This window comes from Lampetra planeri, chromosome 81 (genome assembly GCF_965212315.1).
Source record: "Lampetra planeri chromosome 81, kcLamPlan1.2.h2, whole genome shotgun sequence".
NCBI classification, from domain to species: Eukaryota; Metazoa; Chordata; class Hyperoartia; order Petromyzontiformes; family Petromyzontidae; genus Lampetra; species Lampetra planeri.
This window is the reverse complement of record NC_136185.1, coordinates 2,064,278-2,136,366: the sequence shown is the minus strand read 5'-3', so window position 1 is coordinate 2,136,366 and position 72,089 is coordinate 2,064,278. Positions and strand designations below refer to the sequence as shown.

At 47.7% G+C, this 72,089-nt stretch overlaps 1 protein-coding gene across 5 annotated transcripts; it reads left to right on the top strand.

Moving 5' to 3' along the window:
* Positions 1-27,433: 27,433 nt before the first annotated feature.
* LOC144738329 (uncharacterized) lies at positions 27,434-71,528 on the top strand. Of its 5 annotated transcripts, XM_078621363.1 has the most exons (10): positions 27,434-27,821; positions 28,744-28,972; positions 34,264-34,327; positions 35,490-35,659; positions 36,931-37,129; positions 38,506-38,648; positions 48,953-49,151; positions 63,900-64,083; positions 67,734-67,801; positions 68,425-71,528. In XM_078621363.1, the coding sequence occupies exons 2-10, from the start codon at positions 28,964-28,966 to the stop codon at positions 68,505-68,507; spliced, it is 1,119 nt and encodes a 372-aa protein (XP_078477489.1). In that variant the 5' UTR covers positions 27,434-27,821; positions 28,744-28,963; the 3' UTR covers positions 68,508-71,528. The 5 variants fall into 5 exon arrangements, 4 of the variants coding, with proteins under 4 accessions (XP_078477489.1, XP_078477492.1, XP_078477491.1 ...); XM_078621366.1 differs by lacking the exon at positions 28,744-28,972 and having other exon boundaries at positions 27,435-27,821; positions 34,267-34,327; XM_078621365.1 differs by lacking the exon at positions 27,434-27,821 and having other exon boundaries at positions 27,829-28,972; positions 68,428-71,528.
* The last annotated feature ends 561 nt before the right edge of the window (positions 71,529-72,089 follow it).

The window sequence follows — 72,089 nt, the reverse complement described above, 5'->3', positions numbered from 1 at the left end:
CTCTTGCCGTTGCCCGAAGGCTCTTGAGAGTTATTTCCAGACCATGTGACCACCCATTGGCCCCCTCCACCGGTGCCCTCCCTCTAGTATCATCCGGTCACATGTACCCAGGTCAACCAGAGTATCATGCCGCCAATGTACCACTAGCTGGCTGACACTCTCTCGCTCTCTCCAGCGCTCGCTCAACGACCTGGAATCCCTTAAGCTGCCGCCCGAGTGCAGCGAGAAGCTAAAGCCCATCAATGAGCGCGCCACCCTCTTTCGCTTCACCTCCAATGCTATTATCAATAGTGATCTCTTGCTCCGATGACACGTTGAGGGCGGTGCTTATCTCCAAAAACTCAAACACACGTGTGAGAAGCCGTCCATGACGAGTGCGGCAAGACGTTTCTCGCGCTCGGCCTACAAGTATTTTTATTGCTTTTGTGTTAAACTGTGTACCCTTGATATTTTAAAAATTGCAGGTATCCTGCTGTATATCCTACTGCTGTCCATCCCGGCCATACAGTGAGGGAAAAAAGTATTTGATCCCCTGCTGATTTTGTACGTTTGCCCACTGATAAAGAAATGATCAGTCTATAATTTGTATGGTAGGTTTATTTGAACAGTGAGAGACAGAATAACAACAACAAAATCCAGAAAAACGCATGTCAAAAATGTTATAAATTGATTTGCATTTTAATGACGGAAATAAGTATTTGACCCCTCTGCAAAACCCTTGTTGGCAATCACAGAGGTCAGACGTTTCTTGTAGTTGGCCACCAGGTTTGCAAACATCAGGAGGGATTTTGTCCCACTCCTCTTTGCAGATCTTCTCCAAGTCATTAAAGTTTCGAGGCTGACGTTTGGCAACTCGAACCTTCAGCTCCCTCCACAGATGTTCTATGGGATTAAGGTCTGGAGACTGGCTAGGCCACTCCAGGACCTTAATGTGCTTCTTCTTGATGTTGTGTATATGCCCCCTTTTTATTTATTTTTTTATATTATTTTTTTTTTAAATTATTCTGCCAACATATATAATATCGTTTTTTAATAGACACGCCCCCACACTTCCACAGATGCACATTCCTCGCCTCAAAAAGACTAGAGGGCAATAAAGGTCATAAAAACTCCCCTAATTTCACACCAGAGGAACAAGGGAGGGGGGAATTGCAAGCGGGGGGTTCTGGAAGAAACATCCTTTCGTTAAAAAAAAACCCTTTGATAAATACAAGACCAGGCCACGAAATATATAATTATATTCTTAACAAAGGAAACAACATTGACGATAAAAAAACACAAACGGGTTTTGAACCATGTTAGATAAACAAGTACCAACTTAGCCATGAAGAGTAAGCAAACAGTATCCATCCTCACTCCAATTGGAAACCAGACTACAGTCTGCACCAGAGTCGCGATTCATCAATTGTTAATTAAATACTGACCTTATTTACTTTAAATAATTTCTACGCGGCCGGGCCGAAGCATCAAAAAAATAATTATGGCTTGGGTCGCTCCAAAACAAAAATTCCTAGCCGGGATATCAGATTAAATAATCACAAGAAGTCAAATAATAAGTACGGAATTAAAGTGGATATCCTAGAGGAGCTAAGGGCGGAGAAGTCTCTCATAATCAACCAAACGCAACACCCCATGAGAAGCGAGCAACTCACGGCCGTCTTTGTTTTCCCGAAGAGGATCTCTACACTCACACGCCAAAAGCCAGGAAATGACACCAATAAAGGTTGGGGCAATGGCTCAAAGGAAATTAACACGTCTTCGGAAAATAAATAAATAAGCGCATGCGCCGGGTGCTCCCACCGTGGAAACAACCGTCTTTGTCTCCCCGCAACACGGACAGCAAAAATTGCACACGCGAGCAAATAACATTTCCATGGGAGATCGGGTCACGATAAAACATCGTGAACACGGTTTCGGCATAACTTGGGCATAATGGAAATAAGTCGCATTTCAACTTCCAAACCAAAACAACTTAAGCTGTGTGAGACAAAAGATATGATCCCCGAGCAAGGGAGGGAATAATTAAGCTCGCTTAACGCGTAGGCTTTCGCGACAAATATTATTCAGAAACAAAAACATGGATTCGAATATTTTTTTTTTAATATATAACTCGACGCGAATCATCGGGCTGATTAATGGATAACTTAGGTGGCGCCGTCACGAGGCCCCCCCTCCACCCCTTCTTCCAGAACGACACACAGCTGTGTCTTCAAAGCTAATAAACACACGGACAAACACGCACGCGAAACACACGGACGGACACGCACACGACACACACACGGACGCAGATGGTTCACACCCACAGGAATGTTTTATGACAGACTTTGAACAACTCGGGAAACTGAGTGGAATTTCCAGATATAAGCCGAAGGAAAATCTATCCAAAACAGATCGTCCGGGCCACGGGCCCCACCAGAGGTCGTCAAGAAGTTTTCGTCATCCAGAATGACGAGGTTCGCGGGGTAGCGACGTGCCGCTACAAGCCGAGGTCTGCACCACCTGAGAAAAATCGCTACCCTGAGTCGCCGAGCTGCGAGTGAAGCCAACAAAGACGCCAACTTCCCCCCTGCCACGAACGAAGCATCGCTCCTCGTCAGAGTGACGACCAGCGAACAACCCGCAGGAAAGGCGGAGAGCGCCACCGAGCGCCACCGAGCGCCACCGAGCGCCACCGAGCGCCACCGAGCGCCACCGAGCGCCACCGAGCGCCACCGAGCGCCACCGAGCGACACCGAGCGACACCCAGATCGACCAGCATCAACCAAAACCGACTCGTCATCCCGCCGTGGAGAAAGAGAGTCAAAGTCTTCCGAACGAGCGCCGCCGTCAGAGCTGCAGAGAGGCGCCATCGCGCCGTCAGCTACCAAGTACAACCAAGCGCCGCCGCTCACCTCACCGCGGAGAAAGTCTCGGCTGCAACCCGCACGGACAGAGGTCGTATCGCTCCCCACATACAGACTCAAGGAAGCACAGAGAAAATCTTGTCAAACCAGTTTCCTTTGTCATAGAGTCTCGCCGAAGCATTAATTAAAACAGAGCCAGATTCGCTCTCCCACACACACGCCCTCACCCACCATTATATCAAACATTCCGTTAAAAGGATTTTATACTTGCCGATGAATCTATTGACATATACTTTCGCCTCTGGGATACAATAAGGGCTTTTTATTACCGCAAAATGAAGTGTGTCATGCTTGTTTTCAAACTCGGCCAGTCGCCGATTGTGATCGATACAAAAACGAACTAATGAGATGCCTGGTGGAAAGGTAGAGGTTACGATTGTTAGGAGGGTTTTTAGCCATTCAGTTCGTTAAATGCACAATATCGCAAATGCATAAGAGTTTTGAGTTATTCAATTTAGTAAATGCATAGTCTCGCAAATGCATAAGTGTTTATTCATTCATTTTAGTTAAATGCATAGTCTCGCAAATGAAGAAGTATTTTTAGTTATCCATGTTCGTTAATTGCATAATCTTGCTCATGAATTATGGACACATGTTTAACCTGCATGATAGAATGTCACATGCTTGTTAGAATAAAATTGTTATCAAAGAAGCATATCGAGTGTTCCTTCCAAGTCCATGCAAAACTATCTTATTCTTGATAACTGTATCCTGTGATGAGATATGAAAATGGAGACCTAAAATATCATAACACACACTAGGATAATCGGTAAACGTTTAATCGATGATAATCGTGTTATCCTGATTGATAACTCTGGATAAACGAAGCTGAGCCTAATTATCATAACTGCACACATTAACATAATCGCAAGCATCCGCATAAATTACTACGATTATCTCCGTGATTATCATAATTCATGCATATAATTACTCACATTATCATAATTTATGCATATTAACTCACACATTAACATAATTAATGCGATTTGCGCATTTTTCGGAAAATTTTAAATTTTTATTATTTTCATCAAAATTTCATAACCCAACACATACAACATTGAGCCACTCCTTTGTTGCCTTGGCCGTGTGTTTTGGGTCATTGTCATGCTGGAATACCCATCCACGACCCATTTCCAATGCCTTGGCTGAGGGAAGGAGGTTCTCACCCAAGATTTGACGGTACATGGCCCCGTCCATCGTCCCTTTGATGTGGTGAAGTTGTCCTGTCACCTTAGCAGAAAAACACCCCCAAAGCATAATGTTTTCACCTCGATGTTTGACGGTGGGGATGGTGTTCTTGGGGTCATAGGCAGCATTCCTCCTCCTCCAAACACAGCGAGTTGAGTTGATGCCAAAGAGCTCCATTTTGGTCTCATCTGACCACAACACTTTCACCCAGCTGTCCTCTGAATCATTCAGATGTTCATTGGCAAACTTCAGACGGGCATGTATATGTGCTTTCTTGAGAAGGGGGACCTTGTGGGCGCTGCAGGATTTCAGTTCTTCACGGCGTAGTGTGTTACCAACTGTTTTCTTGGTGACTATGGTCCCAGCTGCCTTGAGATAATTGACAAGATCCTCCCGTGTAGTTCTGGGCTGATTCCTCACCGTTCTCATGATCATTGCAATTCCACGAGGTGAGATCTTGCATGGAGCTCCAGGCCGAGGTAGATTGACAGTTCTTTTGTGTTTCTTCCATTTGCGAATAATCGCACCAACTGTTGTCACCTTCTCACCAAGCTGCTTGGCGGTGGTCTTGTAGCCCATTCCAGCCTTGTGTAGGTCTACAATCTTGTCCCTGACATCCTTGGAGAGCTCTTTGGTCTTGGCCATGGTGGAGAGTTTGGAATCTGATTGATTGCTTCTGTGAACAGGTGTCTTTTATACAGGTAACAAGCTGAGATTAGGAGCACTCCCTTTAAGAGTGTGCTCCTAATTTCAGCTCGTTACCTGTATAAAAGACACCTGGGAGCCAGAAATATTTCTGATTGAGAGGGGGTCAAATACTTATTTCCCTCATTAAAATGCAAATCAATTTATAACATTTTTGACATGCGTTTTTCTGGATTTAGTTGTTGTTATTCTGTCTCTCACTGTTCAAATAAACCTACCATTAAAATTATAGACTGATCATTTCTTTGTCAGTGGGCAAACGTACAAAATCAGCAGGGGATAAAATACTTTTGTTCCCTCACTGTATCTAGTGCCACACTCAACTCTACCACCGGTAACACTCGTTATTTCTGGTCCATACTTATTGCTCAATTTGCCACTGCACCTGCTAATGAAACAGCGTATGGACACTTTTACACTCCATTATTGTGTAATGCGAGCATACATCGACGGTCGCCGATCGGTGGGATAGGCTTCGCCGCTTCAGCCTTTAGCCAATCAGGTGGATAGGATTATCTAGGCCAGAGTTCAAAGAGTGGAGCTCAAGGGTGCTCGTGGGGAACCATCTGGAAGGTTCGTAAGGGGGCGTGGCTAGAGGCAGGGCTTGGTGACGCGGAAGGGCTGTATAAGGGGAAGCAGGAAGGGACTCGGGGTCAGTGTGGGAAGTCTGGAAGCAGGACCACGTCTCGCGCCTCGGGAACGCCATCAGCCACGTGGTGGTCCAGAGACGGTCTCCCTGTGCGCCGTCTGCCAGTGGTGAGCAGGAGCGGAGGAGTGAGCGAGCTGCACGCGGGACGATAACAATTCACGCTGCGCGACGCGGAGCGAACGGTGGTTACGAGGGAGGAAGCGGAGCTGTCCAACCGACGAAAAATAAATAATATAAAGAAGACACAAGTTACAGACCGTCATCGAAGTGTTTTATTACAATTGTATCCTTTTAAACCCTATCTCTGTCCCATTACTTCCCCAGCACACCTTCCAAACTTCATTCTGCTCTTAAAAATGTCACCATCTGTGAGCTGCTGCTATTCGTCTGAGGTTTGCCACTCTTCATCCTTTCACAGAAAATACCAGTGCAAACTATTAATTTTACTTTTCTTATTTCTGGGAGGTATTGAGCTTCATCCTGGCCCAAATGTAAAGAACTCGTATAATTCTGTAAATTTTTGTGGCAGAAAAGGTGTTGGTGTTCTACATGTCAACACCAGAGGGCTTGTGATTAAATTAAGTCAACTAAAACTAGAAGTGGCAAACTGGACCCGAACATTTTTTGTCTTACAGAGACATTTCTCACTCCTGCCCTAAATGACTTGCAGATTACCACTGACAACCACAACCTTTATCGGCTTGACCGAGGGTCTAAAGAAGGTGGAATTGCCATCTATACTATTAATACTATTGCATGGTCACCAGCTCACTCCTTGTTAAAAAAATGTTGCTTTGAAGGTCTGGCTCTTAGAATAACTCTCCCAAATAATCAACAGATATTGGTAGTGTGCTGCGTCTGCACTGAGAGAGCTTCTTGGGGGCCTCCCTGAAGGTGATATCATTTTAATGGGTGATCTGAATTGGAATTGGCTAAACCCGCTGGCCGTGGCTACAAATTTTGCAGATGAATTTAACCTATTTCAATTAATAAATGTCCCCACAAGATCCAAATTCTTAACAAACATGCTCCGTTGGATAGATTTAAAATTAAAAGCAACCACCCACCATGGTTTGATCCTTTGATTACTAAGCTCACGAAAACTAGGGACAAGGCTTGGGCATGTGCTCAGAAAGGTAATTTGGTCAAAGACTGGCTAGAATACAGGATTTTAAGGAATAGATGTGTCAAAAAAATACAGCATGCAAAAAACGCTTACTTTTCCTCCTCTCTCCTGGAATCGCACGGCAACGCCAGGATCTTCTGAAAAACAATCAAATGTATTGAAAAGGCATCTAACATAGATAATCTTCCCGTTGCGCTTAACCGAAAAGGGGACTTTTTCAGAGCCCCAAAAAGTAGTAGACAATTTTAACCTTCATTTTTCTGAAGCTGGTGGCCTTTTTAATAATGTATTGGGAGTAACTCGTGCTCATCCAATTTCCTACACGCCTGTCCAAATATTAAACGAATTTAGTTTCCAGCCAATCCACGAAAGTAATGTTCTGAAACAACTTTCCTACCTCAAAGGGTCCTCCTCTACCGGAGCGGATAGCATTCCTGTCTTTGCTCTGATACCTGTTGGTCAACTAACTTACAAACCTATCGCCCATATTTTCAACCTGTCCATCAAAGAAGCATCAGTACCTCTAGAATGGAAACATTCCTATGTTCGTCCACTTCACAAAGGGGGTCCTAAAGATGATCCAAATAACTACCGACCGATTTCAATTTTGTCCCCATTGATGAAAATTTTTGTAAAATGATTGAACTACCAAATTAGCAGTTTCCTGTCCGACAACAATCTTTTAGATCGAAACCAATCTGGGTTACGAATAAAATGCAGCACCACATCTGCTGCATTAGACTCTCTGAATCACATTTACAATAGTCTTGATAATAAGCAGTACTGCACCAGTCTTTTTCTTGACTTGTCCAAAGCCTTTGATACAGTCGACCACAACACCCTGCTTAGTAAACTAAGTTGCCTCCGTTTCTCCAAACACGCAAAGGAATAGTTTAAAAAATTACCTCTCTTCTCGCACCCAAACTGTATTCATAGATAGCTGGAGGTCAAACAGTGTTAAGAAAACAAAAGGGGTTCCACAGGGTTCCATCCTCGGCCCCCTCTTGTTCTCTCTTTATGTCAATGACTTGGACACTGATCTGGATCATTCCAGGGTACATCTTTTTGCAGATGACACGATACTGATTACTGCTGGCCGCTCTCCGGATGACGTGATTGCTGAGCCCCAGGGCGATTTCAACAAACTACAACATCAGCTAGTTGCTCGTAAACTAGTCCTGAATACCTCCTAAACCAAGGTGCTATGCTTCTCTCCAGGACTAAAGCAGGAAGTTAGTTTCCCCCAATTACATTCCTTAACTAATTATCAAATAGAGCAAGTCAAGATCTATAATTATATTTCGATTTAAAGCTTTCGTGACTGTAGGGATTCATCTTATTGGTTCTTTCGGTAAAGTCACGTAGAAGGGAAGTAATAAAATAATAAAAATAAAACATAATAAAATAATTCTCAAGACATTTTGGGCCACAACGCAAGCAGCCGTCTTCAGGTGAAAACCAGGTCTATCGAGGCGACAGCATCTGAATGAAACTGAATACTGGGGTACCCCCCCTGGTGAGACACTGCTTAACCAATACATACTTCACCTGGAATGGAACTTTCTACAAGCAAACTGAGGGCACCCCAATGGGCCCCCCCTATCACCGGTTGTAGCCAACGTTTTCATGGAGAAATTTGAGACTGACGCCATCCAGACTGCCACTCAATGCCCGACCTTATGGAAGAGGTACGTAGATGACACTTTTGTCATCTGGCCACATGGCCGGCCTGCTCTAGACCAATTTCTCGACCATATCAATTCCATACACCCAGCCATCAGATTCATCATGGAAGTCGACAAAGATGGCAAGCTACCCTTTTTGGATGTCCTAATTAAAAGGAAACCTGATGGTTCAATGAGCCACTCTGTCTACAGGAAAGCCACCCATACGGATGCTTACCTAAAACCGGATTCCCACCACTATCCATCCCAGAAGAATTCCCTCATCAAGACTCTATACCATAGAGCCCAATGCATATCCGACCAGGAACACATTGCCAGTGAACTCAAACACGTACGCCAAGCTCTTAAGGCTAATGGTTTCTCCGACTACACAATCCGCAAAGCCATCACTCCAACCATCAAGAAGGATCCTGTTGAGGAGCCTTTCAAGACCATCACCTTACCCTACATTGCTGGGGTCACAAAAAAGATCTCCAAAATAAAACACAAGATCCAGGTCCGATTCAACACATTACATAAAATCCGTGATCTGGTTCCATCTGTAAAAGATGTGGTTCCAGACATACAGTACCCTGGCGTCTACAAACTAAGTTGCCTCTGTGGTAGCAGTTACATTGGAGAAACCAAACGACATGTCTCGGACCGCATCCGTGAACATAAAGCAGACTTGAAACACGGTAGGACAAACACCTCGGCCGTGGCAGATCACTGTTACAATTCAGTGGGCTCACATGATATTGACTTCCCCAAGACAGAGGTTCTCTGCAAGCCATCTGGCTACCATGAGAGATTCGTTCATGAGGCGATCCACATATACAAACACAGAGACAATTTCAACCGAGAAGATGGATTCTGGCTTAGCAATCCTTGGAAGGACGTAATAAACCATTTCGGATCTTAACTGATTGTGTTCACGTTTACGGTGACTTTCAGACCGCGTTACACTCACTGGCATTGTATTCTCCGCAGGGAATGGATTCTTTGCTCCGCTGCACGTTTCCAAACACTACTCTCCCATTGACATATTTCGTTGCTTCCTCTTAGTATCTTTCACACGACGGTCAATGGTACAGTGTATAATAACAATTAGTATAAAATTTATATGCTTAATACAATGTACAAAGTAATATATAGTATTGTAATTGTATAGTGAATATACAGCAGTGTGATATACATTAGGGTGGGTAGAATAATACATAGTGTAATATTACAATGTATAAGGTGGTTTATAGCAATACAGTATGTAATTTAATGTTGGGTTTGTCTATGGTAGTATATAGTACAGTGCAGACTCGTGTGATGTAAGAGAATAAAGTTTAGATGGAAGCATATTATATTTTTTACGACGTAGAATTCGAATGTATTACTTACTGTTAGTAACTCAGCTTATTGTAGAGTATATTTAGTATACTGATGATACTATGTAGTTTAAACTTTAGTTGTTTACGTGTTGGTTTTAGTTACTGCAGCTACATACTATTAACACTCCTTCCCTTTATTAATGCTACCCCTATCCCCTCCCTTTGATGCTGATAATCCTGCATAATGCACGGGCATAAGTAGTACTAATCACATACCTGCATTTCCCATATCCCCTCCCTTTGATGCTGCTAATCCTGCATAATGCACGGGCATAAGTAGTACTAATCACATACCTGCATTTCCCATATCCCCTCCCTTTGATGCTGCTAATCCTGCTTAATGCACGGGCATAAGTAGTACTAATCACATACCTGAATTTCCCATAAATATGCTAAATTCCTCTTGATATGCAAATTATTTTGTCAAGGGACCCTTTCCCCCCCTTCCTACCCAGCTTAAATATATGCTCCAAGCATGGTGCTGTTTCATTCAGACGCTGTCGCCTCGACAGACCTGGTTTTCACCTGAAGACGGCTGCTTGCGTTGTGGCCGAAACGTCGTGAGAATTATTTTATTATGTTTTATTTTTATTATTGTATTACTTCCCTTCTACGTGACTTTACCGAAAGAACCAAGAAGATCTATAATTATCTTGGGGTCATTCTTGATTAAAAACTGCATTTTCAAGATCACATTGATTATATTGGTAAAAAGACGAAAAAAATATTTTCTGTATCGACACAAGCACTGCTTCCCTCCTATGTTCTGTTTGGAATTGTTAAAAGCTACAATACTGCCTCTACTTGATTACTGTGACATCGTATATAAATCAGCCCCCAGTACTGTACGGAGGAAACTTGACTCAATTTATCACTCGGCCTTAAGATTTGCATTGAACTGCTCATATAGGACCCACCACTGCGATCTCTACACTGGGTCAAACTTAACATCTCTTAATGATCGACGGCTTGTGCATCAGATCTTATTTATTCACGATGTACTTACAAGAAAATGTGCAGACTACCTGCTGGATCTCCTCACTGTTTCTAAGAAAAAATGTGGCCTAAGGTCTTCGCTCATTTACCAGCTTCACATTCCTTATTACCGTACAAATACTGGAGGAAGGGCCTTTGCTATTGCTGTCCCCAGGGTCTGGAATGCTATCGCCAATAAACTGCAACTTGGATCACTACCTGTGAGATCTTCACTCAAAACTTATCTAGAGGAGTTGTACACCCCTAGCTGCCACTGCTAGTCAGTGGCCTGATATCAAAGGTATCGTTCCGGATGACCACTGCAAAGTATGATCTTGAGTTTTTGATTATAATTTGCTGATTTTTAAAGGTGCATTGAAAAATGTTGATACTCCTACTGATACTCCTGCTGTTATGGAGTTATGGCTGCAAAGTTTGGTCGTACATGTTATGTATATCGTTTATTGTTAAATTTAAATCACAGTTCCTATGATCACTGTTACGTTGTTTTTATAGTTTTATTTTGGTGATTTCGAAATCGTTTTGGATTAGCCATATTTGTTTGTTGTACAGAGTTAGACTGCTAAATTTTATCTAAATTGTCTTATGGATGTTATTGTTTAACTTGCATCCCATTGGGATTTTTGCACACAGCATTGATATACAGTGCTTTTTCTGGAAGAGTTTGCTGTTTTTTCCTGGATTTTTCTGTTGAGCGTTGTCACTTTAAGATGTTTCTTGTTCTTGTTTTTGTTTGTTGCGGTTGCACCCGATTCAAGAGCCGAATGGCTCACAGGGCTATACCTAATAAATGAACTGAAATGAAATGAACTGAAACGGAAATGACGGCCACATCTCAACCCCGAAAGGCGAGTAGCGACACACCAGACACCCGGCCCATTTCACCATCTCAGGCATCTGGGGTTCCACGGGTCATCACCCCACATCGCACTCATATTGCTGGTAGTGGCAGGGTCTAACTGCACAGGGGTGGCCTAGCTCAGGTACATGGTGGAGGAAGTTGGCGCGCGAGTGATCGCAGCCGCATCAAGTTTCTGGGTGGTGTTGGGCTCCATCCAGGGGATCGAGGTACGTGTCCTGGTGGACACGGGTGCTTCCACCACTATTATATCAGATGTGATTTTTATTTGTTGCCGTCGAGGAACCAGCATATTAAGCTGGTGGTAAATGCATGCATCACGGCGAACGGAGGGAGTATGGGTATCATAGCGCAGATGGAGGCCCGCGTCGAAATGGGCGAGATCACGGTGGTTGGGCCTGTGTTGATTTCGAGAAGGATTGTGTTGTGCCACCCACAGCTTCCGAGCCCCTGAAGGTTAGCGGGTCTTGAGGTCTCGCCTAATGTCAGGAGCCGCCGGCTGCGGCACGGCCCACATCACCTTTGAAGCTGGGGATGGGTACCAACTTCTCCAGGTCTTCTGTTTGAGCCCACATCCCCTGCGAAGAATTCAAAAATTGCCCCCATGGATGGACCGGCGTCGAGGACTCGGTCAAAATGTTTTAGATTCCGGTGATAGGAATGTCCCTGTGTGTGTATGAGGGGGGATTTGGGGTCACGCTCAAGCCTTATGCAGACGGAACATTTTTCTTTCTTTCTACCTCCCTCTTTCTCTTCTCACCTCTCCCGAGTTGTAGCTTGGGTCTTCCTTTTTCCATGCGGTTTGTTCCGTCTTAACAAAAACATTGTTGTTGTTTTCGTTTTTTTACTGTTTTTATTGCGGAACTCTTCTGCCTCATGTGTTTGCTTTTATTAGTATTAGCCAGGACGGCTATCTTCTAAATATGGGCGGGGGGGGGGTGATGTAAATACAGGGTGCCATCTGTTGACCAGGAGGGATGATCACGAGTATGGGTGCGTTATATAAGAACTAACTAGAAGGGGGGCGAATCTGGGTTAAAGGTCGGGAAGCTCCGGGAACCTCCTCAAAGGTTCTAGAATTGGGCGTGGCCGGAGGCGGGGTCTGGCCACGCTGGGAAGTGAATAAGGGGTGCGTGACCAAAGGATTGGGGCTGTCGTGGGGTACAGGGTCCTGGCTATCTTCGCCGTCATCTCCCTTCATCGTCCGGCCGCATGGTCGATTCTCTGCACGGCTCCCATCATCGTCGTCACTATATTAGTCAGTCAGCTATGTAGTTAGACGCCGACAATGGGGCTGTGTAGATGGGTCGGCTATGCATAGCCCCGTGTATAAATATTTGTCGCCCAGTGATTGTGCCTGAAGTGTGAGAAATAAATAAGAAGCCCTCTACACGTTGTTTGTTGGAAGTCGCTCACTACACATGTGTTATCCATCCAGAGAGATGATTGGTTACAGGGAGGGAGGGAGGGGGAGGGAGGGAGTAGATTCACAATCACAATCTTTTTTTATGCTGGAGAAATCTGATGAGCTATAAAGCCTATGTTCACAGATGTCCAGTTAGTGGGGGGGGGGGTCATAAAGTTACGCCGACTGAGCTGTCCAGCTCTTTTTTTGCAGAAGCGGTCTGGATATCACAAATGATAGCTCAACTAAGCGGCGTATCACGTGGACAGCTATAGTAGCCAAATAATCTAAAACCGATGACGATGATGATGGTGGTAGTGATTAGGATAATAGGTTAATTTATTGCAGAGAAAAAAAATATTTGCAAGAGTGGATGTTTTTTGAAAGTTACATGGTTTCTGACATCTGGTGGGATCTTATCAGCTAAACAGGTATGAGCCTGGCGAGTGTTTAGATAGGCGAGCATCTTTGGGGCTTGCCAGGTGTTGTAGGTGTGTGTATGCGTGATGCTCCGAGAATGTGTGGAGTGGTGGTGCAGCGATGAACCCACCAACCCGAGATCGATTCCCGCTCACGGCCACGACCGCCAGTGACGATTACACTGGTCTCCAGCCAAAATGCTTCCGATATATTATCTACACAACTATCTACACAATATACGTAGACGTAAAATGTAAAAACTTAAATATATTGGGAGCAGTAGCCAATCAGTTATTCTAATTGTCATATTTGATTTCAGCACATCAAAATCCATAATAAACAGCACATTTCATCTCTGAAGCAGACGACGTCTAAATAATGTAGACCAGTGTTATCAGAACCATTCCTCTGCCTCCCCTAGGTCGACTCAGCCCCCACTGGACATCTGTGGAAGAAAGCTTCGTAGCTTTTCTCCAGGATGAATGAAGGTTCTGATCGAAATCAGTAATGTGTCGCAAAACATCACCACTGGGGAGACAAAGCGGACGGGCGTCCTTTTTGTTAAACCTATCCCCTCGTGTGCCACAGTGCCGGCCTTCATAGGTGCTCGCGATGAATGGCACTTGCACCTACAGTCTGTTAAAATGCTATACGGGGGATCTTTGTCTAATGTTTGTGTTCCCCCACAGCCATACGTTTTTTTGCGTGTGTGTGTGTGGTCTTTTATCGCTCCTCACGTGCGTACGAAATACGAAAGTATTTTGTGATAACTTTCGAACAAGGAAGGGATACACGATCCGAAGCCGTTGGACCTGAGCAAAGTTGAGCTCTTAAGATTTCCTTACACAGACGCGCACTTTGACACACACAGACAAAGAACCCCCATATAGCCTTTTTACAGACTGCAGGGACAAGCGGACGGCACTGTTGGCACACGAGGGGGTGGGTAGCCAGCACCACGCCCGGACACCTTTGTCCGGCTTTGAGCAGGAATCGAACTCGGGTTGCCAGGTTTGTAGCGCAGCAGCGCGCTAACCGCTAGACCACCGCTCCCCACTTTTACATGCACACACAACCATGTGTCTAAAACATCGACAAAGCTAAATAAGACGATGCAGAGTGCTTTAATGTTCAACCTGGTGAAAGCGATTTCAGCAGAATCACCTCATCGATAGCACGGATATTGTGAGTGTCTGTGTGTGTTTATGTATGTGTCTCTGTGTGTCTATGTATGTGTACATTTTTTTTCTGTCGTTTAGTGGTAAATTATTTGAATGTGGAGGAGTTACCAGCCCCTCGCACCGGTCCAGAGTCCCCTTTGGCCGCTGTGGTGGCTACAAACGCCATGAGGGGAATGGACAATCGCAATTGGCCCTCCCCCCATGGCACCGCTGACCACAGCGTTACCATCTGGCACCAACGAGAGGAGGCAAGGGTTGTTTTGCCGGACTGTCTGTTAGACTATTGGTCGTGTGGCTATTATTCTCCACAAACTTTGCTTTTGTGACCAGGACAGTGATATTTTGAAATTTACTTATTTTCCATGAGAAAACGGGCGAATTTGCATATTTTTGTTCACATAAAGTCAGAAAAAAACAACATTAATCAAAATTAACATGTATTTATACTAAAGTAATACAAAAATGACTACACAAGATTTAGACACCAAGGCGCACTACCACAGGCGGGACTGGCCACAGCGGAACGAGTTCTCTGTGGGGAGGAACAACGTCAGGTGGGAGCCATTGGTAGACCCCCGAAAGATGGGGATGGCACCACTGCACTTCAAATTGGGTCTTATGAAACAATTTCTCAGAGCTGTAGATAAGGATTCGGCAGCCTTCAAGTACCTTCAAGATTTCTTCCCTAAGCTGTCTGAGGCCAAGGTTAATGCAGGTGTCTTCGTCGGACCACAGATAAAGAAGATCCTGGAGTGCTATGAATTCCCCAAGAAGCTCACTAGTAGTGAGAAAGCGGCTTGTGACAGCTTTGTTGCAGTGGTTCGTGGCTTCCTGTGCAATCACAAGGTCGAAAACTATGTGGAGCTGGTTGAGACTGGTGTAGAACTACAGCACAATGGGCTGTAGGATGTCCCTCAAAGTCCATATCTTTAATGCTCATCTTGATAAATTCAAGGAGAACATGAGAACGTATACGGAGGAGCAAGGCGAGCGCTTCCACCAGGATATACTAGAATTTGAACGCCGCTACCAAGGACAGTGTAACGAGAACATGATGGGAGACAACATTTATTGGGCAGATTCGTGATTTACAGTATAATTGTAAATCTCGAAAAACTACTCAATTCTAAATCTTTTGTAGTAATTTTTTATTACTTTAGTATAAATACATGTTAATTTTGATTCATATGTTGTTTTTTCTGACTTTATGTGAACGAAAAGACACAATTAGTTTTTTCATTGAAAATAGGTAAATTCCAAAATATCACTGTCCTGGTCACAAAAGCAAAGTTTGTGGGGAATAATAGCCATTTTCTATACTTTCTAAGCATAAGCAATTACGAAATAATACTTACTACCCAGGAACAAAAATTGTGTTACATAGTGTTATTTATATTATTTTGCTGATATACATTTCTACGTGATGATAAGCCAATTTGTTGAGCTATTATATGTGGCCAGATCAGTCTGTAAAAGAGCTATACAGCTCAATGGGCTTTACCTAGTGAGATAAATATACGTTGTATATGTCCGTTTCTTGTGATTTGTTGTCTTTCCTATATTTCCGTCGCGCGTGTGTTTGTGCACCGTTTGTCGTTGTAACTTGTTTTACCCCCCATGACCCTTACTGGACATCTGCGACAAAATAACTTCATAGCTATAGTGCACTGCAGATATAGATTCTGCTTGTGATGTTTAACAGACTGACTGTAAGCATCCGCGATAAGTAAACCGGCTTGGTGCTGATCCACTGTGGCTTTGGAGATATCATCTATCTCGCCTGCTATGCAGGAGGTCGTGGATTCGATCTCGACCCTGACGCCACGGTGGCTAGGAGATGTTAACTACCTCGCCTGCTATGCAAGAGGTCGTGAATTCGATGCCGATCCTGACCCCACGGTGGCTAGGAGATGTTAACTACCTCGCCTAGTATGCAGGAGGTCGTGAATTCGATGCCGACCCTGGCACCACGGTGGTTAGGAGATGTTACCTATCTCGCCTGCAATGCAAGAGGTCGTGAATTCGATGCCGACCCTGACGCCACGGTGGCTAGGAGATGTTAACTACCTCGCCTAGTATGCAGGAGGTCGTGTAAACAAAACGTGTACAATGATTTACTAACTTCAGCACCACCGGTGTGTTGGCGAGCTAAACCCATTACTACAACATTTACAATTTGAGCAACCCGTGACGTTTCGCTGGTAATTACATCCAGCATCATAGGGTGATTTTTTTTGCCAGAATTGTTCACGACACATCTATATTTCATGGAACCGTTTTTTTGCGAGTGTCATACTTTGATACTGACAAAAGTTATCCCATGATATAGCTGCCCACATCAGCTATAAATGCTCTGATAGTGCATTGTCTTTGTACTGTTTCGCCTTTTGGCGTTCTATAGTCTGATACTGGTAGTGAAATTGATTATAAGCCAATCAGTTTCAAAGACAATGGGTATATTATAAAATAATTATTATCAGAGCCATGTTTGTTTGCATGTTCACCACAAGTAGTGTGTGTCGTTAATGTAGTAACTTGAATCCTTGCAAAAGTTACAGTATATTTAGTGTTTGGACATTTTAATACCTCTTGTGTAATGACTTCCAAAAAAGGGTAAAAGCTATTCTCATATTGTTGTACAGATTTATATACTTAAGCGATCTACTTACACACACCCCCCCCCTCTTTATTATTAATAATATTGATCGCGAAAGCATGCAACGTGTCAAACTAGCAAAACAGTGTTTTCAAAACTCCTAAAAATATCTATGGGGGGTAGAAAAGGGAATCACCGTTATAAGACGGAGTTAGGACGTGTCCAGTAAGTTTTGCTACTTAAAAAACGTAAAAAAAAAACATTAACGAAAAATGAACGATAGCAGTGTAAAGTGCAAAACATGGGGCAAAACAAATCGCACCCATACAAACAACCGATACAATTGGTAAAACTAAACCATCCCCATATCCTAACCAGGCAGAGCCCCCCTCTCCAACTGAGCTATTTACTTTATTTGAAATTTGTATTCAGAAAAAAACACGGCGCCCATCACAAACGATAGCCACTCGACAAAACGGGTGCAACTTGACACACTCCGACACACAAAGACAAAGATCCCCCGTGTAGCCTGTAACAGACTGTTGGGGAAAGTGCTGTTAGCGAGTAGCAACTATGAAGGCTACCGGCACTGTGGCACACAAGGCGACGGGTGGCCAGCACCACGCCCGGCAGCCTCTGTCTCCCCAGTGGCGATGCTTACTACACACACACAACACCAAGTACCCCTACATACACACACAACAACAGGTACCCCTACACACACACACACACAACAACAGGTACCCCTACACAGACACACAACAACAGGTACCCCTACACACACACACACCAGGTACCCCTACACACACACACCAGGTACCCCTACACACACACACACAACAACAGGTATCCCTACACACACACACAACAACAGGTATCCCTACACACACACACACAACAACAGGTATCCCTACACACACACACACAACCCCAGGTACCCCATACACACACACACACACAACACCAAGTACCCCTACATACACACACAACAACAGGTACCCCTACACACACACACAACAACAGGTACCCCTACACACACACAACAGGTACCCCTACACACACACACACCAGGTACCCCTACACACACACCAGGTACCCCTACACACACACACACACAACAACAGGTATCCCTACACACACACACAACAACAGGTATCCCTACACGCACACACACACAACAACAGGTATCCCTACACACACACACACAACAACAACAGGTATCCCTACACACACACACACACCAGGTACCCCTACACACACACACACAACAACAGGTATCCCTACACACACACACACAACAACAGGTATCCCTACACACACACACACAACAACAGGTATCCCTACACACACACACAACAACAGGTATCCCTACACACACACACACAACAACAGGTATCCCTACACACACAACCCCAGGTACCCCTACACACACACACAACAACAGGTACCCCTAAACACACACCAGGTACCCCTACACATACACACATACCACCAGGTACCCGTACACACACACACCAGGTACCCCGACACACACACACACACACCAGGTACAACAACCGCCATTCGCCACTAAGTGGCGGTGACGTCACCACGACGCTTGTGCCAGGTCATGTGCACCTTGAAGCCACGTGAAGTGTCGAACGCCCGCTGGCAGGAGGTCACGGGGCAGACCCAGCAGGTGCCACGGGTCGACTGACTGAGATGACTGAGACGAGTGGCTGATGCACCACCTGTGCCCCCTACTGTGCCAACCTGCTATGCTTTAGCCACCCGGCGCTCCGCTCGTTGTTGTGAGTGTCGCTCCTCCACCCTCTGTTGTTGTTGGAGGGCGACTGCCTCCAACTGCCCAGTAGCGTCCTTCACGAGCCTCCTCCACAGAAGCCGATCTTGACACCGCTGGTACCAGTCATCGGCGCGTCTACTCAGCTCCACATCCTCCTGTACCACGTCACTCCATCTCTTCTCTAGCCCATGCCGCACGCGTTTAACCCCCTCAATCCGGCCAAACAAAAGCTGTTTGGGCATGCGGTGATTGGGCATGCGGGCTACATGGCACCGCCAACAGAGCCTTGCCTGTCGGAGGTGTTCACCGATGGGACTTTGTCCAGATCTTTCGAGGATTTGTGAGCTCCCCACACAATCCAGCCTGGTTAAACCCAGGATTGATCGTAGGCAGGCCAGCCTAAATGTTTCTAACCGGCGAAGATGTTCCATTGGGGGGGTCCACGTTTCGCACGCGTAGAGAAGGGAGGGAATGACCGTGGCCGAGAAAACCTGAAGCTTCGTGCAGAGCGACAGACCAGGTAGCTTCCGCACAGCATTACGCAACCGACAAAAATATAATGCCGCTCGACTGATTCAGAGTGAGACCTCTGCTGTTAAACCGGAGCCGGTCATGAGCACACTGCCCAGGTATGGGAACCTCTCCAATCTCTTCACAACTGCCCCATCACCGATTGGGAGTTGTGGGGGTGGAGTGTCCGATGTTACAAAATACCCAGGCAGGTGCTTCGTTTTGGTGGGGCTGATGGTAAGGCCCCAGCTCTTAATGGCACACTCCAGTTTAAGCAGCAGCACCTCCAACTCCTCCCCTGAGTGAGCCGCAATTACCAGGTCGTTGGCATACATAACGAGGTTGACCAATAGGGAGCTATCCCTTGACCGCACCCGGACATCGATCAGACTCCCATTGTATCTGTACCAGATGGAAATTCCTCCAGTACAGCGATTGGAGGCTTCACGAACTACGTGGTCAAAATAGATGTTAAATAATGTGGGAGCCAGAGGACATCCCTGTCGCACCCCAAGGTGTACAGGGAATGGCTCTGACTCACGGCCACGTAGTTTTACCCGGGCCTGCTCACCATCATGAAGGTCCTTAATGAGCGTGAGCAGAGGGTCAGGGACTCCGAAAGCACGAAGAACAACCCAGAGCCCAGGCCTACTGATGGTATCATAGGCCGTGACCAGGTCAATGAAGCAGAGATGTAGGCCTTGTGGGAATTCCCTAAACCTCTGCTGTAGCAGACAGAGAGAAAATTTGGCATCTGTACAGGACCGCCCTTTCCTGAAACCGCATTGGGGCTCCGCAAGCCTCTCCTCAGCGTTCCTGGCAAGGTGATGTTGAAAAATCCTTGCCAGGACCTTTCCCGACACACTGAGGTATGAGATGCCCCTGTAGTTGTTACAGTCTGTGCGGTCCCCCTTCTTAAAGAGGGGGACGACCAGGGCATCCTTCCAATCCTGCGGAACCCATCCTTGCAGCGCCTCACGGTTCTCCGAACCTCCGAGCGAAGGCTGCGGTAAGCCTCTTCATTCTCTGACGTGGGATGCTGTAGACGATGAGAGTGGGCCTGTCGCTTTTTCTCAACCATCCTGAACACCTCCTCTGTCAGCCAGGGTCTCTGAGGAGGTCTGGACTGCGTACCCAAAGCAGCCATTGCAGCTGCATGAGTAAGTCTTAAACCTCGCCCATTTACCCTCAACATCAGGGGGAGTGAGGGACGATGCCAACCCCAGCCGCAAGCAATGATGAAATTCTAACTTGCAGCTTTCATCTGCGAACTGACGCCAGGCCACCATAGGTTGGAATGGGGTCCTGGGTATACACCACCGGAGTGGAAGAATGGCAGGCGCATCTTACAGATGACTAGTCGATGGTCAGAGGGCAGATCAGCTCCACGGTAGGTCCTGGTGTCAAGAACAATGGCTGGCATCCTCAGTTCCGTCACTATGTAGTCGAGCAGATGTTCTTGCTTGGACCCGGCATGCATCCATGATGTGGTGTGGATGCGCATATGCCGGAACAGCGTGTTCGTAATTACAAGCCCATGGGCTACACATACACACCAAGAACCTCTACACACACTCACACACACCAGGAACCCCTACACACACACCAGGTACCCCTACACACACATACCGTATGATGAGTGGTGTTGTAGGTGTGTGTAGGGGTGGCTGTGTGTGTGTGTAGCAGTTGCTGTGTGTGTGTGTAGTAGTTGCTGTGTGTGTGTGTAGTAGTTTCTGTGTGTGTGTAGGGGTTGCTGTGTGTGTAGTGGTTGCTGTGTGTGTGTGTAGTGGTTGCTGTGTGTGTGTGTAGTGGTTGCTGTGTGTGTGTAGTAGTTGCTGTGTGTGTGTGTAGTGGTTGCTGTGTGTGTGTGTAGTGGTTGCTGTGTGTGTGTGTAGTGGTTGCTGTGTGTGTGTGTAGTGGTTGCTGTGTGTGTGTGCGTAGGGGTTGCTGTGTGTGTGTGTGTAGTTGCTGTGTGTGTGTAGTAGTTGCTGTGTGTGTGTGTAGGGGTTGCTGTGTGTGTGTGTAGTGGTGGATGTGTGTCTAGTGGTTGCTGTTTGTGTGTGTAGTAGTTGCTGTGTGTGTGTGTAGTGGTTGCTGTGTGTGTGTGTAGTGGTTGCTGTGTGTGTGCGTAAGGGTTGCTGTGTGTGTGTGTAGTAGTTGCTGTGTGTGTGTGTGTAGTAGTTGCTGTGTGTGTGTGTAGGGGTTGCTGTGTGTGTGTGTAGTGGTGGATGTGTGTCTAGTGGTTGCTGTCTGTGTGTGTAGTGGTTGCTGTGTGTGTGTGTAGTGGTTGCTGTGTGTGTGTGTAGGGGTTGCTGTGTGTGTGTGTAGTGGTGGATGTGTGTCTAGTGGTTGCTGTGTGTGTGTGTAGTGGTTGCTGTGTGTGTGTGTAGTGGTTGCTGTGTGTGTGTGTAGGGGTTGCTGTGTGTGTGTGTAGTGGTGGATGTGTGTCTAGTGGTTGCTGTGTGTGTGTGTAGTGGTTGCTGTGTGTGTGTGTAGTGGTTGCTGTGTGTGTGTGCGTAGGAGTTGCTGTGTGTGTGTGTGTAGTTGCTGTGTGTGTGTAGTAGTTGCTGTGTGTGTGTGTAGGGGTTGCTGTGTGTGTGTGTAGTGGTGGATGTGTGTCTAGTGGTTGCTGTTTGTGTGTGTAGTAGTTGCTGTGTGTGTGTGTAGTGGTTGCTGTGTGTGTGTGTAGTGGTTGCTGTGTGTGTGCGTAGGGGTTGCTGTGTGTGTGTGTAGTAGTTGCTGTGTGTGTGTGTGTAGTAGTTGCTGTGTGTGTGTGTAGGGGTTGCTGTGTGTGTGTGTAGTGGTGGATGTGTGTGTGTAGTGGTTGCTGTGTGTGTGTGTGTAGTAGTTGCTGTGTGTGTGTGTAGTGGTTGCTGTGTGTGTGTGTAGTTGCTGTGTGTGTGTGTAGTAGTTGCTGTGTGTGTGTGTAGTAGTTGCTGTGTGTGTGTGTAGTGGTTGCTGTGTGTGTGTAGTGGTTGCTGTGTGTGTGTGTGTGGTGGTTGCTGTGTGTGTGTGTGTAGTAGTTGCTGTGTGTGTGTGTAGTGGTTGCTGTGTGTGTGTGTAGTAGTTGCTGTGTGTGTGTGTGTAGTGGTTGCTGTGTGTGTGTGTAGTGGTTGCTGTGTATGTGTGTAGTGGTTGCTGTGTGTGTGTGTGTAGTAGTTGCTGTGTGTGTGTAGTAGTTGCTGTGTGTGTGTAGGGGTTGCTGTGTGTGTGTGTAGTGGTTGCTGTGTGTGTTTAGTGGTTGCTGTGTGTGTGTGTAGGGGTTGCTGTGTGTGTGTAGTAGTTGCTGTGTGTGTGTGTGTGTAGTAGTTGCTGTGTGTCTGTGTAGTAGTTGCTGTGTGTGTGTAGGGGTTGCTGTGTGTGTGTGTAGTGGTTGCTGTGTGTGTGTGTAGTGGTTGCTGTGTGTGTGTGTAGGGATTGCTGTGTGTGTGTGTAGTAGTTTCTGTGTGTGTGTGTAGTAGTTGCTGTGTGTGTGTGTAGTAGTTGCTGTGTGTGTGTGTAGTGGTTGCTGTGTGTGTGTTGCTGTGTGTGTGTAGTAGTTGCTGTGTGTGTGTGTAGTAGTTGCTGTGTGTGTGTGTAGTGGTTGATGTGTGTGTGTGTAGTGGTTGCTGTGTGTGTGTAGTGGTTGCTGTGTGTGTGTTGCTGTGTGTGTGTAGTGGTTGCTGTGTGTGTGTAGTGGTTGCTGTGTGTGTGTGTGTGTGTAGTAGTTGCTGTGTGTGTGTAGTGGTTGCTGTGTGTGTGTGTGTAGTAGTTGCTGTGTGTGTGTAGTGGTTGCTGTGTGTGTGTGTGTAGTGGTTGCTATGTGTGTGTGTAGTAGTTGCGGTGTGTGTGTGTAGTGGTTGCTGTGTGTGTGTAGTGGTTGCTGTGTTTGTGTGTAGTAGTTGCTGTGTGTGTGTGTAGTAGTTGCTGTGTGTGTGTGTAGTGGTTGCTGTGTGTGTGTGCAGGGGTTGCTGTGTGTGTGTAGTGGTTGCTGTGTGTGTGTGTAGTGGTTGCTGTGTGTGTGTAGTGGTTGCTGTGTGTGTAGTGGTTGCTGTGTGTGTGTGTAGTGGTTGCTGTGTGTGTGTGTGTAGGGGTGGCTGTGTGTGTGTGTAGGGGTTGCTGTGTGTGTGTGTGTAGTGGTTGTTGTGTGTGTGTGTAGTGGTTGCTGTGTGTGTGTGTAGGGGTGGCTGTGTGTGTAGGGGTTGCTGTGTGTGTGTGTGTAGTGGTTGCTGTGTGTGTGTGTAGGGGTTGCTGTGTGTGTGTGTAGGGTTTGCTGTGTGTGTGTGTAGTGGTCGCTGTGTGCGTGTGTGTAGGGGTCGCTGTGTGTGTGTGTAGTGGTTGCTGTGTGTGTGTGTAGTGGTCGCTGTGTGTGTGTGTAGGGGTTGCTGTGTGTGTGTGTAGTGGTGGATGTGTGTCTAGTGGTTGCTGTTTGTGTGTGTAGTAGTTGCTGTGTGTGTGTGTAGTGGTTGCTGTGTGTGTGTGTAGTGGTTGCTGTGTGTGTGCGTAGGGGTTGCTGTGTGTGTGTGTAGTAGTTGCTGTGTGTGTGTGTGTAGTAGTTGCTGTGTGTGTGTAGGGGTTGCTGTGTGTGTGTGTAGTGGTGGATGTGTGTCTAGTGGTTGCTGTGTGTGTGTGTAGTAGTTGCTGTGTGTGTGTAGTGGTTGCTGTGTGTGTGTGTAGTAGTTGCTGTGTGTGTGTGTGTAGTGGTTGCTGTGTGTGTGTGTAGTTGCTGTGTGTGTGTGTAGTAGTTGCTGTGTGTGTGTGTAGTAGTTGCTGTGTGTGTGTGTAGTGGTTGCTGTGTGTGTGTGTAGTGGTTGCTGTGTGTGTGTGTGTGGTGGTTGCTGTGTGTGTGTGTGTAGTAGTTGCTGTGTGTGTGTGTAGTGGTTGCTGTGTGTGTGTGTAGTAGTTGCTGTGTGTGTGTGTAGTGGTTGCTGTGTGTGTGTGTAGTGGTTGCTGTGTATGTGTGTAGTGGTTGCTGTGTGTGTGTGTGTAGTAGTAGTTGCTGTGTGTGTGTAGTAGTTGCTGTGTGTGTGTAGGGGTTGCTGTGTGTGTGTGTGTAGTGGTTGCTGTGTGTGTTTAGTGGTTGCTGTGTGTGTGTGTAGGGGTTGCTGTGTGTGTGTAGTAGTTGCTGTGTGTGTGTGTAGTAGTTGCTGTGTGTCTGTGTAGTAGTTGCTGTGTGTGTGTAGGGGTTGCTGTGTGTGTGTAGTGGTTGCTGTGTGTGTGTGTAGTGGTTGCTGTGTGTGTGTGTAGGGATTGCTGTGTGTGTGTAGTAGTTTCTGTGTGTGTGTGTAGTAGTTGCTGTGTGTGTGTGTAGTAGTTGCTGTGTGTGTGTGTAGTGGTTGCTGTGTGTGTGTTGCTGTGTGTGTGTAGTAGTTGCTGTGTGTGTGTGTAGTAGTTGCTGTGTGTGTGTGTAGTGGTTGCGGTGTGTGTGTGTAGTGGTTGCTGTGTGTGTGTAGTGGTTGCTGTGTGTGTGTTGCTGTGTGTGTGTAGTGGTTGCTGTGTGTGTGTAGTGGTTGCTGTGTGTGTGTGTGTGTAGTAGTTGCTGTGTGTGTGTAGTGGTTGCTGTGTGTGTGTGTGTGTAGTAGTTGCTGTGTGTGTGTAGTGGTTGCTGTGTGTGTGTGTGTAGTGGTTGCTATGTGTGTGTGTAGTAGTTGCGGTGTGTGTGTGTAGTGGTTGCTGTGTGTGTGTAGTGGTTGCTGTGTTTGTGTGTAGTAGTTGCTGTGTGTGTGTGTAGTAGTTGCTGTGTGGGTGTGTAGTGGTTGCTGTGTGTGTGTGCAGGGGTTGCTGTGTGTGTGTAGTGGTTGCTGTGTGTGTGTGTAGTGGTTGCTGTGTGTGTGTAGTGGTTGCTGTGTGTGTAGTGGTTGCTGTGTGTGTGTGTAGTGGTTGCTGTGTGTGTGTGCAGGGGTTGCTGTGTGTGTGTAGTGGTTGCTGTGTGTGTGTGTAGTGGTTGCTGTGTGTGTGTAGTGGTTGCTGTGTGTGTAGTGGTTGCTGTGTGTGTGTGTAGTGGTTGCTGTGTGTGTGTGTGTACGGATGGCTGTGTGTGTGTGTAGGGGTTGCTGTGTGTGTGTAGTGGTTGCTGTGTGTGTGTGTAGTGGTTGCTGTGTGTGTGTGTAGGGGTGGCTGTGTGTGTAGGGGTTGCTGTGTGTCTGTGTGTAGTGGTTGCTGTGTGTGTGTGTAGGGGTTGCTGTGTGTGTGTGTGTAGGGTTTGCTGTATGTGTGTGTAGTGGTCGCTGTGTGCGTGTGTGTAGGGGTCGCTGTGTGTGTGTGTAGTGGTTGCTGTGTGTGTGTGTAGTGGTCGCTGTGTGTGTGTGTAGTGGTCGCTGTGTGTGTGTGTAGTGGTTGCTGTGTGTGTGTGTAGTAGTTGCTGTGTGTGTGTGTAGTGGTTGCTGTGTGTGTGTGTAGTGGTTGCTGTGTATGTGTGTAGTGGTTGCTGTGTGTGTGTGTGTAGTAGTAGTTGCTGTGTGTGTGTAGTAGTTGCTGTGTGTGTGTAGGGGTTGCTGTGTGTGTGTGTGTAGTGGTTGCTGTGTGTGTTTAGTGGTTGCTGTGTGTGTGTGTAGGGGTTGCTGTGTGTGTGTAGTAGTTGCTGTGTGTGTGTGTAGTAGTTGCTGTGTGTCTGTGTAGTAGTTGCTGTGTGTGTGTAGGGGTTGCTGTGTGTGTGTAGTGGTTGCTGTGTGTGTGTGTAGTGGTTGCTGTGTGTGTGTGTAGGGATTGCTGTGTGTGTGTGTAGTAGTTTCTGTGTGTGTGTGTAGTAGTTGCTGTGTGTGTGTGTAGTAGTTGCTGTGTGTGTGTGTAGTGGTTGCTGTGTGTGTGTTGCTGTGTGTGTGTAGTAGTTGCTGTGTGTGTGTGTAGTAGTTGCTGTGTGTGTGTGTAGTGGTTGCGGTGTGTGTGTGTAGTGGTTGCTGTGTGTGTGTAGTGGTTGCTGTGTGTGTGTTGCTGTGTGTGTGTAGTGGTTGCTGTGTGTGTGTAGTGGTTGCTGTGTGTGTGTGTGTGTAGTAGTTGCTGTGTGTGTGTAGTGGTTGCTGTGTGTGTGTGTGTGTAGTAGTTGCTGTGTGTGTGTAGTGGTTGCTGTGTGTGTGTGTGTAGTGGTTGCTATGTGTGTGTGTAGTAGTTGCGGTGTGTGTGTGTAGTGGTTGCTGTGTGTGTGTAGTGGTTGCTGTGTTTGTGTGTAGTAGTTGCTGTGTGTGTGTGTAGTAGTTGCTGTGTGGGTGTGTAGTGGTTGCTGTGTGTGTGTGCAGGGGTTGCTGTGTGTGTGTAGTGGTTGCTGTGTGTGTGTGTAGTGGTTGCTGTGTGTGTGTAGTGGTTGCTGTGTGTGTAGTGGTTGCTGTGTGTGTGTGTAGTGGTTGCTGTGTGTGTGTGCAGGGGTTGCTGTGTGTGTGTAGTGGTTGCTGTGTGTGTGTGTAGTGGTTGCTGTGTGTGTGTAGTGGTTGCTGTGTGTGTAGTGGTTGCTGTGTGTGTGTGTAGTGGTTGCTGTGTGTGTGTGTGTACGGATGGCTGTGTGTGTGTGTAGGGGTTGCTGTGTGTGTGTAGTGGTTGCTGTGTGTGTGTGTAGTGGTTGCTGTGTGTGTGTGTAGGGGTGGCTGTGTGTGTAGGGGTTGCTGTGTGTCTGTGTGTAGTGGTTGCTGTGTGTGTGTGTAGGGGTTGCTGTGTGTGTGTGTGTAGGGTTTGCTGTATGTGTGTGTAGTGGTCGCTGTGTGCGTGTGTGTAGGGGTCGCTGTGTGTTTGTGTAGTGGTTGCTGTGTGTGTGTGTAGTGGTCGCTGTGTGTGTGTGTAGTGGTCGCTGTGTGTGTGTGTGTAGGGGTGGCTGTGTGTGTGTAGTGGTCGCTGTGTGTGTGTGTAGTGGTTGCTGTGTGTGTGTAGTGGTCGCTGTGTGTGTAGGGGTCGCTGTGTGTGTGTGTAGTGGTTGCTGTGTGTGTGTAGTGGTCGCTGTGTGTGTGTAGGGGTGGCTGTCTGTGTGTGTGTAGTGGTCGCTATGTGTGTGTAGGGGTCGCTGTGTGTGTGTGTAGTGGTCGCTGTGTGTGTGTGTAGTGGTTGATGTGTGTGTGTGTAGGGGTGGCTGTGTGTGTGTGTAGTGGTCGCTGTGTGTGTGTGTGTAGGGGTGGCTGTGTGTGTGTGTAGTGGTCGCTGTGTGTGCGTGTGTAGGGGTCGCTGTGTGTGTGTGTAGGGGTTGCTGTGTGTGTTGACTCTTAATCTTCACCGATGCAAATCCAACGTTTTTGCTGCTCACAGCTCGGAGAAGGGAAGTTAGAAGGTAAACGAAACTAAAGTTAAGGAAAACTTTAGTTTCGTTTGTTTTGATTGTTAAAAGCTCACGGCATCGTTCTTTGACAACTACAACAACAACAAGACAACAACAAGACTACAACAACAAGACTACTACAACAACAAAAAGACAACAACAAGACTACAACATCTTCTGCAACGAGGAGCTCACATACCGAGCTCACCTCGCCGTGCTGTACATTGAACTTATTTCTCACCGTACGTAGCACACCGTAGCTAAGTCTTAGACTATGGGCAGTGTTAGTCTATGGGCAGTGTTAGTCTATGGGCAGTGTTAGTCTATGGGCAGTGTTAGTCTATGGGCAGTGTGAGTCTATGGGCAGTGTTAGTCTATGAGCAGTGTTAGTCTATGGGCAGTGTTAGTCTATGAGCAGTGTTAGTCTATAGGCAGTGTTAGTCTATGGGTAGTGTTAGTCTATGGGTAGTGTTAGTGTATGGGCAGTGTTAGTCTATGGGTAGTGTTAGTCTATGGGCAGTGTTAGTCTATGGGCAGTGTCAGTCTATGGGCAGTGTTAGTCTATGGGTAGTGTTAGTGTATGGGCAGTGTTAGTCTATGGCCAGTGTTAGTCTATGGGTAGTGTTAGTCTATGGGTAGTGTTAGTCTATGGGCAGTGTTAGTCTATGGGCAGTGTCAGTCTATGGGCAGTGTCAGTCTATGGGCAGTGTTAGTCTATAGGCAGTGTTAGTCTGAGCAGTGTTAGTCTATGGGCAGTGTTAGTCTATAGGCAGTGTTAGTCTATGGGTAGTGTTAGTCTATTGGCAGTGTTAGGCTATGGGTAGTGTTAGTCTATGGGTAGTGATAGTGTATGGGCAGTGTTAGTCTATTGTCAGTGTTAGTCTATGGGCAGTGTTAGTCTATTGGCAGTATGCATGTACGTTGAACCTCTTTCTCACCGTACGCAGCCAACAGTTGTCTCATTGTAAGTGTGGTGGTGGTGTTATTATTATCTACCGTGTCGTGTTGCCTCTACTTGAACCACGCCGCGCCATGGTGAGGTGAATTGTCTCGGATGGGGGGTTAAGTGGTCGTTTGTAGCGCTGCGAACCCCTGGCGACCCGAGTTCGATTGCTGGCTCCACGGCCACCGACACGTTCCTGACGAGAATCTAAACCGGTCTAGGGCCCTCCCCTAGGTCGACTCAGCCTGAAATGAGTTACCTGGTGCGGTGGTAAACATCGCCAGTCGGGGTGCAAAAGGGCGTGGTGCTGGCCACCCACCACCTCGTGTGCTACGGTGCCGGCAGCCTTCATAGACGCTGCTGCTGCTACTCGCGACTGCAGCCCCTCACCTCAACGATCTGTTAAAGCTACACGGAAGATCTCGGCGCTTGCAGTTCTTGATGCGTGCGGTGAGTGTCTATATTAGATGTTTTTACTACTTTATTCCTCGAGTTATTATTCGTCTGTCTTGGGGTGGGTTGCAGAATCTTTGTCTGTGAGTGTCGGATAATTCTAGATTTGAAGCTTTCGTGACTGCAATGATTCATATTCTTGGGTTTTTTTCGGTAAAGTCACGTAGGTAAAACAATTAAAATTAATAAAAGTAAAATAAAAATAAAATAAAAATCACGACGTTTCGGGGGCAACACAAGCTTCCGTCTTCAGGTGGAACCGTCACAGCACGCTTGCTGTATCACATTTACTTGATACAGCAAGCGTGCTGTGACGGTTCCACCTGAAGACGGAAGCTTGTGTTGCCTCCGAAACATCGTGATTTTTTTTCTTTTACTTTTAATACCTTTTATTTATATTTTTTTACCTACGTGACTTTACCGAAAAAACCCAAGAATAAGTGTCGGATAAGTTGCGAGTCTCCGTCTGCGCACGCACTCGCACGGATTGCAGTTTCAATCCACTCCACCAAGCCCAGTGCACTTGTCCCCGCAGCCTGTGAGACGGGGCGCCTTTGTCTTTGTGAGCGGTGGCGCAGTGGTGAGCGCGCAATGCTGCTGCTGCTGATGCTACGAACCCAGGGCAGTCTGAGTTTGATTCCCCGCTTGCCAATGTCGGTGTCGAATGTATATATCTAGGTTTATATCTACGTATATATCTATGTGTGTGTATGTTGAACTTCTTTTTGCATCATTCGTAGCCAACCGTGTGAATCCTTGGGTGTCTGTGGGTCTCTGTGTGTCTCTATGGGTGTCTCTGGGTGTCTGTGGGTGTCTGTGGGTCTCTTGGTGTCTGTGGGTCTCTGGGTGTCTCTATGGGTGTCTCTGGGTCATTATGGGTCTGGGTGTCTGTGGGTCTCTGGGTGTCTCTATGGGTGTCTTTGGGTCTCTATGGGTCTGGGTGTCTGTGGGTCTCTGTGTGTCTCTATGGGTGTCTCTTGGTGCTCTGGGTGTCTGTGGGTCTCTGTGTCTCTATGGGTGTCTCTGGGTCTCTATGGGTCTGGGTGTCTGTGGGTCTCTGTGTGTCTCTATGGGTGTCTCTTGGTGTCTCTATGGGTCTGGGTGTCTGTGGGTCTCTGTGTGTCTCTATGGGTGTCTCTGGGTTTCTATGGGTCTGGGTGTCTGTGGGTCTCTGTGTGTCTCTATGGGTGGCTCTGGGTCTCTATGGGTCTGGGTGTCTGTGAGTCTCTGTGTGTCTCTATGGGTGTCTCTGGGTTTATATGGGTCTGGGTGTCTGTGGGTCTCTGTGTGTCTCTATGGGTGTCTCTGGGTCTCTATGGGTCTGGGTGTCTGTGGGTCTCTGTGTGTCTCTATGGGTGTCTCTTGGTGTCTCTATGGGTCTGGGTGTCTGTGGGTCTCTGTGTGTCTCTATGGGTGTCTCTGGGCTTCTATGGGTCTGGGTGTCTGTGGGTCTCTGTGTGTCTCTATGGGTGGCTCTGGGTCTCTATGGGTCTGGGTGTCTGTGAGTCTCTGTGTGTCTCTATGGGTGTCTCTGGGTTTATATGGGTCTGGGTGTCTGTGGGTCTCTGTGTGTCTCTATGGGTGTCTCTGGGTCTCTATGGGTCTGGGTGTCTGTGGGTCTCTGTGTGTCTCTATGGGTGTCTCTTGGTGTCTCTATGGGTCTGGGTGTCTGTGGGTCTCTGTGTGTCTCTATGGGTGTCTCTGGGTTTCTATGGGTCTGGGTGTCTGTGGGTCTCTGTGTGTCTCTATGGGTGTCTCTGGGTCTCTATGGGTCTGGGTGTCTGTGAGTCTCTGTGTGTCTCTATGGGTGTCTCTGGGTTTCTATGGGTCTGGGTGTCTGTGGGTCTCTGTGTGTCTCTATGGGTGTCTCTGGGTCTCTATGGGTCTGGGTGTCTGTGGGTCTCTGTGTCTCTATGGGTGTCTCTGGGTTTCTATGGGTCTGGGTGTCTGTGGGTATCTGTGTGTCTCTATGGGTGTCTCTGGGTCTCTATGGGTCTGGGTGTCTGTGGGTCTCTGTGTCTCTATGGGTGTCTCTGGGTGTCTATATGGGTCTGGGTGTCTGTGGGTCTCCGTGTGTCTCTATGGGTGTCTCTGGGTTTCTATGGGTCTGGGTGTCTGTGGGTCTCTGTGTGTCTCTATGGGTGTCTCTGGGTGTCTCTATGGGTCTGGGTGTCTGTGGGTCTCTGGGTGTCTTTGGGTCTCTATGGGTCTGGGTCTCTGTGGGTCTCTGGGTGTCTCTATGGGTGTCTCTATGGGTGTCTCTGGGTCTCTATGGGTCTGGGTGTCTGTGGGTCTCTGTGTCTCTATGGGTGTCTCTGGGTGTCTCTATGGGTCTGGGTGTCTGTGGGTCTCTGGGTGTCTCTATGGGTGTCACTGGGTCTCTATGGGTCTAGGTGTCTGTGGGTCTCTGTGTGTCTCTATGGGTGTCTTTGGTCTCTATGGGTCTGGGTGTCTGTGGGTCTCTGTGTGTCTCTGGGTCTCTATGGGTCTGGGTGTCTGTGGGTCTCTGTGTCTCTATGGGTGTCTCTGGGTCTCTATGGGTCTGGGTGTATGTGGGTCTCTGTGTGTCTCTATGGGTGTCTCTGGGTCTCTCTGGGTCTGGGTGTCTGTGGGTCTCTGTGTGTCTCTATGGGTGTCTCTGGGTCTCTATGGGTCTGGGTGTCTGTGGGTCTCTGTGCGTCTCTATGGGTGTCTCTGGGTCTCTCTGGGTATGGGTGTCTGTGGGTCTCTGTGTGTCTCTATGGGTGTCTCTGGGTCTCTATCGGTCTAGGTCGACTCAGCCTTAACTCTGATAACCTCATGGAGCGTGTACACATCGATTAGTTGGGAAGACAAAGGTGGCCGGGCGTGTTTCCTCGCCAAACCACGGACACTGTGCACAGCGACCTTAACAGGTGCTCACTGACATCACCGCTCACTCCTGCAGCCTACTTGGCCAGATTCCTGTGGTTCGGCAGCTCGTTTTCAGGAAAATCAAAAAGTAAAATCAAGAATTACAAGAAATGACGTACGCTGCTGCACACGTGATCCCTCGGGGCCGTCCATAAATGACGTCATGCACCTAGGGGGGGGGGGGGTCAGACATTTTTGACGATATGTGACGAGGGGGGGGTTTGAGAAATGTGACGTCACATCAAAATGGGGGGAGGGGGGGGTAACCCAAATGCGTATGGGGGGTCTCCTGACAATGTACGGGGGGGGGGGGGGGGAGCCTCGATAATAATAATGCAGCCGGCGATGGACTATGTGTTTGCTTCAACACGTTAATATTATTGATCATTGATTGTTTCTGCGTGGATTAAATATCGGCCGTTCTATAGGATTCGGTGGGGGGGGGGTCAAGCGTACGTACGCAGGTGTGGGGAGGTGTAAAAGTTCGCGTGCGTAGAGGGAGGGGGGAGGGGTCAGGTTTTGACAGATTCTTTGCGTACGGACTCAATGGATGGCCCCAATTGGAGTGGATCGCGCTGCGCTACGAACCTGGCGACCCGGGTTCGATTCCCACTCACGACCAACACCAGAGACGATTATCTGAACCGGTCTTGGGCCTCTCCTAGGTCGACTCAGCCTCAAATGAGTACCTGGTGAGATGTGTAGACATCGCCACTAGGGAGACAAAAGCGGCCGGGTGTGGTGTTCACCCACCCCCTCGTTTGCCGTACCCGCCTTTATAGGTGCTCGCTAACAGCACTTGCCCCTACAGTCTGTTAAGGCTATACGGGGGATATTTGTCTTTGCCTTTATTGATGAATACATTGTGGGGAGCGGTAGTGTGGAAGCGGTTAGCTTCGAACCTGAGTCCCGCTCACAGCCACCAACATCAGTAGCGATAGCGATTATTGGAACCCGTTCTGGTGCCTCTCCCTAGGTCGCCTCAGCATCAAATGAGTAGCTGGTGCAGTGGTGCGTAATAACATCGCCGCTGGGGAGACAAAGGCGGCCGGGTGTGGTGCTGGCCACCCACCTCCTCGTGTGCCGCAGTGCCGGTAGCCTTCATAGGTGCTGCTACTCGCTATTAACAGCACTTGCCCCAACAGTCTGTTATACGGGGGGATCTCTGTATTTGTACACATTAAAGATAATAATTTTACCAAGTAAAAGTCCACTGAGCAAGAAGCGACCCGGCCATCACCAATGATCGCTATAGGAAGTGACTTATCACGTGTAAACTTACAGCGGCCAAGTGCTCTTTTAATTTCGATGACAGAATTCATGCACTTTGCCACAGTAGCTGAAGCTGGGAGTGGGGTCGAACAAAATTTAGTTTGAAGAAATTAGTGTGTGTGTGTAGTATGCATGTTGAACTTCTTTGGCACCGTACGTAGCCAACCGGGCTAACCTGTGGGTCTCTATGGGCGTCTCTAAGTGTCTCTGTGGGTCTCTGTGTATGTATGTACGCATGTTGAACTTCTTTCACACCTTACGTAGCCAAACCGTGCGTGCTAATGGGAGGTGCAGGCGACGGGCAAACAAACTCAACACAAGAAGTCGTTCTAAAGAAAAGAGTTTTCAATCGAGGTAATTTAAAAGTGCACAGCTCCAGCGGCTTCCTAATCTCAGAAGGAAGAGCGTTCCAGACGGCTGCAGAAGCGCGGTGCAGTGACCATCTTTGTTCGATGGTTAGCCAAAAGCCGCTGCTGCCAGGATGACCGGAGTTTACGTGATGATGGTTTATTCTCTTTAACGAGCTCACCACGGTTTTGTTGTTCATTTGTGGCGAGCACTTTGTGTGTGTAATGAGTGCGACTTCAATGTAATCGTTTGGTACCCGGAAGCCAATGCAGCTTGGCGAGCACTGACTGGACACGGTATTGGATCTTCTGCGGGAACTAAACACATATTGGTTGTCACTGTCACACGACGAACATCACTCCCAATATAGACCACTGAGGGGGGAGATAATTGCTACCCTCCGCTATGGGAGACAGAGAGAGCTCATTGCAAAACATTCCTGTGGTAACTCTGTGGTCCCCGCTTCTGCAGGTCCATTCTAGAATAATAAGAACGCCACGAAGGGCCTGGAGGAGGCACTGCCTCTGTGAGAGTTCCCCAATAGATTCTGCCTCTCGTGCTGCGATGGTGATTTAGCACAACATGGAGAGAGGAAATCAAACATTGGCAGGAAAATAATGGAAATTACTACGAATCTCAATGGGGAGCATGGCCATAGGAAACATTTAAATTAAGGACGTCTCACTGCTATCAAGGAAAATGTAAACCTCAAAGTGGTGTGACCTGGTAAGAATAAACGTGCATTTTACTGATACATTTCGTCTTGTTTCTCACAGCAGCAGCATCGTCAGTTGTCTACGATGGTTACGAATCGGTCTGCACTGGTGGCAGTATTTGTGGGTAAGTACTGGACAACTCTTCAGCATGATAATATTTATTTACATTTATTGGAGGAATCCAATAAGCTATGAAGCTCTTTTTCACAGATAGTCCAGTAAGGGCACGGGGACAGAACGTTACAACAACAGACACAAAACAAAAATACGATAGGAGTGCAAAATATAGGAAAGGTAAACAAATCAATTAAAACTAAAAAACATCATTATTTTCATTTACCAGGCAAAGCCCACTGAGCTATGTGGCTCTTTTTCAGAAGCGATTTGGCTATCACAAATTACAGCTCTAACGAAGTGGCTTATCACGTGGACATTTATAGCAGCCAAGCCAAATACTCTAAACGCGTGATGTTGATTCTAAATGTGGAGGGAAAAAGCGGATGACCCGGAGACAAATCCACGCGACCACCATGGAGATAGAGAAACATGCAAACTCCAAATATACACAAACTCACAATCTCCTGTATTACCAGGCGAGGCAGTAAACGTCTTCCCACCGTTACAACTAGCTTCATCAGGCGACAGCCAGATTTGTGGAGAAGTCCACCTGGATTAGGCTGTCGACCGGTGAAGCTATTTATAATTACTGGCGAACGTCGTACTCAGATTGTAAATGTTGTGGCTTGGCTCTCCAACACACTGGTGCGCTGTACTAGTGACGAATTGGCATGTTCTGTTTATGTGACAACCCTTGCTAGTTGGCTGTGCCGGGTGTTGGCGGGTTTTAACGACACATTTATATATTTACGCGATCTAACCCAAAAAAAACCTCTCATGGATTATATTGGTCGTGAAAGCCTACGTGTTAAACTATGTTAAATGTATTTCACACCATATGTAGCCAACCGTGCTTATCGTATGTGCGGGGGGAGGACAAATCTCAACACAAAAAGCAGTTTTAAAGAAATTAGTCTTCAACGTAGTTTAGTGGTGTAGTGTATAGTAGTTTATAGTGTAGTGTATAATAGTGTCGTGTATAGTGTAGTGTGTTGAACTTATTTCGCACTGTGCGTAGCCACCCGTGCTAATCAGAGGTGCGGGGGAAGGGCAACAAATTAAACACAACAAGAAGCAGTTTTAAAGAAATCAGTTTTCAATCTGGAATCTGTCGCTAACCTCGGAACAATTCTCATTGTCTCTTTTTCACTCGTTGCTTGCGTTTTCAGTGTCTATGTTCACAGGACCTGCCCACTTTGCCGCTCTGAACGTGAGGACGGATTCCGAGGTTCAAATCACAGAGGGATCCGTGGCCCTGCTCTTATGCTCCTTTGACTGCAGCCCCAACAGTGACAATGCCACGACTGTAGAGTGGTCTCGAGTATCTGACGGCTCAAAGGTGATGGGGTTTCCTTTCCTGAAATGTAAACTTAAACTATTAAAACATATCTATATTTTACCGGGTAAGGCCCACTGAGTTTGCAGAAGTGACTTGGCCACAAAAGATAGCTCAACGACATGGCTTATCATCACGTATACATTTAAAGCAGGCAAATACTCTAAATATGGGGGAGAGAGAGAGCACACAAACTCCAAGATCAAACCAACGGCCTCCTGCATACCTGGTGAAGGAGTTAATATTTCCTATCCACCATGGCAGCCCCATTAATCATACTGCCATTGTTCAGATTGGTTTGAAGTCTTCATCCAGCAGTGGATATAAAGATGTAACCCTGTTTTACATGCTTCCTGAGCACAGGCCCCAAAGGCCCGAATGCCATGAGCTAGCTAATGAAAGTGCATTGTTGATGGTGTAAATTGGAGCAGTATTATTTTAAGGATTATGGGACAGATATACAATAGGAGAGAATTCCAAAGTTGACCAGTGTGAGGAAAGAACAGAAAGGAGACGGGATTTGTGTGTACACACATTGAACTTCTTTCGCACCATACGTAGCCAACCACGGTAATCGGAGGTGCCGGAAGACACCAAACTAAACACAAAAAGCAGTTCTGAAGAAATGAGTTGTTAATCTAGAAGATTTAAAAGTGCATAGCTTCCTAATATCGGAAGAGCATTTCAGACGACCGTGGACGTGCATCTAAGAGCGTACAATGCAGCATTAGATGCATATGAATGTGTTTGGAAGCCCTGTGTTTGGTATTCAGTAAGGAAAATGTTGCAACACCCATGATGGAAGACAACGCATTATTTAACCTAATCTAATTGCACCTATTTATAGTTGCACCTTTACTCAAGGCACTATATCACATAGCTTACAAAACGGTGACACAAAATAGAATGATGCAGTTGCCAGGGGCCATGTTACAAAGATTTATGAATGAGTGACAGCGATGGAGGGGATACTTAGAGGATCACGAAGGGGTAGTGGAGGGGCGGGAAAGAGTGGAGGGGTGGAGGAAGAGAAGAAGAAGGGAATGGGTGATGGAGAAGAGGTGCTTAATGTGCAGGGGCAGTGTTGAGTCTATGGGCTGCAGTGTTGAGTCTATGAGTTGCAGCGTCGTGTATATGGGGCAGTGCTGCTTAATGTGTTTATTCCAGTGGAGGGGTGCACTACTCATCCTTTTTGTGAACGATCATCTTTCAAACGTAAGTCACTTATGGCAACGTGTGCACACGCATTGTGGATGATCCCCTAAACCTCACAGTTATTGGTTAAGAACGGCAACGACTTCAAACCTCACCCGCGGATGGAGTGGGCTGACAACAAGTCCAACTGCAACGCCACCATTCGCATCAATGACGCGGAGACTGGAGACTCTGATAGCTACCGGTGCAAGGTGATTCGCCAGCCCTCCAACGATCAGGGCTTCAGTGTGGTCAGACTGAGAGTCTCCGAGACTAGAGGTGAGACAGGCGGATGGACGCACCCGCAACGGCTCGAGTTGTTTGGTCTTTTCATTCGAACGCGGCCATTAGATTTTTTGGATGAGCAGCAAATAGAAGGGACACTGGTGCTGTTTGGACACACACACGTATGTAGAAAGGATGGACAATGGGAAAATAAAAAGTGGGGTGGTGTTGTTGTTCGGAAAAATGGAAGGAACCGATAAGAGAGGGGGACTCTTGACAGAGAATGACTTAACGATGATAAATTGCCAATAAATTGCCAATAAATTGAAACTTGAGTCACTATCTATGAGATCTTCACTCAAAACTGCTCTAGAGGAGTTGTACACCCCTAGCTACCACTGCTATTCTAGTGGCCTAAAATAAAATGTTTCGCTACGGATGATCGCTGCAAAGTATGACCTGTGTTTTGATTTAGTGTGCTGATCTTAAAGGTGCATTGAAAAATTATAATACGCCGATTGATGCTCCTGCTGTTGGGAGCGACTCATGCAGCCAGCTATGGCTGCAGGGTTTTGGTAGTACATGTTGTTTATGTCATTTATTGTGAAAATTCCGTCACAGTTCCTATGATCACTGTTACATTGCTTTCATGGCTTTATTTTGGTGATTTCGAAAGGTGTATTGGTTTAGCCATGTTTGTTTGTTGTAGTACAGAGTTAGACTGATGGCCTTAATCTAAATTGTCTTGTGGTTGTTGTTGTTTGACTTGCATCCCACTGGGATTTTTGCACACAGTGTTGGTGTACAGTGTTTTTCTGCAATATTTTGCTGTCTTTTCTTGGATTTTCTGTTTGCACTCAGTCACATATTCACTTTAAGATGTTTTTTTCTTCATGTTTTTGTTTATTGTTTGTTGCGGTTGCACCCGATTCAAGAGCCGAATGGCTCACAGGGCTATACCTAATAAATTAACTTGAACTTGAAATTTGGAGATTGTGCCAGAAAGATGTGGCCACTACTTGAGCCATATTGGCACTACAAGACAGAGGAAAGTGGAAACAAATGACTAAATGTGCAATGAACACACAACTACTACGGGCTATCTGCCCATGGCTCCTATGGTGTTTACCTCCAAATTTAGAATCAACGTTACCAGTTTTCAAGTATTTGGCTGCTATGCATTTCCGTGTGATAGCTATATAGTCAGTTACTTCTGAATAATAACTACATAGCTCAGTGGGGCCTTGAACCTTAAAAAATATAAATTGTTTGTTTGCATCAGTGGATTCAGCAAGGCCGTGTCACAACACTCAGCCAATGCTACCGAGGGCCTGGGTTCGAATCCAGGTTTCTTCCTCACCTGGGCCATGCAATGAGCGTGCGGTCGTTTTAATTTTGATCAAATATATCCTGTCTGGTTTTATCCATAGTTCTGGTAGTCCGTGCCCCTGAGGAAGTTACGGCGGTGCAAGGAGACACCGCCCTCCTGCCATGCTCCTACTTCTGTGGCGTCAAGGGCAATAACGACACGCTGGTGGAGTGGTACAAGACCATAAACGGAGAAAAGAAAAAGGTCAGTGTTGGCGAGTGGTGCATTGCAAGCAGCGCGTTCCTCCCGTTCCCCCCACGGGTGAATATATCTCTCTGGAGGGATGACTGGATTCCTTTATTGTAACGAGGTTCTCTTCTGCTGAATCTTGGGGGTGGAATAGTACCACTGCGCTGCTTGAAGCGAGTAGTCTCTCCGCCATGGAAGAGCAAGCACCTACGATTAGATACGGTTGGCTATGTATGGTGCAAAAGAAGTTGTCAATAATACGATGCAGTATCCCCCCCTCCCCACTCGGTGGTTAAAAGGGAGCTGAACTCAGAAAGGTGGAGGGAAAGTATGAGCACCCAAAGGCCTCATGTAGATTATTTGTTTTCATGGGGTGTTTCTTTGTCCCCCCCCCCCACCATCTGCACTTTATCCAATTTCCTTCCCCCCTTGCTGGCCTAGATTTTCCCTCATTAGGTTGGGGTTTTACTTCCCCTCAAACTATCTCAGCCATGACAACCTCGACTCTCACTCCCTGCATATGGCTGGCTCAGTTTCATTAGGACAGTTCTTCTCCTCGTGCGATTGGGGACTCCCAGGAGCTTTGTGAACCATGCAAAGGGCTGTAACGTGCCTCGCGTTATGTTAAATAAAAGGCAAAAACATATACCAATACGACGTCAACTGGCTACGACTTGAGCTGATCATCGCCACTGCTCTTTGGTGGTGTAGTGAGTGTGGGGAAAGTCGCTGCCCTTTTCCACTCTGTGTGTGTGGATCAGATCGAAAGGAAACCCTCAAAGTTAATGGCGGTCATCCAGCTCCACGTTAATTTAACAGGAAGGATATTCCCAACTAATATTATCATTCGTGACGACATGTTTTTGGGTTAGATCGCACGAGTGAATTTTAGAGCGGAAGCAGAACACTTATTCACCATTCTGGCAATCGCCCAATGATGATGCTGGTTGTAATCACCAGCGAAACGTCACAATTACTCGCATTGTAAACATTGTTGTGGGTTTAACTCTCCAACACAACCGCTGTGGTGAAGTAGTAACTAATTGTCACGTTTTATTCAAGTGACTTCCCTCACTGATTTGGCTTTGTCGGGTGGAGATAATGTTTACAACACATTTACGCCATCTAACCCAACAAAAAGCGTTGACATGGATCCACGTTCGTTGTCTCTAACATGAAAGGTTGGCACTGCTCTGCGAGATTTTAAAAGCGACACTTTACTCCTTGACATGACACCAATAACACAGTAGGGATATTACCGGGGGTTGGGGGGGGAGAAAAACATTTCATGACTTAAAATGTCACACCCCTGCTGGACCAACACAACTCAGTGCAGCCTCCATTCTGCGTAGTTCCCATGCAGTCTGAGACAAGACAATTCCCCAGCAGTTGGTACGTTGCTGGATGCCATTGGAATCAAAGTTAAAAACAAAGATTAAATGAGCTCAAAGATTAGCATTCGTCAGCAGTAATGAGCTCTTCGTGATTTCCAATTATCTCTCGACAGCTAAGAGAGAAAATAGAGCGTTGAAACAGACGCCTGTGACGATCCTGGCGTACAGTGTGGTTGCTGTACGGAGCAGGAACTTGAAATCTTAGAAAGGAAGACGAGACGCTCGGGGAAGTCTCGAGATGTGGTTATGAAAATCAGCAAGATTAGTATATTAACAAGCTGTACGAGTTGTGGAGTAAGTTCTTGAAAATGTAAAGTAGGAGTCAAATATAATTTTTAAAATGCGGAAGAGGCAATATATATGTTACAATGTAGGAGATGAAAGCGTGATAAAGGAAGTTTCTGGAAGGTAGGTAGGATGTTGAAAAAAGAGGCCAAGAAGAATACAACATAAAATGTTGCTTCACAAATTGAATGTGGGGAGGGGTGAACAGTGAACTGAAGAAGACAGCCTCCTGATTCACCAGACAGCTGCCAATTCCACAGAGGATTAATAAAGAGAAATATGAACATCCCCAATTCTCTCATAATCTTACGTAAGTTCTTCCTTCCTCATCTTGTCCTTCCCCACATAAAAGTAGATAATCGATTATCCAGTGGCTTCCAGGTTTGGGAGGAGGGGCGCCGGATTTTTAAAAACGCCAGATAATCACTAAATCAACATGATTAAAAATGTCCTTGTGTAATAAAGGACTCGATCACTGGGTCTGTCTCCGTTGTCCTTTATTTGGGTTCTTACACTTGTCCCACACGGCCCTCGCTCAGAGCCCCTCTGCTTGGCAACTCCACAGCTGCCTTCGCTCCCGTAGCCTCCTCGCTCCTGCAGCTCCGCTGCAGATCCCCTGTGCAGTCCTCCGGCTGCCCTCACTGCAGCTCCACCGCTGCTCCTCGTTCCTCCGTGCTCGGTCACCGCTGGCCGACGGTGCCGAGTCTTACTCTGCGTGTGTGGCGATCTCGCCACTCTCCAACCTCCGCCCTGCGTGGCCTCACTCTAACTCTATCTCCCACACTCTCCCGTCTCTTCGGGTATCTCTCCCTTAAGACCTCACCCCTCTCTCACACGTGACCTAACTCCTTCCCCCCATGACGTCATATCCGCGAAGCCGTTTACGCCCGCATTACACCACCCTCCCCCGTAGAGAAAATCCAGCCGACCTCGGCTGAACAATAACGAGACAAGTAATGCGAGCGAACACAACCATCACACATTCAAGGACAACGAAGCATACAATAAATATAACAACAACAACAACAATGGAGCCAGGCCATGTCCCCCACCTTCCAGGGACACTCCCCCTTTGAGCGTCGAGCACATCGCTCGTTCCGGGCCTGGGCTTTGGCAGTAGCCATGCGGGCCCCTTCCCGCGCCTCAGTAACCCGGCGAACGGTATCCTGAATGTAATCAGGAAGAGGCTTAGCAGGTCCCCTCACTCCAGTTCCCAACTGCACATCCATTGGCGGCACGTTTTCGCGACCGTACATAAGGAAAAACGGCGAATATCATGTAGCCGCATGCGGCATCATTCGGTATGCCGAAAGTACCCCAGGGATATGCAAATCCCAATCCGATTGTTTTTCACTCACGGTGTGACACAACATGGCGGACAAAGTCCGATTTAGCCGTTCGACCATACCATCCGTTTGTGGGTGGTAGGGAGATGTCCGTATCTTTTTAGTTCCAAGAGCCGCACACACCTTCCCCAACAATTTAGAAGAAAAATTCCGGCCTTGGTCTGTGAGGAGCCTCTCCGGCGCCCCCTTGTCCATAACGTACCCGAATAGAAAGGCGTCTGTGATAGACGCCGCTGACTGGTCAGGCAAAGGCCAGGCCATCGGCCAATGGGAGAGGTACTCCACCCCAACTAGCAAGTATTTATTACCCTTAGCGGATGGCGGGAAGGGTCCCAAAATGTCCAACGCCACCAATTCGTTAACTCTAGACACCTGAATAGACTGTATGGGCGGCACATATGGTTGTTTAGGTTGTTTTCGCCGGGCACAATCGGGACACGCGCGAACGTGACCGACGACATCTGTTGTCATGCCGTGCCAAAAGTAGTCTCGCTGCAGCGTCAATAGGGTCTTCTGCACCCCCAGATGTAAAAGCGTGTCCCCATGCAGAGTCCTAATCAATTCGTACCGCAAGGATGCCGGTACAACCAGACGCCAGCGTTCCTGTAACCCTTCCCTCCACATCAGCAGACCATCACGGAGAGCGGTTTCCGGCATACCCCCCGTACCCAGTCCCCTACTCTTCTTCGCAGTCCGATTCCGTAACGTGACCAATGAATCATCCAACATTTGTTCCCGAATCCACACAGCCCTTGGAAGATTCAAAATCCCATCAGCCGGTCCCGGCTCCTTTGGAGCTTCAGGCACGTCGACCGCCAACGCAACAGGCTGAGGGGGTTGCTGAATCGGCGCACATCTATGCGTCCCAGACGCGCACGCGCAAGGGGATCGCTGCGGCAACCTAGAAAGCGCGTCCGCATTCACGTGACGCACCCCCTTCCGATGGTGAATTTGGAAGGAAAATTCCTGCAGCGTGTCCAACCACCGCGCCAACTGGCCGGATGGTTGGTCCATCTTGAGAGCATACTGCAAGGCCGCATGATCCGTGCGTACAATAAACGAACGACCGTAGAGATATGGTCGAAATTGGCGGAGAAAGAAAACAATTGCCAAAAGTTCCCTGCGTGTGACGCAGTAGCGGGTTTCTGCGGGAGACAAAACCCAGCTACCGTACGCCACCACGCGCTCCACACCACCTTTTGACTGAGACAACACGGCCCCAATGCCCGTGTCACTCGCGTCCGTATCCAGAATGAAGGGCTGATCAAAATCAGGATAATCTAACGTCGGTGCCGTAGCCAGTCGATCGCGCAGGCCCTGAAACGCCGCCTCTTCTGGCGGTCCCCAAGCAAATTTCCTTCCTTTACCCGTAAGGAGGTGCAAGGGCCTCGCGATCATCACGAAATCCGGAACAAACCTCCGATAATATGAGGCAAACGCCAAAAACCGACGTACATCCCCCACCGTGGCCGGGGTTGGCCAGTCACGGACGCATGCTGTCTTGTCCGGATCCGTGGCCACCCCGTCCGCACTGACGATATGCCCCAAATAGCGCACGGACCGTTGCAGTAGGTGACATTTGTTAGGCTTAAATTTCAAATTTGCGGAACGCATCCTGGCGAACACCGCCTCCAACCGCAGTAAATGCTCATCAAATGTGCGGCTGAAGACGATAATATCATCTAAATATATCAGACATGTCTCCCACTGCAACCCCGTTAACACCAACTCCATCAACCTTTGAAATGTGGCAGGGGCAGCATTCAGCCCCATCGGAAGACAATTAAATTGGAATAACCCCTGCGGCGTACGGAAAGCAGTCTTCTCCCGCGAGGGCTCGTCAAGGGGAAGCTGCCAGAATCCCGAAGAGAGATCTAGCGTTGAAAAGAACATCGCCCCCGACAAGGCATCGAGGGAGTCGTCCATACACGTCAGGGGGTACGCATCAGCCACAGACACTTTATTCAATTTTCGAAAGTCGACACAAAATCGCAATTTGCCATCCTTCTTTTTAACCAAAACAACAGGCGCGCCCCATGGGCTGTTAGATGGAGATATTATGTCCGCAGCCAACATGTCATCCACTGCCCCTCGAACCTGATCTCGCTCCGCCGGACTCATCCGATGCGAGTTTAGCTGAAAAGGGGCAGCGTCCCCTGTGTCAATATGATGGTAAAGCAACGAGGTGCGTCCCAAGTCCAAATCGTCGGAGCTAAACACATCAGAATAACTCAATAATAATTTACGAAGTGCGCAACGTTGTTCACCGGAAAGGGAAGAATTTTCCCCACACAATTCGGCGATCCAGCGATTATCTGTGGCACCAGGACCTGAAACACCACCAACCATGACCTGGCTGCCCAGATGATCTTATGCCGTAAACGCCGTAGTGGCATGTGCCACAACCGTACCAGCCGGCACACACACATTTTCGGTACTTGCATTAAGCACCTGCAGAAACGGCTGCTGGTCTGGCCGGACAATAGTTTGCGCCCCAACGAGCGCCGCTCCGCCCGTTATGGTGGCGGACGGCAACAACAAAAACCCAATTGCACCCTGACGACCAGGTACAGGCTTCCGATATCGCAAGGGGATAAGCATCTGTGAGCCAGGTGGAATATCAACAGACACCTCGGACAGCGCCTGCACCTGAGCGACCGGAGCAGGTCGCCCCCAGGGCGACGGTAGAAATGCAATTTTTCGCCCACCCGGTAATTCAATGCAGTTTTGATTAATTCTAATTAGAATGGGCATCTTGGCCAGGAAGTCAGTTCCCAACAAGCAAGGAACCGCGAGGGACCTCGAAATTAACACAATTCCCGAGGCCAACACTCCCCCGATAGATATTTTAGCGTCCACCTGGCCCACAATGCCCATGCTACCCCCGTTGGCAGCGACGCAGGAATCGTAAACCGGACGCACGGCCTCAGGTGGGATGTCCAACAGATGGAAAATTACATCCGATATAATGGTCGCGGACGCCCCGGAATCCACTAAAATACGCACGTCCACCCCTTGTATAGAACCAGGTACAGTGGACGAACCAGTAGCGGCCGCGACGACCCGCCGTGCCAATTTACGCCACTGCGTTACCGAGCGACGTGGCGCAGTCGATGGCCTCCCCCCGTTATTAACAACACCCGGATCGCACGACAACGGTGATGAGTGAGGTGTCAAGCCTTGCCGGGTGTCTGGTGCGCACCGACTTGCCTGTCCTGTGAGGATCCTTCCGTGGCACGTCCGCTGTCTAGGCCTCCTGCTGGGGCGGACCCGGGACACGGGCCCAGCAGTCCCTGGCGTAATGGCCTTTACGGCCGCAGCGGAAGCAGTCGATGTCGTTGCGCCGTGCCGCAGGCCTCCCGTCCCGACGCTCCCATGGCGGCGTTGCAGATCGCGGCCCCGGCCTACTGCGGGCCGACCACTGAGCAGAGGCGGCTGTCAGCTCCTGCGGGCCCCCCCCCGTCAGGAACGTACACCGCCTTCTTGGGATCCCAACCCGCGGCACCTCCATCGACGATGGGCCCCCCCGTCCACGCCGTGACTTGCTTCCAACAGCGCAGGTTGAACTGGGCATCAAGACATTTAGCGGCCGCCCGGGATGTGAGCTTTTCGTGGCCACACACCGGCATAGGAATCCCCAAATCCCGGGACAGCTCGAGCATCTTACCAAAGATGAGAGGTTCGAGCAGGTCAGGCTCCGTCTCCAGATATGCAGCCATGGCCAACTCCAATACCGCACCCCTGTATGCCACCGGCGACTCCTCGGGTGCTCGCTGACGTTGAACAAACCGGCAATGAGCATCATCCAGTGGCTCATATGCATCTGCCATCTCGTCGAAAACTCCTCTCAATGTTTTCTTCTTCTCGGCCTTTATAGAACGGAAGAATCTCACCGACTCGTCATCGAGAAGAGTCGGTAAAACCTCCAATGCCTCAGAGTCCGTCCACCTTGCTGAGCGTACCGCCACCACAAATCTGCAGGCGAAAGCACTCCAATCGCCCCCGATGGAGAATTCTTTAACGGTCGTGAGATGACGACTGCGACTCCTTGTTGCACCGTCCTCAGCCGATGACTCACCAGGCGGCATATTCAAAATGGCGTCACATCGCAACGTGTTCAAGATGGCGGCACCTCGCCGCGGAGAGCACAAGATGGCGGCTTCCCGCCGTTCTTCTCCTGCCACGCCCAAGATGGCGTCTTCTTGCCGCGTGGCCGATGGCGCCGACAGCGGAGGCAAGGCAGCAACCTGCGGACCTCCATCGGCTCTCCCCAATGCCGTCCTCGGCGTGACGAGCTCGCACAAGTGCGCGAGCACGATTTTCAGCGTCTCTAGCTGCGCCGCCATCTGCCTCCATCACCAATCCGCGTCCACAGGTGCAGACGGGTCCACCGACGCGGCGGCATCTTGGACTCCCGGACCCGTACTCGTTCCCGCACGGATGTCCTCCTCCATCGCAGGCAGGTCCACCGCCTGAGGAAGGTCGTCGTCGTCGGATGATGTAGCAGATGATGGTGCAGGAATATTCTTTCTTCTGAGCTGTTTTGACATGCCGTTTCACTTCTGACACCAGTGTAATAAAGGACTCGATCACTGGGTCTGTCTCCGTTGTCCTTTATTTGGGTTCTTACACTTGTCCCACACGGCCCTCGCTCAGAGCCCCTCCGCTTGGCAATTCCACAGCTGCCTTCGCTCCCGTAGCCTCCTCGCTCCTGCAGCTCTGCTGCAGATCCCCTGTGCAGTCCTCCGGCTGCCCTCACTGCAGCTCCACCGCTGCTCCTCGTTCCTCCGTGCTCGGCCACCCCTGGCAGACGGTGCCGAGTCTTACTCTGCGTGTGTGGCGATCTCGCCACTCTCCAACCTCCGCCCTGCGTGGCCTCACTCTAACTCTATCTCCCACACTCTCCCGTCTCTTCCGGTATCTCTCCCTTAAGACCTCACCCCTCTCTCACACGTGACCTAACTCCTCGCCCCCCATGACGTCTTTTTTGTGTTTTTAATGTTTTTACTAAGTGAAATTGTCATTTTTCGATTTAAAGCTTTCGTGACTGCAGGGATTCATCTTCTTGGTTCTTTCGGTAAAGTCACGTAGAATGGAAATAATAAAATAATAAAACATAATAAAATAATTCTCACGACGTTTCGGACAGAGTCTCCTCGACAGACCTGTTCTCCACCTGAGGATGGCTACTTGCGTTGTGGCTGAAACGTCGTGAGAATTATTTTATTATGTTTTATTTTTATTATTTTATTATTTCCATTATACGTGACTTTACCGAAAGAACCAAGAAGATGAAATTGTCATTAATAAACAAATAGGCTAAAATAAACATTCTACTTTAAAAAGCTACTGAATTTACTGTACCGTACTTACCACTCCAATCTCGAATAATCTGCATGGGGTGATGTATACACGTGCAGTATTTTCATTTTTAAGTTATATGTGGTGTATAATGTACTAGATATAATATTTGACACTGAAATAAAATATACTGTACGTACTTGTGTTTGTATCATATGCACTTGGTGCCGATCGCCGGACCTGGTTAACAGCCTTTGGAGCGCTTTTTGCCGGTTTCTCCGGATCAACCGGATAATTTTGGAAGCCGAATAATGGGGCAGTGAGCCTCAATATCCCTCCCTCTAAACCCAGTAGCCGCAGAATTGGGGACCTCTGTCCCAGCTGAGATTCTGTAGCGTCCTTCCTCCCTGCGTCGCGGTTCGTGCTCCGTACCGGGCTCATGGTCCACCCAAAAACCACATCACCCACTGCATAAACCACGGCTGCAGAAGATGCAGATACCTGATGCACAAATGGGTAATTATAAACTTTCCAGGAGTATGCGACTGTGGTCATCCAGAGCTGAGACCGTACAACGTATGACGACGTCAAAGCCCCAATCCACAAATACGGAGGAGATATCACAGCCATATACTCCACTCCTCCTGACGCAGTTATCTGGCTTGACCACCCGAATGTGACATTTTAGTTGTTGCTCAGTATCTATATCAGCCATATGAAAGAATAAGATTTAAATACAATAAAAATTATTTTAAAAAGAGAAATATATTTCAATACGTGATGAGCAGCATGATTCACGTACAGATTACCATCGATTATGCAGTGCGCGATTATCCAGTTTCCAACATTATCCAGCGGTCCCAGACTGATCCAACGAAATTGGCAAAGGTGCAGCAATCGGCACCGTGTGCGTGACGAAAAAAGTAGCTATTCTTGATTTCAGTGTCAAATATATACAGTACATTGTACACTCCATCCAGCTTGATGAAAATGCTCCACGTATATTTGTGTTGAGTAGTTCCGACCGACGTACTCGGAGACGGAGGTAAGTTAGGGGCTTTCGCCAGGGTTTATTAAAGCTGTTACAATATTACACAGGGTACACAACTCCCAGGGGCTAGGGGTCCTACTCTGAGTCCGGGTCCCTGCCGGCTAGCTCCGGTCTCACTCTCTCGTGTCGGATCGTGGACTCTGCCGACTCCACCGACCGGAGAGAGAGCACTTCTACGGCTACCACCGGCTTCTCCCCAGACTCCCTATTCGATCCCTCTCTCTACCCCTAGGTTCCCTCTTCACCCTGTTTACTTTCCCCGTTCCCACAGTGACCCCGCTTACGTCACGGGGTATCTCTTAAGTACCCTAGGAGACGTGACGTCATCGCACTGAACGGCACACCTGACGTCACGTCCCCATTTTACTCCTCTACATATGTATACATTTTTTCACGACAAATAACTACGGTACTAAAAACAGAAAATGTACATGGTGCTGCCTAAAAAAAGTGCCGTGTAATTCCGCGTTCGCCGGAGCACCCAGTCTAAAGGCTGCATCAGTCGGGCGATCGTCAAAAACATGGTTGTGATGAAACAAGAGCGTAGAACTCGTCGAGATTGTCGTGGTAAGTACCGTTCAGCAAATACAGTAACTTTTTTTTCCAGAATATTTCTTTTTCCCTATTAGTATATTTTTATTTATGCCAATTTCTTATAGTAAACACATTTAAAACAAAAAATATATACACAACACCTAAATCATACTGTTTAGAAGTAAGCGCAAAATTAAACTATTTTAAATAATTATTTAATGATTATCCGTTTAACAAAAAAAATACGGCGCCCCCTTCCCCTACTAAAGCTGCCGGATAATTATTGATGATCTACCGTATTGTCCATTTTTGTCGTCACTGATTTAAAGTATCGTTGACGCGTGATGGGTTTGCACACTTTTTACCCGTTAAATAAGACATTGTTGCTCTATGCTTTTGTGCTTCCAGATATATAAGATCGAACTCCGGAGCTTGAATGAACCGCGGGTGAAGTGGATGGGAGACGAGTCCAAGTGTGATGCGTCCATCTCCATGAGCAACATCCAGAACGACGACTCTGGTCCCTACCACTGTGAGGTCACACTTCTCTCCTTTCTCAAACAAGGCAGCAAGACTCTACAGCTGAGAGTACAAGAAGCAGCACCGGGTCTGTATCGCATCCGCCAACAGTAATATTTGAACGTATTTGTAGTTGCACCGATAGGGTGTGGTATATAAAAAAATTAATCGAAATAAATTAGTATTTTCCCTCTATTCGCAACCACAGTAAGAACATCTTGCGGGTGGTGGTGGTGTTAATCGAAATCAGTTTCTCGTGATTTTGAAGCGGTCAGAAGATGAGTGGTTATGAGCAGCCTGAACACAAAGCTTATTCACAGTCTGATGCCGTATAGCAGCAACCCAGCATGATGACGATTGGCCGGCTCCATGTTCCAAAGGCAGATTTCTACTCGTGCCCGAGACTTGGTCGGACGGTTCTTTGATTCAATGAGACCTAATTCAACGGTCAATATTGACCTTTTTTTAGCAAGTATCAGTAGTCTTGGTTCTTTCGGTAAAGTCACGTATAAGGGAAATAAGAAAATAATAAAAACATAAAACAATAAAATATTTTTTTATTAAAAATTATAAAAATATAAAACAATAAAAATATGTTTTTATAGTTTTATATTTATATTATTTGATTATTTCCCTTCTACGTGACTTTACCGAAAGAACCAAGAATATGAATCCCTGCAGTCACGGAAGCTTTAAATCAAAAGTATCAGTAGACTGAATACACCTTAGAATCGTGTCATACTTTGTGACAGGGTCAATAAAAGATTGAGAAAAAGATTTGGTTATTAAAATGTATATTTTAGACTGTTAATGAGGACCGGTGTATTATCATCTCCCAGTGGTAATGTGGACTAGCAGTTGCCGCCCGCTTCGCGGGCGGTGTGTACATGCTTGGTTGGTGGGGAGTTGAAAGTGGCTGGACACAATATACATGTTTTGGTGATTGTTTTATGTTTATTTTTGTGAGGTTATATGTATTTTAATGAGACGCTCAATCGACATTATTCAATAATGCAACTTAATCAAATATAGAATGCAACTTATTCAAATATCTGGCGATTCACGATATTCTTCGTGTACACTCCGTCTTCCTCCTCGTCGTCAGGTCCCTCAATAAGCGCCTTGATGTTGGATCTTGCCGTGACTCGCGATAGTGCCACGTACAGTTGGCCGTGCGAGAAGCATGGCGTTGGTAGATATGATCCCAGGTTGTGAACAGTTTGCCCTTGCGCCTTGTTGATGGTCATCGCGAATGCTGGGACAATGGGGAACTGTTTGCGCCGAAGTCGAAATGGGAAGTCCTTCGTGTCCAATTCGCGGCGGATATGGTTGTTCTCAAGCAGCGAGTCCAAGACCAAGTGTGTGTACTCGGAAAGCTGCGGGAGGTCGTCAAAGTCCGACAGAGCCATCCCACCTGCCGTGAGGAACTCGTGGAGGCTGTGAAGGGTCTTGAACTTTACCATTTTTTTTTTATTTTCTTTGATGCTGCTAATCCTGCATAATGCACGGGCATAAGTAGTACTAATCACATACCTGCATTTCCCATAAATATGCTAAATTGCTCTTGATATGCAAATTCTTTTGTCAAGGCGCCCTTTCCCCCCCTTCCAACCCAGCTTATATATATGCTCCAAGCACGTGTGCTGTTTCATTCAGACGCTGTCGCCTCGACAGACCTGGTTTTCACCTGAGGACGGCGGCTTGCGTTGTGGCCGAAACGTCGTGAGAATTATTTTATTATGTTTAATTTTTTTATTTTATTACTTCCCTTGTACGTGACTTTAGCGAAAGAACCAAGAAGATTTAGCATTTCTTCTTTGTTGGTCAGCTGGCGGTACTGGTACTCGTAATCGCGAGCCAATTCGTCGTAAAATTTATCCCAGAGAGCCTTCGTATCTGCTGGCATGGAATACAGCAGAATGGTAGCGAAGAGTTGACGAAGCTGGTACGGCATCTGAAAGAGCGAGGCTTCTTCCAGACACGCAACCCATTCGCGATCGCTCTCAAGGTAGCCTGCTCGCATGGCTGCTTCCAGCGGTTTGTTTGTTTAATTTTATTCGTAACGCACCATCCATATGCGCTCCACCATCCACCATGCCCTTGCATGGCAAAGACACAGCTCCGGTGTGCGTCAGCATGTGCGCCATCCACAGTGACATTGGTCAGAAATTGCACCGTTCCGATCGCACACAGGTTAGCCCCTGCATCCTCCGTCTGTATGTACACACACAGACAAATCCGTTATGGGGCCACCTATTTTTTTCTTATAAAAAAATATTTTGTTGGTGTTTTTACGTTTACGTATTCCCATTGTGGGTGTTTTACGCATGCATCAGATTTTTGGGTTCCTCACATATGATATCAGAGGTGTGGGTCACTCTATTTCTCAATCGAACAATAACGGGGATCGTTTCAGTTATGACAGCTTGCAGATAGAAACATTGCATAATCGTATACTAATAATGACAGAATTTGTACCCCAGTGGAGGGCATCCCCCACCCGGCGCTTCCTACCGGTACTGTGAGACTTAGAAATCCAGACCTCTCCTCCTCCTGAACCGTTGACAATACCCTGTGGTAGTACCATAATCATCTCAATAAAGCGATCACTTACCAATGGCCATTTTGATCCCGGGAGTTACCCGGGTGGTGTCACACTGTACTGATTGTTTTAGCATGTCGCAAATTCCGATATGGCTTGTGCAACGGCCAGAGAGTGACAGCGGCGGGGGCCGGGCTGCAACCTTTTTTGACAGTTTATTAAATTTCAAAGTGCATGGGATTGGCACTCCAAAACATGATAAATGTACAGTAACGCCAACTGCATCCGTGCCAAACATGATACGCGGACACATGCTGCATATTATGCAACACATGCCCTTACCAGCAGCAGCATGCACAACATCTGAATTACACAACCGAAGTAGACAGCAAGCCGTCCATGGAGACGTGATCAACGTCAATACATAATAATGGTAATAAGCCGGATTAACCGAAAAGTACCCATTGTACCCATCAAACAGTCAGCTGGGTTGCCCCATGGGGGTATTGACCCATGGGCGAAACTGTAGGGTGCGCTACGCAACTGGCCGTGGTCCCGGCAGGTGAAGCTGCCAGCTCAGTCCGCTAAGACTTACTGTATAGCGACCCCTGCCTACTCGTAAGGTAAATGTGTTTGGGGACTCCACTAATCGCAGCACGCAGCACCCATTTTTTACGTAAATAAACGTAATATTAGCGTAACTACCATTCGCACACTTGCATACACACCACACTCACACAGCGCAGGGTCTGCGCCCACAGTGCACTGCAGCACTGCGGCGCAGACCTTGCCAAACCTATGCTATCGCTCTCTTCCGGGCGTGTTAATTATTTATTTTTATCGAATCAAAGTGAGCTGTGGCTTTTTGCCGGCTGTTTTATTTTCATCGAATCAGAGCGAGCTGTTTGGGCTGGTCCGTAAATAAATTAACGTCCAGATACGCACGCAGACGACCAAACCAGCGTAGTTGTTTAAGATTTTTCTCTGGGTCCTCCGGTTTTCACCTCCACATTTAGAAAAAACGTCACTACGTGTTCAGAGTATTTGGCTGCAATACATTGCGACGTGATGATAATCAACTTTGTTGAGCTATCATTTGTGATGGCCAGATCTGTTCTGAATAAGAGTTATGTAGGTCTATGGGGCTTCACTGGTAAAAAAATATAGTTTTTATATTTTAGTTTAAAGTCTCCCTTACCAATTCAAGACAATTTAATTGTCCTTTCTGTTCCAATCTTAACTCGGGGCATCCCAGAATGCTCTGAAATACATTCTAAAGTAAGCCATGCATTGTCTTTGAAGCTGATTGGCCTACACCAGAGACAGCCTTCGTCATGGCCTTGTCTCATCAGTGTCAGACTAAAAAACGGCACGAGATAGGGGCGCCAAGGGGGCTAGGAAATGTTAACTACCTCACCTGGTATACAGGAGGTCGTGGGTTCGATCCCAATCATGAAGCCTGTTATAAATTTGGAGTTTGTGTATCTCTCTCTCCCCGTGGTTGCGTGGATTTTCTCTGGGTTCTCCAGTTTTTCCCTCCACATTTAGAATCAAAACGAGTTTCTGTTATAAATGTCGTTGAGCTTTCATTTGTGGCCAGGTTGCTTCTGAAAAAGAGCTAAATGGCTCAGTGAGCCTTAACTGGTAAAATTAAAAGAAAAAAAGTCCACAGTTTTTTTTAGGACGCTTCACTTGAAACTGCCCAAATCATCTTCAGGTCAAAAATCAGGAAGCAATTTTTTTCAAAAGCAATCAACACGCTGAATGCTGGTGTAATGCGGGCGTAAACGGCTTCGCGGATATGACGTCATGGGGGGAGGAGTTAGGTCACGTGGGTGAGAGGGGTGAGGTCTTAAGGGAGAGATACCGGAAGAGACGGGAGAGTGTGGGAGACTGAGTTAGAGTGAGGCCACGCAGGGCGGAGGTCGAGGAGTGGCGAGATCGCCACACACACGGGGGAGTAAGACTTGGCACCATCGGCCAGCGGTGACCAAGCGCGGAGGAATGACGGGCAGCAGTGGGGCTGCAGTAAGAGCAGCGATGGAGCTGCAGTGAGCGCAGCCGGAGGACTGCACAAGGGGTCTGCAGCGGAGCTGCAGAGGTGTGGAGGCTACGGGAGCGAGGGCAGCTATGGAGCTGCCAAGGGGAGAGCTCTGAGCGAGGGCCGTGCGAGAAAAGTGTAAGAACCCGAATAAAGGACGACGGAGACAGAACCAGGATCGAGTCCCTTATTACACTGGTGTCAGAAGTGAAACGGCATGTCAAAACAGCTCAGAAGAAAGAATATTCCTGCGCCATCGTCTGCTACAACATCCGACGAAGACGACCTTCCTCGGGCGGTCGACCTACCTGCGATGGAGGAGGAGATCCGTGCGGGAACAAGTGCGGGTCCGGGAGTCGAAGAGGTCGCCGCGTCGGTGGACCCGTCTGCACCTGTGGACGCGGATTGGCGATGGAGGCAGATGGCGGCGCAGCTGGAGACGCTGAAAATCGTGCTCGCGCAATTGTGCGAGCTCGTCACGCCGAGGACGGCGTTGGGGGGAGCCGATGAAGGTCCGCAGGTCGCTGCCTTGCCTCCGCTGTCGGCGCCATTGACCACGCGGCAAGAAGACGCCATCTTGGGCGTGGCAGGAGAAGAACGGCGGGAAGCCGCCATCTTGCGCTCCCCGCGGCGAGAGGCCGCCATCTTGAACACGTGGCGATGCGACGCCATTTTGAATATGCCGCCTGGTGAGTCATCGGAGGAGGACGGTGCAACAAGGAGTCGCAGTCGTCATCTCACGACCGTCAAAGAATTCTCCATCGGGGGCGATTGGAGTGCTTTCGCCTGCCGATTTCTGGCGGCGGTACGCTCAGCGAGGTGGACGGACGCTGAGGCGTTGGAGGTTTTACCGACTCTTCTCGATGACGAGTCGGTGAGATTCTTCCGCTCCATCAAGGCGGAGAAGAAGAAAACATTGAGAGGAGTTTTCGACGAGATGGCAGATGCATATGAACCACCGGATGACGCTCATCGCCGGTTTGTTCAACGTCAGCGAGCACCCGAGGAGTCGCCGGTGGCATACTGGGGTGCGGTATTGGAGTTGGCCATGGCTGCATACCCGGAGACGGAGCCTGACCTGCTCGAACCTCTCATCTTGGGTAAGATGCTCGAGCTGTCCCGGGATTTGGGGATTCCTATGCCGGTGTGTGGCCACGAAAAGCTTACGTCCCGGGCGGCCGCTAAATGTCTTGATGCCCAGTTCAACCTGCGCTGTTGGAAGCAAGTCATGGCGTGGACGGGGGGACCCATCGTCGAAGGAGGGGCCGCGGGTTGGGATCCTAAGAAGGCGGTGTACGTTCCTGACGGGGGGGGGGGGCCCGCAGGAGCTGTCAGCCGCCTCTGCTCAGTGGTCGGCCCGCAGTATGCCGGGGCCGCGATCTGCGCCACCGCCACGGGAGCGTCGGGACGGGGTGCCTGCGGCGCGGCGTAATAACATCGACTGCTTCCGCTGCGGCCGTAAAGGCCATTACGCCAGGGACTGCTGGGCCCGCGTCCCGGGTCCGCCCCAGCAGGAGGCCTCGTCAGCGGACGTGCCACGGAAGGATCCTCCAGGACAGGCAAGTCGGTGTGCACCAGACACCCGGCAAGGCTTGACACCTCACTCATCACCGTTGTCGTGCGATCCGGGTGTTATTAATAACGGGGGGAGGCCATCGACTGGGCCACATCGCTCGGTAACGCAGTGGCGTAAATTGGCACGTCGGGTCGTCGCGGCCGCTACTGGCTCGTCCACCGTACCTGGTTCTATACAAGGGGTGGACATACGTGTGTTAGTGGATTCCGGGGCGTCCGCGACCATTATATCGGATGTCATTTTCCATCTGTTGAACATCCCACCTGAGGCCGTGCGTCCGGTATACGATTCTTGCGTCGCTGCCAACGGGGGTAGCATGGGCATTGTGGGCCAGGTGGACGCTACAATATCTATTGGGGGAGTGTCGGCCTCGGGAATTGTGTTAATTTCGAGGTCCCTCGCGGTTCCTTGCTTATTGGGAACTGACTTCCTGGCCAAGATGCCCATTCTAATTCGAATTAATCAAAACTGCATTGAATTACCGGGTGGCCATAAAATTACGTTTCTACCGTCGCCCTGGGGGCGACCTGCTCCGGTCGCTCAGGTGCAGGCGTTGTCCGAGGTATCTGTTGATATTCCACCTGGCTCACAGATGCTTATCCCCTTGCGATATCGGAAGCCTGTACCTGGTCGTCAGGGTGCAATTGGGATTTTGTTGTCGCCGTCCGCCACTATAACGGGCGGAGCGGCGCTCGTGGGGGCGCAAACTATTGTCCGGCATGACCAGCAGCCGTTTCTGCAGGTTCTTAATGCAAGTTCTGAGAATGTGTGTGTGCCGGCTGGTACGGTTGTGGCGCATGCCACTACGGCGTTTACGGCACAAGATCATCTGGGCAGCCAGATCGTGGTTGGTGGTGTTTCAGGTCCTGGTGCCGCTGATAATTGCTGGATCGCTCAATTGTGTGGGGAAAATTCTTCCCTTTCCGGGGAACAACGTTGTGCGCTTCGTAAATTATTATTGAGTTATTCTGATGTGTTTAGCTCCGACGATTTGGACTTGGGACGCACCTCGTTGCTTTACCATCACATTGACACAGGGGACGCTGCCCCTATTCGGTTGAACTCGCATCGGATGAGTCCGGCGGAGCGATATCAGGTTCGAGGGGCAGTGGATGACATGTTGGCTGCGGACATAATATGTCCATCTAACAGCCCATGGGGCGCGCCTGTTGTTTTGGTTAAAAAGAAGGATGGCAAATTGCGATTTTGTGTCGACTTTCGAAAATTGAATAAAGTGTCTGTGGCAGATGCGTACCCCCTGCCGCGTATGGACGACTCCCTCGATGCCTTGTCGGGGGCGAAGTTCTTTTCAACGCTAGATCTCTCTTCGGGATTCTGGCAGCTTCCCCTTGACGAACCCTCGCGGGAGAAGACTGCTTTCCGTACGCCGCAGGGGTTATTCCAATTTAACTGCCTTCCGATGGGGCTGAATGCTGCCCCTGCCACATTTCAAAGGTTGATGGAGTTGGTGTTAACGGGGTTGCAGTGGGAGACGTGTCTGATATATTTAGATGATATTATCGTCTTCAGCCGCACATTTGATGAGCATTTACTGCGGTTGGAGGCGGTGTTCGCCAGGATGCGTTCCACAAATTTGAAATTTAAGCCTAAGAAATGTCACCTACTGCAACGGTCCGTGCGCTATTTGGGGCATATCGTAAGTGCGGACGGGGTGGCCACGGATCCGGACAAGACAACATGCGTCCGTGACTGGCCGACCCCGGCCACGGTGGGGGATGTACGTCGCTTTTTGGGCTTTGCCTCATACTATCGGAGGTTTGTTCCTGATTTCGCGACGATCGCGAGGCCCTTGCACTTCCTTACGGGTAAAGGAAGGAAATTTGCTTGAGGCGGCGTTTCAGAGCCTACGCGATCGACTGGCTACTGCACCGACGTTAGATTATCCTGATTTTGATCACCCCTTCATTCTGGATACGGATGCGAGTGACACGGGCATTGGGGCCGTGTTGTCTCAATCAAAAGGTGGTGTGGAACGCGTGGTGGCGTATGGTAACCGGGTTTTGTCTCCTGCAGAAACTCGCTACTGCGTCACACGCAGGGAACTTTTGGCTATTGTTTTCTTTCTCCGCCAATTTCGACCGTATCTCTACGGTCGTTCGTTTATTATTCGCACGGATCATGCGGCCTTGCAGTATGCTCTTAAGATGGACCAACCATCCGGCCAGTTGGCGCAGTGGCTGGACACGCTGCAAGAATTTTCCTTCCAAATTCACCATCGGAACGGGGTGCTCCATGCGAATGCGGACGCGCTTTCTAGGTTGCCGCAGCCATCCCCTTGCGCGTGCGCGTCGGGGACGCATAGATGTGCGCCGATTCAGCAACCCCCTCAGCCTGTTGCGTTGGCGGTCAACGTGCCTGAAGCTCCAAAGGTGCCGGGACCGGCTGATGGGATTCTGAATCTTCCAAGGGCTGTGTCGATTCGGGAACAAATGTTGGATGGTTCATTGGTCTCGTTACGGAATCGGACTGCGAAGAAGAGTGGGGGACTGGGTACGAGTGGTATGCCGGAAACCGTTCTCCTCGATGGTCTGCTGATATGGAGGGAAGGGTTACAGGAGCGCTGGCGTCTGGTTGTACCGGCATCCTTGCGGTACGAGTTGATTAGGACTCTGCATGGGGACACGCTTTTACATCTGGGGGTGCAGAAGACCCTATTGACGCTGCAGCGAGACTATTTTTGGCACGGCATGACAACGGATGTCATCGGTCACGTTTGCGCGTGTCCCGATTGTGCCCGGCGGAAACCACCTAAACAACCATATGTGCCGCCCATACAATCTATTCAGGTGTCTAGAGTTAACGAATTGGTGGCGTTGGACATTTTGGGACCCTTCCCGCCATCCGCTAAGGGAAATAAATACTTGTTAGTTGGGGTAGAGTACCTCTCCCGCTGGCCGATGGCCTGGCCTTTGCCTGACCAGTCAGCGGCGTCTATTACAGACGCCTTTCTATTCGGGTACGTTATGGATAAGGGGGCGCCGAAGAAGCTCCTCACAGACCAAGGCCGTAATTTTTCTTCTAAATTGTTGGGGGAGGTGTGCGCGGCTCTTGGAACTAAAAAGATACGGACATCTCCCTACCATCCGCAAACGGATGGCATGGTCGAACGGCTAAATCGGACATTGTCCGCCATGTTGTGTCACAACGTGAGTGAAAAACAATCGGATTGGGATTTGCATATCCCTGGGGTACTTTCGGCATACCGAATGACGCCGCATGCGGCTACAGGATATTCGCCGTTTTTCCTTATGTATGGTCGCGAGAACGTGCCGCCAATGGATGTGCAGTTGGGAACTGGAGTGAGGGGACCTGCTAAGCCTCTTCCTGATTACATTCGGGATACTGTTCGTCGGGTTACTGAGGCACGGCAGGGGGCCTGCATGGCTACTGCCAAAGCCCAGGCCCGGAACGAGCGGTGTGCTCGACGCTCGAAGGGGGAGTGCCCCTGGAAGGTGGGGGACATGGCCTGGCTCCATTGCCCGCAGGTGCGGCCAGGTACCTCTCCTAAATTACACAAACCATGGCAAGGGCCGGTCCGCCTCATCGAGGTTCCCAACCCACAGTCTGCGCGTGTTCGGTTTGGATCTCGGCGTTGGTTCGTTCACACGTCGCGCTTGAAACCATATGTGGCCCCTCGAGACGATGCGTCATCTCCCGATGTTGCCTTGCCGGGGTCTGTGGCTGTCGACTCATCCTTGCCTGTGCCTGTTGACCTTGCAAGAGCGCCTGTCGTACCTTTTACAGACAAGCCGGCCGTGACATTGCTGGAGACAGGAGACTCTGCTCGGGGTGTGCCTACCACGGCTGCGGGGACTCCGAGCCCCACCGCCCTTCCGACCCCGTCGAAGACACGATCGCAACGCACCCCCGACGCTGGGCCTTCAGGGACACGGGACCGGGACGTTGACGGGCCTCCAATAGCGACAGGAGGACTTCATCCTGTCGCTCCTAAAACCCCGTCACGTTCCCGGTCTGCAGGAGGGCCGCCGCCCGTCCGGGACGGACCGGCGACCCGAACGCGCTCAAAGTCCCTTACATTTCGTTAAATTTTACTGTTGTGTTGTTGTTGTTGTTATATTTATTGTATGCTTCGTTGTCCTTGAATGTGTGATGGTTGTGTTCGCTCGCATTACTGGTCTCGTTATTGTTCAGCCGAGGTCGGCTGGATTTTCTCTACGGGGGAGGGTGGTGTAATGCGGGCGTAAACGGCTTCGCGGATATGACGTCATGGGGGGAGGAGTTAGGTCACGTGGGTGAGAGGGGTGAGGTCTTAAGGGAGAGATACCGGAAGAGACGGGAGAGTGTGGAAGACTGAGTTAGAGTGAGGCCACACAGGGCGGAGGTCGAGGAGTGGCGAGATCGCCACACACACGGGGGAGTAAGACTTGGCACCGTCGGCCAGCGGTGACCAAGCGCGGAGGAACGACGGGCAGCAGTGGGGCTGCAGTAAGAGCAGCGATGGAGCTGCAGTAGACGCAGCCAGAGGACTGCACAAGGGGTCTGCAGCGGAGCTGCAGAGGTGTGGAGGCTACGGGAGCGAGGGCAGCTACGGAGCTGCCAAGGGGAGAGCTCTGAGCGAGGGCCGTGCAGGAAAAGTGTAAGAACCCGAATAAAGGACGACGGAGACAGAACCAGGATCGAGTCCCTTATTACACTAGTACTGTATATGTTACAATTTTATGTATTTGTCAATGGCAGGTGGCAAGGCTCTGACAACACAAATACACAAAAAAAATTGTTATATTTCAATTTACATATTTGTTTGCGTATTTCTGTATGTATTTTGAACTTAATTTTCACTCTACGTAGCCAACTATGCTAATCAGATGTGTGGGGGAAGGACAATAAACTAAACACAACAACGAGCAGTTTTGGCAGCATTCATGATATGACTTGAAATACCAAAATCAGGGCAGGGAGCACGAGAGCAAAACTACCAAGAGGCCAGCAACTACGGAATTCAATTTGCGACTCTCAGCAACAAGGCGTCCCAGTTATTGTGAATATTACAGCCCAAACCATAAGTGGTAAGCAGAAATGTGAAATTCATCTTGAATTTAACAGGGAGCTGATGCAGTGGTTTACGAAATGGAGTGAGTGACGCACACGTGCATGTGTGTGTGAGAGTGTCTGAGCACTCTGGCTACCCAAAAAATGTAACCAGTTAGAGCCAACGTTGCTTGGAATCAGAAAATCCCAGTTTTTGTGATAGGAATCTAACCGAGAGATATCAGAAGTACGAAACATCTGAGCATTTTTGTTAAGCAGAATGTATCACAGTTTGGTGATGTCCCTCACCTTCTCAAATGAGGTCTTTATATTATAACTAATATGGGAATCTAAAAACCGTTCTGGTCTCATGTTCATAGGAGTTGGAGTGGTGATATGGGTTGGGGTAGTGAAAGGGATTGGGGTAGTAATGTACAGTATGTATTATGTTGAACTTCTTTCGCACCGTACGTAGCCAACCATGCTAATCGAAGGTGTGGGGGGAAGGATAAAAAACTAAACACAAAAAGCAGTTCAAAAGAAATTAGTTTTCAAATAAGATGATTAGAAAGTGCATAGCTTCAGTGGCTTCCTTATATCGGAATGAAGAACATTCTAGAAACGCATCTGAAAATGCTTGATGCGGTAACCGTCTTTGTTTGATGGTTATCCAAAAGCTGCTGTGAGTATGACCAGAGTTAGCGTGATGGATTTGATTATCATTGACGAGATCAGCAAGGTATTGACAAGATCAGCAAGTGATAGGGGTAGGGATAGTGAAAATGGTAGTGATAGGAGTAGTGATAGGTGTTCTAGTAGTGGTATGGGTAGTGAAAGGGGTTGGGATAGTAATAGGGATAGTGATGGGGTTGGGATAGTAACAGGGGTAGCCATAGGGGTAGTGGTAGTGGTGTGGGTCGTGATCGGGCTTGGGATAGTGGTAGGGGTAGTGATAGGAGTTGGGGTAGTGATGGGGTCGTGATAGGGGTAGTGATAGGGATTGGGGTAGTGATAGGGGTTGGGGTAGTGATTGGGTATGATGGGGGTTGGGGTAGTGATATGATTTGGGGTAGTGATAGGGGTAGTGATAGTGGTAGGGGTAGTGGTAGGGGTAGTGATAGAGGTTTTTGTAATGGTAGTGATAGGGTTTGGCGTAGTGATAGTGATAGGGGTTGGGATAGTAATAGGGGTAAAGGTAGCGATAGGAGTTCTGGTCGTAGTATGGGTTCCAGTATTGGTATGGGTAGTGGTAGGGATAGTTATAGGGGTTTGCATAGTGGTAGTGATACGGATTAGGGTAGTGCTAGTGGTTTGGGTAGACATAGGGGTTGCAGTACACCTGGTCGTAGCTGGAGGGCATTGCCAGGGAGTAGCAGTGGCAGCAGGATGGGCTTGGGGAGACGAGATGGGGGTTGTTCCAAGGAACGGAAGTTGCAGGTTGTGGTTGTTAGAGTGATGAAGATGTTTGCTCTTTGCGCTGCAGTGGAGGAGTCTGTTCCAGCAGTGGAGGGGGAGTGAGAGGGGAGCAGGGATGAGGGAGCGAGGAGGCTGGACGCAGCGAGGAACAGTAGAGACTGGGAACATAGAGGACGGGAATGGGAGTGGTTAGAGTAGTGAGAAAAGCAGGATGAGGTGTGGATCAAGACCATAGAGGGGTTGATAGATTGCTTCACTAGAGCCTTCTCTGAGCATCATCCCGGCCATGCTGAGGGTTTCCATTCGCTGAGCTTCAACCACGTGTTTATTTGGAACCACTATCACTGATTGCTAGTGTTGCAGTCGAAACGTCGTGAGAATTGTTATTGTTTTATATTTGTATTATTTTATTATTTCCCTTCTACTTGACTTTACCGAATGAACCAAGAATATGTTTAACTTATTTCGTACCATATGCAGCCACGCTGCCTTTTGTATTTAGTTATTGTCCTTCTCCCACTCCTCCAATTAGCACGGTGTGAAAGAAGTTCAACATGCATCATTATTATTCTTTAAATCCTAAGGCCTTTTAATTCATCCAGGTATACGCTGATTAATATAACGGCACATTTTTGGGCATTTGACCGATTGGTCTAAATGAATCGTAACCTTGTGACACTCAAACTAGATTCGAAGCTTTCGTGACTGCAGGAATAACTCGTTGGTTATTTCGGTAAAGTCACGTAGAAAATTAAATTAAATAATAAAAGAATACGACGTTTCGATTGCAACACGAGCAACCGTCATCAGATAAGAATGAATTAGAAAATCAAACATAGTAAACTTATAAATATAATGCAATACAACACAGTCGGCTAACACAACAATCAACACCCCACCTGGTTGATTACGTTCTTCCAAAGATTGCTAAATCTGAGAGAGAGGCAAAACACAGACACGGAGACGCATAGACAGACACACATGCAGAGAGAGAGACACAGACATACAGAGAGAGACACATACCTCCTGTGAAGGTGTCCTGGCTTAGTTGAGAAGTTACGATTTAAAAACAAACTATTTATAATTTACCAGGTAAGGCCCCACTGTAGTTCTTTTTTCAGAAGCAACCATGGCTATCACAAATGGTGGCTCAACGAAAGTGGCTTATCACGTGGAAATTTATAGCAGCCAAAAACTTAAAATGTTAACTACCTCGCCTGGTATACAGGAGGGCGTGGGTTCGATCCCGACCCCCTTATGCCTGCTGTATATTTGGAGTTTGTGTCTCTTTCCCGTGGCCATGAGGAGTTTTCTCCTGGTCGTCCGGTTTTTCCCTGATTTAACATTCCACGATAAGCCCCTTCATTTTTGTGGCCAGGTCCGTTCTGAAAAAGAGCTATATAGCTCAGTTGGCCCTACTTGGTAAAAAAAGTTTAGTTTTACGAAATAGAGATGCAAATTGGCATGAATGAAACTACATTAAAGGTATTTATTATTATATGTCACTTGCCACGTATGTTAGCCATGGAAGGTAATTGAACTCACTGCAACACAAAGGTATGAACCACTGTGCCACTGCCTGTATAAACGTTTATGTGCGTGTACATATTGCGAATACGGGCGTGTGCGTGTGGTGTCTTCTGTTTGTGAATTCAAATTCAGGGGAGGGAGTTGCTCAGCGGTTAGCGCTACGCTGGGCTCCAGAGCCGTTGGCTCGAGTTCAATTCCCACTCCCAGCCAACACCAGTGACGATTATTTAAACCGGTCATGGGCCTCCCCTAGGTTGACTGAGCCTCAAATCAGTACCTGGTGCGATGTGTAAATATCAACTCTGGGAGACAAAAGGCGGTCGGGCGTGGTGCTGGCCACCCACCCCTTCGTGTGCCATGCCAGCACTTGCCTCAACAGTCTGTTAAGGCTATATGGGGGATTTTGTCTTTGTGGGGAGCGGTAGTGTAGCAGTTAGCAAGCTGTGCTACGAATCCGGCGACCCGAGTTCGATTCCCTGCTCAGGGCCAACACCGGTGACGATTATCTGAACCGATCCTGGGCCTCCCCTAGGTCGACTCAGCCTCAAATGAGTATCTACACCTCGCCACTGGGGAGACAAAGGTGGCTAGGCGTGGTTCTGGCCGTTACGGCCTTCATAGGTGCTGCACTTGCACCCAACAGTCTGTTAAAGCTATACAGGGGATCTTTGATCTTTAATCTCTGTCATGTTGTTCATGCGTGTGGATGCGTGCCCATTAGATCCAGTTCCTTCAACAACCACAACTCCGACCACAACTCCAACCATAACACCAACATCTGGAGGGCTGAATGCTGGAGGCATTGCTGGGGTCAGCATTGCTGCTGTGATTGGAGTTGCTGCTGCTGCAATTGGTGTTTACTGCTGGATGTCAAGACGTGACAGACCACCAGAAGAAGTCGTCCAGTGAGTGAAATGGCGTTAACTCGCTTTAATGAACGTGCTTTCCATGAGGATTAGTGAAAACGGACAATTTGAAATGGTTTATACATTTTGTTGCCCCCCACAAAACGAGCAATCGATTGATTGGCGTGCATCCTGTGGTGGCAAGGTGTAGTGCTAAAACTTACATCTCAGATTTAACACGGGCGGGCGTGGGGGAGGGAGTCGATGGGAAAACGACGATCACTTAACAAGTTTTTTTGCCTACCGAGCAGTTTTCTCACTCGTTATGCCCCGTACTGACTGCCAACTGCACTGTGATGGGCACGGTGAGTAGTGGCTCATAGTGGCCGTGACGGTGACCCCCGAGTCGGCACCACTGAGAGCCCAAGTCTTTCGTGTCTTCATCTTTCTCTCCTTGTTATCTCTGTCTCTTTTCTTAGGGTATTATTTTCTTACGTTTTTTCCTTCATGCCAATGTATGCATGTGTGTTGAACTTATTTCTTAATGTGCGTAGCCTACCGTGCTAACCGACGGTGCTGTCCGACCTCCGACGGTGCGAAAGAAGTTCAACGTACATACGTACATACATCCTGCTTCTCCGATCAGCCTCATATCCTGAGACCAACAATCTTATCAGATTTTTCACAGAGCAGTGCGACCCTTCATGCTAAAGAATGATGCTAGAGAACGCAAGGCTGCTGTGGTGGTGAGATGTTCACTACCTCGCCTGGTATGTAGGTCATGTGTTCGATCCCAACCCTGATACCTGTTATATATTTTGAATTTGCGTCTCTCTCATCATCACGGTGGTCAGGATATGTTATTTCCCTCGCCTGCTGTACAGGAGGTCGTGAGTTTGATCCCTGACGATGCCTTCTGCTGTATATTTGGAGTCTGCGTGTCTTTCTCTGTCTCTTCCCGTGGTCAAGTTCATTTTTCTCCGGGCCCTCCGGTTTTCCCCCCACATTCATAATCAACGTGGTTTAGAGTATTTGGCAGCTCTACATTTCCACATAATGATAAGCCACTTCGTGAAGCTATCATTTGTGATGGCTGGGTGACGTCTGAAAAAGAGCTATATAGCTCAGTAGACCTTACCCGGTACAATACAAAATAATGTAGTTTTAACATCTATGTAAGCGGGTAGCACCATGGCCACAGATCCTATTAAGCGACCTTTGACCCACACAGCAGAGATCGTTACTTGAGATTAAAATAAAATTATATCGGAATTTTTTTTTGCCAAATTAAGTGTAGAACCAAATTCAAAAACCGTGGTTTCTTGTGCAATCATTTGGTGGCCGGAGCTGAGACCATCAACTCGTGGCCGCTTTTGGCTGGCCATTGAACAAAGTTCACTTCATTGTGCGCTTTTGAATCATTTATACACTACACTACGATATAGGACACCACTATACACTACACTACTATACACTACACTATACACTACACTATACACTACACTATACACTACTATACCCTACACTATGCACTTCTTCTGGGATCCCTCGTAGTCGAGTATGATTTCCCTCCAGGTATTACTTGTCTGTGTTGTGAGGTGGACCTGGCTGGCCATGGGACCGGAGATGGCTGAATAGGCCAACCGTGACCTGCAGATCTTGGCACAGTGGGGGCACGGATGGTCCATCCTGGAGTTCCCACTTGTTGTCTCTGTCTCTGGTGTGTGTGCTTTGTGACGTGCTCTTTGCCTGGCTATCAACTCTCTTCGCTCAGCCTCAAAATGCTGAGTTCCATTGTTTATTTTGGCCCACCATGATGGTGTGTCAAGAGCATAGATTTCCGAGTTGTTTGGATCTATGTGGCATCGCTTGAGGTGCATCTTAAAGTTGTCACGTAAACACGTCCTTTGACCTCCACGGACACGTGATCCATCGCTGAGCTGGGAATAGAAGATTTGCTTAGGAAGCCTGGAGTCATTCATCCTCACAAGGTGACCTGCCCATCTGAGTTGATACTTCATCATGATGGCCTCTATGCTGGATGAGTTGGATCGCTCCAGGCCACTGATATTAGTTTGTCTTTCTTCCAAGGTGATGTTTATTATTTTCCTGAGACAGCGTTCATTATACATTTCGAGAAATGTTATGTGTTTACAATCGGTGGTCCAGGTTTCTGCGCCATTTAAGAGGGTTGGAATGATCACAGCATTATACACAGCCACTTTGGTCTTGGTGATAATGTGGTGGTCTTCAAAGACCCTGTTCTTATGTTTCTCAAAGGCAATCAGATGTAAGACCTTGCTAGAGAGATGGCTGCCTAAGTATGGGAAACTGGGAACGTTCTCTAGTATTGCATTGTTGATAATGATTGTAGGGGGTGGTAGGTGTCTTCCCGGAGTTTTTTAAAAAGGATATTTGTTTTGCTGGTGTTCAATGTTAGGCCCAACCTGCTGTAAGCATCTGTAAATATGTTGACGATAACCTGAAATTCAGCTTCTGTGCATTCGCTGACTTGGGCATCGTCAGCATATTGAAATTCAATAACGAATGTGATGTTTTCGACTTGGCTCTGAAACGGTTGATCTTGAATATGTTCCTATCTATATGTGATATTTATGCCTCTGGGAAGTCTGTTCTCTATCAGATGAAGCATTCCCGCCAGGAAGATGGAGAAAATAGTTGGTACAATAATGCAGCCTTGCTTCACACCGGTCCTTACTTCGATTGGCTCTGAGGTTTCACCATCAGAGAGGATGACAGCCTTCATACCGTCATGCAACAGATGGAGGACGTTAACAATGTTGTTTGGTAGCCATATCTCAGAAGGATTCTCCATAGTGCTTCACGATTAACAGAATCGAAAGCTTTAGTCAAATCAAAGAAGGCCATGTACAATGGTAGTCTCTGCTCCTGGCACTTCTCTTGGAGTTGACGGGCTGAGAAGATCATGTCCGAGGTTCCCCTGCCAGGTCGAAAGCTACTCTGCGACTCAGCAAGGAGTTTTGCAGCAAGTGGTAGAAGTCTGTTTAGTAGGATTCATGCCAGTATTTTTCCAGCGGTGGCAAGAAGAGAGATTCCTCTGTAGTTGTCACAGTCTGACTTGTCACCTTTTTTGAAGACGTGACAATGATGGCATCTTTCAGTTCGTTTGGAAGGTCTTTATCATTCCAGATCCTGGCCATGAGGGAGTGCAGGTGTTCTAGTAGGCGTTGTCCTCCATGTTTGTAACTATGCACTACACTATACACACCACTACTATAAACTCCTTTAGAGTACACTACTATACATTACACTACGATATAGTACACTACTATGAAGTACATTACTGTACAGTACTATACACTACACTCATATACAGTACACTACCATACACTACACCATGCCCTACAATTTTGACTAGCTATTGCACAAAGAAGGTTAATGCATCGCACGCTTTTAGATGAGCTTCTGCGTCTGTCTGGAATGCTCTTCCTTCCGATATTAGCAAGCTACTGAGCTTTGCACTTTAAAATCATCTAGATTGAAAACGAATTTCTTTATAAATGCTTTTTGTGTTTAGTTTGTTGTCCTTCCCCCGTACACTTCTCATTAGCACGCATGGTTGTCTATACACGGTGCAAAATAACTTCAACATACATACGGTGACACAGGCTACATGTTGGTGAGGGTGAGGATGTGTGATGGACGCGCGTCCAATGCTTTCTCAACAGGGATCACGAACTGCAGCCAATGGCACCAGCTGAAGGAGGCGGCGCAGCTGAGAGAGAGGAAGAGAGAGGTACGAAGCAGGAGCCACACTCAGACTCACGCATTCACCTACACGGAGCAGTGCGCGGCTTCCTCGTGTGTCTGTGGTGTGTTTGTGCGGTGTGTCATAAACATCACCACTGGGGATTCCAAGGCGGCTGGGCGTGGTGATGGCCACCCACCGCTTAATGCCACCACTGAGATCCTAGGTTCTCATCCACGCCTCCTCTGCCTGTGATGTATACCAAGTTCTCAAATATGGTGTCTGCGGTGTGTTGAACCTCTTTCGCACCGTACTTAGCCAATTGCGCTAATCGGAGGTGCGAGGGAAGGTCAAGAAACTAAACACAATACACAACTCCATTATATATACTACAGTACTATACACCAGAGGTGTGGACTCGAGTCATGTGACTTGGACTCGAGTCAGACTCGAGTCATGAATTTGATGACTTGCGACTCGACTTGGACTTGCATAACAATGACTTTGTCCCACCTCTGCTATACACTACAGTATACATCACTATACACTACACTACGATACACTACACTATGTACATATGTATATTGAACTTCTTTCACAGCGTACTTAACTTTGCAAATGTGTATGCCGTGCAGGATCCTTACATCCCAACGTTGTTTCTCTGTGTGAAGCAGATCGAGTCCCGGGACAAAGAGAAAATGGACAATTGGCAGTGGGTGACATCGTTTTGAACGATGACGTTTCAGAAGCCTGAGCAGGCAGGCCTCAGGAGCTCATGATGAGAAAGCGGATTGAACAACGGCACTTATATAACTCACACGTCACTCCAAAGATAAATAGTAACAACCTTAGCCTCAATCCCTTTTTTTGGAAATTTGCCTATTTTTTCTGAACCTCATCAATGCAATATGAAATGTGGTCATGTTGGGGAAATGGCTTTTCATTCCATCATGTCCTTGCTATGAGGTGGGCGGATATTGTGTTCTCCATATTATGGATAGAAAACCATCATGTAAACTCAGATGCTCCTTGCAGAGACGGGTTCTTGTTAGCCATCGAAGAAGGTGGTCACTGCATCATACGCTTCAGATGCACTTTTAGCTCTAAATTTAAAAACTCTAAAAAATTGCTTTTTGTATTTAGTTTGTTATCCTTCCCCGGCATACTTCCAATTTACGTGGTTGGCTACGTATGGTGCAGAAATAAGTTCAATATTTATACTACGTTATGCATTACTATATACTACACTATACACTACCGTATACATTAAAATAGACTGCATTATACACCACTATACAGTATACACTACACCACTATACACTATACCATTATACTAAATCGAAAACTAAAAAAAAAATTCTGGAAATGAATCGAGGAACCGTTCGACCAAGTCTCGAGGGGCATGAGTGAAGTCTGCCTTTGGAACATGGAGCCCACCAATCGACATCAGGGCTGGGTGCTGCTATAGGGCAACATACTGTGAAGCGTCATGTTCAGCTGCTCATAACGTTTGTCTTCCAACCGCTTCGACATCACTCAAACTGATTTTGACGCACCACCACCCCCCCCGCATGATTTTCTGATCGGGGTTGTGAATTAGCACTACCGGTGTACCGCTAATACGTTCATTTGGAATGTTTACTTTTGCGATGCAAATCACTATTTCTTTAACCAGGTTGTGTGAACTCAAGAGACCAGGATGCGTCTCATTTGCTATTGCACTCAAATACGCTACAAATACTAGTAGAAAACAATGATATACCATGCCTCGCAGGAGTAACGTCCTCCCCTTAAGTTTCCCGCGCAAACCCCACCCGTGTATACAATATTCAAAAGAAATGAATCTCATACCTGAATCGACCAAATGTGCTGTCAACTTCACGCCCCACTGACAAAATCCCTGCGCATATGGGATGAATTGCAGGTTTTGAATTATTTGTACTTCTGTAGTGATGCGAATCGGAGACAGTAATACTTGGAGACACTTCTTTATTAAACAAGCACCATCAGGATATATACACACCCTACATGGGTGCACACTTATAACTAAGACCTTCTATTGTCGGCGGCACTAGTTAGTTAGAACAGTTGGTAGGCTGTGTGACTAACAGCACCCCGGGATGGTGAAGACGCAAACGACGACAACGAGATGGTGACGATGACGATCTTAAACAACCGGGACGGGGATTCCACTTCCAGCAACAGCCCCGAGCTCCTGCTCAGGGCCCCCTCTTATACTCCCAGCGTGGCCTTGCTCCGCCCCGGCCACACCCCCCTTCTGGAAACTACTAATGGGTTCCTGGGGCTTACCGATGGGCCCCTTCTGTGGCCTTTCCCCAAGATGCTCCCTCTCGTGTCTATCGTGGCCTGCTGACGCGAGTCCTGCCGTACACCGCAGTTACATCACATTATAGTTTTAATTTTACGGTTACAAGTTATATGTTTACGGAACTCCCTCATTCAACGTCTCACCTGCGCCGTGCCGAATCGATTCTAAAATCGGTGACGTAAACGCCTACTCGACCACACCGAATCGATCAGACTGAATCGAATCGATCAGTGATCATGTTAATGTGAAGTCTCCATCATCACCTCAGCACTTTGTCAAAAATATGTTCAAAAGAAAATAAAGAGGTTCTCCTTATAATACTGAAGCGCGAAACTATGCACAATTTAACAAGTACATAACCACACAGGTTACACTAAAATTAAATGTATTTCTTGTAACATAGAAGCTCAGACAAATTACGTTCGAAAACCACTCGTACTTAAAGTTAGTTACAAAAACAACATTGATTTGGGGTGAATTATGTCATAATTGCGCAAGTATGTAATAATATATGTATCAAATATAAGGTAAGGACTTTTACTCCCGTGTGTGGATTTCCTCCAGGTGCTATATGAAAACTCAAAATGTATTAGTAATTACATGCGTTGGAGGCATTAACAAAGAATGCATTCGAATGACATGCATTTTTGTCCTAAAGATAACTTCATTGTTGTGGGGAATCTCATCTTTCAATATTATGTTTATTCATGGTGGGAAAAAAGTTACTATTTGGTCTGGGTCTCAACTGCTTCTACAACTATTTGACCTGACAATGAATCGAACGTCTACGTAGGATTTAGACATCCAAATGATGACCGGATATGCTGACACAAAGCATTGTGGTCCAGTCGATTCCAGTCTCTGCATGGTATCGCTGGGTGGGCGAATAATATAATCGGTGATGCCACTTTTCACATCACAACACTGTGATCTAATTCATAATATATGGTTTTGGGTTAAATCGCGTAAATATTTGTCGTTAAACCCGATCTAACCCAAAAACCTCTATTATACATGCAGTTTTGGTGATCTGTGCTTAACGCCTGACACTGTAAGCTGTGTGTAACGCTGGGTAGGCGACGTGGATTTTGATGCATTAAAAAAAAAATTCATGAAAGGCGTATTATTAAAATGTTTACTAATTCACAATAGAGGTTTTTTGGGTTAGATCACGTGAATATATAAATGTGTCGTTAAAACCCACCACCACCCGACAGCCAACTAGTAAGGGTTGTCACGTAAATAGAACATGGCAATTCCCCACTCGTACAGCACACCGTTGTGTTGGAGAGCCAATTTTTTACACGATCTAACCCACAAACCTCTATTATGGATGATTTTGGTCGCGAAAGCTTACGTGTTAAACTTGCAACTAATTATTAGTTTGTGGCAAGAATAATACATGTTCTTCATAAATAAACCAGCTCCGCTTTTGATAAAAGCCAAGTGCGGCCCTGTTTTTGTATTTTATCTTTTCGTTTAACAGACCATTACAGAATAATTATTCATAATCTATTCAGTTAATTTGAGTGTGACAATAGTTTTTTTTTTGCACATCAAATAGAAATTGAAATAAAGAAGCGGAATCATTTAAATTTTTAACTCAGTGCGGTTTCACTTGGATGACTTTTGCTCGCACTTGTATTGAAAATTTGTGAAAATTCGTGAACACCGACCTGTCCTTCCGGTTTATAACTTTTTTTTGTATTCACATAAATACAGAATCCAGTGAGTCGATACTTATAATAATTAGATAATTTCGACAACAATTGCCCATTTGCAACAAACATAAGTTATTAACCAGGTAAAGTCTTAACTGACTGTGATGTGTCCATCCTACCTGCCTATGTCGGCTGTTATTTCCGACTCTGTGTGTCTCTCTCTCTCTGTGCCTCTCTCTCCGATCTCTACTCCAGTGAGCCGGGTGCTGCCGCGGGGTCCACTTTCTGCCCTGCCTCCCCCCCACTTCTCTCTTCCCCCCCTACTGCCGAGGCCTACTATACACTA

Bases quoted from the DNA above. Each gene is read 5' to 3' on its own strand.
- LOC144738329 (XM_078621363.1), top strand. The intron at 34,328-35,489 runs GTAAGTACTGGA...TTGCGTTTTCAG, and splicing joins ACTGGTGGCAGTATTTGTGG to TGTCTATGTTCACAGGACCT. The intron at 67,802-68,424 runs GTACGAAGCAGG...CTCTGTGTGAAG, and splicing joins TGAGAGAGAGGAAGAGAGAG to CAGATCGAGTCCCGGGACAA.